Source organism: Rhinoderma darwinii, chromosome 7 (assembly GCF_050947455.1).
Source record: "Rhinoderma darwinii isolate aRhiDar2 chromosome 7, aRhiDar2.hap1, whole genome shotgun sequence".
NCBI classification, from domain to species: domain Eukaryota; kingdom Metazoa; phylum Chordata; class Amphibia; order Anura; family Rhinodermatidae; genus Rhinoderma; species Rhinoderma darwinii.
The window spans coordinates 143,362,504-143,434,592 of NC_134693.1; the positions used below are offsets into that span (position 1 = coordinate 143,362,504).

The 72,089-nt window shown below is 48.0% G+C and overlaps 3 protein-coding genes across 3 annotated transcripts; 1 reads left to right on the forward strand and 2 right to left on the reverse strand.

Annotated features, from left to right (window-relative positions):
- Nucleotides 1-14,443: 14,443 nt before the first annotated feature.
- Nucleotides 14,444-32,865, reverse strand: C7H3orf18 (chromosome 7 C3orf18 homolog). The gene is made up of 5 exons (XM_075831932.1): nucleotides 32,620-32,865; nucleotides 30,095-30,308; nucleotides 23,314-23,339; nucleotides 20,762-20,879; nucleotides 14,444-16,289 (listed from the first exon to the last, which is right to left on the reverse strand). Exons 2-5 carry the CDS (start codon nucleotides 30,254-30,256, stop codon nucleotides 16,209-16,211), a joined length of 387 nt encoding a protein of 128 aa, XP_075688047.1. The 5' UTR covers nucleotides 30,257-30,308; nucleotides 32,620-32,865; the 3' UTR covers nucleotides 14,444-16,208.
- Nucleotides 32,866-33,205: 340 nt separating this feature from the next.
- HEMK1 (HemK methyltransferase 1, mitochondrial release factors N(5)-glutamine) lies at nucleotides 33,206-48,808 on the forward strand. Its single transcript, XM_075831931.1, is given in 13 exon segments — nucleotides 33,206-33,343; nucleotides 42,908-43,155; nucleotides 43,569-43,763; nucleotides 44,875-44,966; nucleotides 45,677-45,770; nucleotides 46,444-46,566; nucleotides 46,744-46,808; nucleotides 46,884-46,933; nucleotides 47,230-47,335; nucleotides 47,466-47,561; nucleotides 47,642-47,684; nucleotides 47,686-47,756; nucleotides 48,105-48,808. Coding segments are annotated over 11 exon segments (966 nt in total). The 5' UTR covers nucleotides 33,206-33,343; nucleotides 42,908-43,155; nucleotides 43,569-43,571; the 3' UTR covers nucleotides 48,139-48,808.
- A 15,397-nt stretch (nucleotides 48,809-64,205) lies between these two features.
- CISH (cytokine inducible SH2 containing protein) lies at nucleotides 64,206-67,007 on the reverse strand. Its single transcript, XM_075832463.1, has 3 exons — nucleotides 66,743-67,007; nucleotides 66,294-66,547; nucleotides 64,206-65,171 (listed from the first exon to the last, which is right to left on the reverse strand). Exons 1-3 carry the CDS (start codon nucleotides 66,787-66,789, stop codon nucleotides 64,669-64,671), a joined length of 804 nt encoding a protein of 267 aa, XP_075688578.1. The 5' UTR covers nucleotides 66,790-67,007; the 3' UTR covers nucleotides 64,206-64,668.
- Between the last annotated feature and the right edge of the window lie 5,082 nt (nucleotides 67,008-72,089).

Here is a 72,089-nt window from a genome sequence, read left to right on the forward strand (position 1 = left end):
CCCCGTAGATCGAACTTAGAAAACCATTGGGCTCCCTGAACCTGATTAAAAAGATCCGGAATCAAAGGAAGTGGGTACTGGTTCCTTACGGTGACCTTATTCAGGTTACGATAATCAATGCACGGCCTAAGACCACCATCCTTCTTCCCCACGAAGAAGAAGCCAGCACCTACAGGAGAAGTCGAGGGGCGAATGTAACCCTTGGCCAGGGATTCCTGGATATACACCCTCATAGCTTCACGTTCAGGACATGAAAGATTAAATATCCTACCCTTAGGAAGCTTGGCACCAGGCACCAAATCGATAGCGCAATCGTAATCTCTATGGGGGGGCAACACCTCGGAGGCCTCCTTAGAAAACACATCGGCGAAGTCCTGAACAAACTCAGGAAGTGTGTTTACCTCCTCCCGGGGAGAAATAGAGTTAACAGAAAGACATGACATCAGACATTCATTACCCCATTTGGTGAGATCCCCAGTATTCCAATCAAATGTGGGATTATGCAACTGCAACCAGGGAAGGCCTAAAACCAGATCAGACGATAATCCCTGCATCACCAGTACAGAGCACTGCTCCAAATGCATGGAGCCAACCAGGAGTTCAAAAACAGGAGTATGCTGAGTAAAATAACCATTAGCAAGGGGTGTTGAGTCGATTCCTACTACAGGGATAGGATAAGGTAAATCAATACAAGGCATCTTTAGAGACATAGCAAATTCCACAGACATGATATTAGCAGATGAGCCAGAATCCACGAAAGCACTGCCCGTGGCAGACCGGCCAGCAAACGAGACCTGAAAGGGAAGCAAAATTTTATTGCGTTTCACATTAACGGGAAATACCTGTGCGCCCAAGTGACCTCCCCGATGATCACTTAGGCGCGGAAGTTTTCCGGCTTCTTATTCTTGCGCCTGGGACAGGTGTTCAGTAGATGCTTGTCGTCCCCACAGTAGAAGCAGAGACCATTCATTCTGCGAAACTCCCTACGTTGTCGAGGGGACATGGAGGCCCCGAGTTGCATAGGTACCTCCGAGTCCTCCGTGGAGGGGCGAGGAGACGGGACCTCGGGGGGAATCGCAGAAAAGTCAGAGGGGAGCACACTGAAGCGTTCTAGCTGACGTTCCCTGAGACGTCGGTCAAGTCGTACTGCTAGGGCCATAACCTGGTCAAGGGAGTCAGGCGAGGGGTAGCTAACCAGCAGATCCTTCAGGGCGTCAGATAATCCTAACCTAAACTGGCACCTTAGGGCCGGATCGTTCCACTGAGAAGCTACGCACCACTTCCTAAAATCAGAACAGTATTCCTCAACCGGTCTTCTACCCTGACGTAAGGTCACCAGCTGACTCTCGGCTAAAGCAGTCCTGTCAGTCTCGTCGTAAATGAGTCCGAGGGCAGAGAAAAAACGATCAACAGAGGAAAGTTCAGGGGCGTCAGGAGCCAAGGAGAAGGCCCACTCTTGGGGCCCTTCCTGGAGTCGGGATATGATGATACCCACCCGCTGGTTCTCGGAACCTGAGGAGTGGGGCTTTAGGCGGAAATACAGTCTGCAACTCTCCCGGAAGGAGAGAAACGTCTTACGGTCCCCTGAAAACCGGTCAGGTAACTTGAGGTCGGGTTCTAGAGGTGAGGTGAGGGGTACTACTAAAGCAGCGTCACCCTGATTGACCCTTTGGGCCAGGGCCTGGACCTGTAGGGAGAGGCCCTGCATCTGCTGGGTCAGGGTCTCAAGGGGGTCCATGAAAGCGTCAGCGTAGGAGAAATGGTAGACTAGGTAAGGGCTTGTAATTATGTAATGGCAGGAAGGAGGTGAAGGGAAAGTGAGCCCTAATCTACCCACCGCCCTGTCCCTGCCTACTTGCAACGACCCGCCCTAGGCGACGAGGTACAACTGGGCGGCGGTCCCTACGCTGGCTAAGTGCACAGGAAGACAAACAGGGAACACGCAAGGGAAGGGGCAGTAGCCACGGAACGCCACGAGGAAACGGGGCGGCGAACGAACAGTCAGGACCAGGACGAAGTGAGTACACCCGAGCGGACACGGAGACAGAAGCAAGCCAGGGCAAGCAGAACTGCAGCAAGGCAGAAGCACGGCAGAAGCAGGCTGGAGCAAGCAGCAGTGGGGCCAGGAATCCAAAAGAATTACAAGCACTGAGGGAGAGCACAGGGCAGGTAATAAAGGGCAAGGGGCGGAGCTAACTCCGAGAGACCAGGCCGCGATAGGCTCTCCCACTCCTGAGCCTGCCACCCTGGTTGGTGGGAGAAGGTGTCAGTCGAACAGGTCTGGCCTCAGGTGTGGATTGATTAATCCCAGGAGTGTAGCTAGATGAAGTACCTGGCAGATCCCTAACAGGAGTCACTGTGTACATACATTACATTACTTATCCTGTACTGATCCTGAGTTATATCCTGTATTATACTCCAGAGCTGCACTCACTATTCTGCTGGTGGAGTCACTGTGTACATACATTACTTATCCTGTACTGATCCTGAGTTACATCCTGTATTACACTCCAGAGCTGCACTCACTATTCTGCTGGTGGAGTCACTGTGTACATACATTACATTACTTATCTTGTACTGATCCTGATTTATATCCTGTATTATACTCCAGAGCTGCACTCACTATTCTGCTGGTGGAGTCACTGTGTACATACATTACATTACTTATCCTGTACTGATCCTGAGTTATATCCTGTATTATACTCCAGAGCTGCACTCACTATTCTGCTGGTGGAGTCACAGTGTACATACATTACATTACTTATCCTGTACTGATCCAGAGTTATATCCTGTATTATACTCCAGAGCTGTACTCACTATTCTGCTGGTGGAGTCACTGTGTACATACATTACATTACTTATCCTGTACTGATCCTGAGTTATATCCTGTATTATACTCCAGAGCTGAACTCACTATTCTGCTGGTGGAGTCACTGTGTACATACATTACATTACTTATCCTGTACTGATCCGGAGTTATATCCTGTATTATACTCCAGAGCTGCACTCACTATTCTGCTGGTGGAGTCACTGTGTACATACATTACATTACTTATCCTGTACTGATCCTGAGTTATATCCTGTATTATACTCCAGAGCTGCACTCACTATTCTGCTGGTGGAGTCACTGTGTACATACATTATATTACTTATCCTGCACTGATCCGGAGTTACATCCTGTATTATACTCCAGAGCTGCACTATTCTGCTGGTTGAGTCACTGTGTACATACATTACATTACATATCCTGTACTGATCCTGAGTTACATCCTGTATTATACTCCAGAGCTGCACTCACTATTCTGCTGGTGGAGTCACTGTGTACATACATTACATTACTTATCCTGTACTGATCCTGAGTTACATCCTGTATTATACTCCAGAGCTGCACTATTCTGCTGGTGGAGTCACTGTGTACATACATTACATTACTTATCCTGCACTGATCCTGAGTTATATCCTGTATTATACTCCAGAGCTGCACTCACTATTCTGCTGGTGGAGTCACGGTGTACATACATTACTTATCCTGTACTGATCCTGAGTTACATCCTGTATTATACTCCAGATCTGCACTATTCTGCTGGTGGAGTCACTGTGTACATACATTACATTACATATACTGTACTGATCCTGAGTTACATCCTGTATTATACTCCAGAGCTGCACTCACTATTCTGCTGGTGGAGTCACTGTGTACATACATTACTTATCCTGTACTGATCCTGAGTTATATCCTGTATTATACTCCAGAGCTGCACTCACTATTCTGCTGGTGGAGTCACTGTGTACATACATTACTTATCCTGTACTGATCCGGAGTTATATCCTGTATTATACTCCAGAGCTGCACTCACTATTCTGCTGGTGGACACACTGTGTACATACATTACTTTACTTATCCTGTACTGATCCTGAGTTACATCCTGTATTATACTGCAGAGCTGCACTCACTATTCTGCTGGTGGAGTCACTGTGTACATACATTACATTACTTATCCTGTACTGATCCTGAGTTATATCCTGTATTATACTCCAGAGCTGCACTCACTATTCTGCTGGTGGAGTCACTGTGTACATACATTACATTACTTATCCTGTACTAATCCGGAGTTACATCCTGTATTATACTCCAGAGCGGCACTCACTATTCTGCTGGTGGAGTCACTGTGTACATACATTACTTATCCTGAGTTATATCCTGTATTATACTCCAGAGCTGCAGTCACTATTCTGCTGGTGGAGTCACTGTGTACATACATTACATTACTTATCCTGTACTGATCCTGCGTTACATCCTGTATTATACTCCAGAGCTGCACTCACTATTCTGCTGGTGGAGTCACTGTGTATATACATTACATTACTTATCCTGTACTGATCCTGAGTTATATCCTGTATTATACTCCAGAGCTGCAGTCACTATTCTGCTGGTGGAGTCACTGTGTACATACATTACATTACTTATCCTGTACTGATCCTGAGTTATATCCTGTATTATACTCCAGAGCTGCACTCACTATTCTGCTGGTGGAGTCACTGTGTACATACATTACTTATCCTGTACTGATCCTGAGTTACATCCTGTATTATACTCCAGAGCTGCAGTCACTATTCTGCTGGTGGAGTCACTGTGTACATACATTACATTACTTATCCTGTACTGATCCTGCGTTACATCCTGTATTATACTCCAGAGCTGCACTCACTATTCTGCTGGTGGAGTCACTGTGTATATACATTACATTACTTATCCTGTACTGATCCTGAGTTATATCCTGTATTATACTCCAGAGCTGCACTCACTATTCTGCTGGTGGAGTCACTGTGTACATACATTACGTTACTTATCCTGCACTGATCCGGAGTTACATCCTGTATTATACTCCAGAGCTGCAGTCACTATTCTGCTGGTGGAGTCACTGTGTACATACATTACATTACTTATCCTGTACTGATCCTGAGTTATATCCTGTATTATACTCCAGAGCTGCACTCACTATTCTGCTGGTGGTCACTGTGTACAAACATTACATCAGATAATGTACAGTCATCTAATATAGTAAAAGATAACTGCCCACTTTGCATTATAGGAGCTCCGCTAGGATGGGGGGGGGGGTCGGTTTACAAGGCTGAGGGTTTGTTACCATGTTTCAGAACAGGAAATTCTCTGTGAGCAAAACACAGAAGCAGCACAAATTCCTTGGTTCAGTACAGCTTTTTAGCAAGAATATCTCCGATCAGTGACAGCAAGCAAAGATCTTGAAATCTTTGAATTGATCATTTTGAAAAATCTGTTAACTGAAACGAGACTGAAACCGCTGCAAACGAAGATAAACAGTCAGATAATGTCTGAGGGCGGCAGAGTCGTCTTATCGCTGTCTGAGCCGCTTGTGTGCAGATGAAGGGGGTTCACAGAGAACCGAGCGTTGCCGTTCTGATCGCTCTCCTCTGAGCAGGACAGAATGCGATGATGGACCGTGCGGTCGTGAGGTAAAATGAGTAAGGAACATGGAGTACTCCCATCATCTGCAGCAACTATCTATGCCCTATGACGGGCAATAACCTTATTAAATGTGGAGATACAGGGCGCGGCCGCTGCCTGTGACCCCCGCTGGTCCCAGGACGAGGACAGACATAAAACTGATACACTACACGAAACCAGATCACAATTCACAGGGGGCCCAGGGTCAGGTGTGGCCCTCAGGAGCTGGGATGGGGCATGGCTTAGCCTTGAGGGTCTCGTGATCTCTAAGGACACCAAATTGAGCCCATGTACAGAAATAAAATAAAAAGAACTTCCCAAAAACACGGCGCCCCAAGACATCCTCTAATTCTATTGACAGACGCCGGCAGATAAGCCATGGCACTTCCCAGCCAGCTTTCTAGAGATCTAATTTGGTTTACAGAGCTGCATTGTTCATTTAGAGTCACACTCCCGCCGTTCTCTCTACTCTATCGGACTACATGCCTTTGTGTCAGTCTTTACTGTCGTTTTGGCATTCTATTCATGAATCAAGAAGAGGGTAGTAGGTCCCTCCCAGACAGTCCAGTGCTTCGGGGGATTGTGGGGGGCAGAAAAAGCGAATACAAATGATAAGATGAACCTATGACATATAATGAACCCTGTGATATGGCGACTGTGGGGGGGGGTCACGCGGTGATGATTTTTTTGGAATGGCTCCACAATGTGTTTACAGACTTAAGTGCTGAACCTCTTAGTTTCTCGCTCAATCTGACTCTCGACTGATAGGAGACGAAGACGCTGAGCCGAAACATCATTATTATGCAATTAGTCTCAGCGTCTGATAAATTAATATTCCGGAGGTGGAGTCTTTTGCCTGCACAGAAAATCCCACTGTTTTGCATGAAATTAACCTTTCATTTGCATCGAGAACATTGGAAGTGACAAAGAACAAAGTCACCGGGGAGCGTTGCAGGAAGGTGGAGCAGGTCGCACAACGGCGCAGTCAACGGACACGATACAGGACGTAACGTCCAATGGAAAATCTGCAAAAGGACTGATGGGAGACGTCAATGAAAAGTATAGGATTGTCACAAATGGAGAAAAAGAATCAAAATTCAGATCAGTAAAAAGAGTAAAACGAATGTATCCAAAAAAAAAGAAACAATCAGGAAGGAGGACGAGCGCAGCGAATGGACGGAGCATTATACGGAATAATGACATCGCACAACCTCATTTTTAAATTGTCAAACCATTGTGATTAAATATTAAATGTATCGCTCGGAGACGCCGCGCCGAGACAGCAGCAATTTTAGCGCACGTTTCCTGAAGCTTTTGTTTGAATGTGGAAGGTGGGAGCTCTCAGGAGAGGGTGATGGAAACCGAGAAGACGGGGGAGCGCTGGAAAAGGCGATGGGGGAAGGAAAGAATCAGATGGAGAGGCCCAAGATAAGACAGGATGGGGAGGACTTGTATCCGGGCCCTGCGCTTAGGGGCCACAGACATCCCAACCTATAAAAGAGTGAAAAAGTTCATAGAAGTAGTGCAGAGGAGCTATGACATAGGGGCACTGTGCTGTGATGTCATCAAACTATTACCCAGGACAAATGATGACATCACAGGCGGGGCGTGCACAGAGCAGAGAGGGGCTCGATGCAAAACTCGTCATCACCCCAGGGCAGGACTGGCCAGAACGTCCTGCAGCCCCCCATGACTATAATACCCCTGACTCCATCAGAGTGGTAGGTGTAGCCTCTGCTGGGCCCCTTCTTCTCAAGGACCCCGCTGCATGGTCTGCCTCTATGTGATGGAGGGGGAGGCAGGGGTAGGTCTGGGTGGCCATAACTTCTTCTGGGGGGGGGGGGATGTTATTACAGGAGATTAACCTCTTCCTGACCATCAGGATCAGTGATGGTCGCCCTGTATCCCCCCCCCCCCCCCACACTCGGTGATAATGTGACTGTCCTCTTTAATAAAGTGTTCTAGAGGTAATTAGTGACGGGTAATGACAACTAATTATCCGGGTATCTCATAAGAGGCCAACAGGAGGCATCAGCATTTGTCACATGTAATGAGGGGAATAATTAGAGCTTCTCAGAAGATGAAGTATCAGGTGCAGCGACGTCTCCAACCGCTCAGCCAGAAAATCCCACACTACACCTCAGCATAACTCAGCTATACCGCACTATATCACACTACACCTCAGCATAACTCAGCTATACCGCACTATATCACACTACACCTCAGCATAACTCAGCTATACCGCACTATATCACACTACACCTCAGCATAACTCAGCTATACCGCACTATATCACATTACACCTCAGCATAACTCAGCTATACCGCACTATATCACACTACACCTCAGCATAACTCAGCTATACCGCACTATATCACACTACACCTCAGCATAACTCAGCTATACCGCACTATATCACACTACACCTCAGCATAACTCAGCTATACCGCACTATATCACACTACACCTCAGCATAACTCAGCTATACCGCACTATATCACACTACACCTCAGCATAACTCAGCTATACCGCACTATATCACACTACACCTCAGCATAACTCAGCTATACCGCACTATATCACACTACACCTCAGCATAACTCAGCTATACCGCACTATATCACACTACACCTCAGCATAACTCAGCTATACCGCACTATATCACACTACACCTCAGCATAACTCAGCTATACCGCACTATATCACACTACACCTCAGCATAACTCAGCTATACCGCACTATATCACACTACACCTCAGCATAACTCAGCTATACCGCACTATATCACACTACACCTCAGCATAACTCAGCTATACCGCACTATATCACACTACACCTCAGCATAACTCAGCTATACCGCACTATATCACACTACACCTCAGCATAACTCAGCTATACCGCACTATATCACAGCTACATCTCCATCCATTCACACAGAACATACATTATCCTGCACTACACCTCAATATAAGGGCTTATTCAGACGAGCTTATAATACGTCCGTGCTACGCGCGTGATTTTCACGCGCCTCGCACGGACCTATGTTAGTCAATGGGGCCGTTCAGACTGTCCGTGATTTTCACGCAGCGTGAGTCCACTTCGTAAAACTCACGACATGTCCTATATTTGCCCGCTTTTCGCGCATCACACACCCATTGAAGTCAATGGGTGCGTGAAAACCACGCACGGCACACGCACTTCCGTGGGACGCGCGTGATGCGCGCTACAGTGGTCTAAACTATGAATGAAAACAGAAAAGCACCACGTTTACAAACATAAAAACAGAGTGTCATAATGATGGCGGCTGCGCGAAAACCACACATCATACGCTGCTGACACACGGAGCTTTTATGGACCTTTTGCGCGCGCAAGACGCCACGTTGTTTGCGCACGTAAAACACACACGCTCGTGTGAATCTGGCCTTACTCAGCTATACCGCACTATATCACAGCTACATCCATTCACACAGAGCGTACATTATCCTGCACTACACCTTAAATAACTCAGCTATACCGCATCTGGGTAATCCTGCTCGATGTCATCATGTGTGGGGGGACAGACAGGCTCTGTAATTGTCCCCCCAAGGGCCGGCCCTGCTGCTCCATTATAATCACTCAGTGGCCCCCATATTATATCCACCTTTGTAGGTCTGGATAGGAACCCCCCTTTGGACAAGACATGACGCTGGTCACATTGATTACAGATTCTGCTCCATGTTGATAACTTTACGCAGTTGCAGCAGATTTGGTAGCAGCACATGCTCAATCCCCGTCCACCACAATCCAGAGCTTCTCTACTGGAAGAGATCTGGACATTGTGCAGCCATCGGAGGGCACGGAGCTCTGGTCATGTTGTGGACATGTGACGGTGAACCTAATGTGCCAAGAATCCATCCCCCGCACCGCCACCAGCCCCCACACCGCTACTCCACCACCAGCAGCCCCCACACCGCTACTCCCCCACCAGCAGCCCCGCTACTCCACCACCACCATCCCCCGAACCGCTACTCCACCACCACCATCCCCCGAACCGCAACTCCATCACCACCATCCCCCGAACCGCTACTCCACCACCACCATCCCCCGAACCGCTACTCCACCACCACCATCCCCCGAACCGCTACTCCACCACCCCCGCTACTCCACCACCCCTGCTACTCCACCACCACCATCCTCCGCTCCGCTACTCCACCACTACCAGCCCCGCTACTCCACCACCACCATCCCCCACACCGCTACTCCCCCACCAGCAGCCCCGCTACTCCACCACCACCATCCCCCGAACCGCTACTCCACCACCACCATCCCCCGAACCGCTACTCCACCACCACCATCCCCCGAACCGCTACTCCACCACCACCATCCCCCGCTACTCCACCACCCCTGCTACTCCACCACCACCATCCTCCTCCGCTCCGCTACTCCACCACTACCAGCCCCGCTACTCCACCACCACCATCCCCCACACCGCTACTCCCCCACCAGCAGCCCCACTACTCCACCACCACCATCCCCCGAACCGCTACTCCACCACCATCCCCCGAACCGCTACTCCACCACCACCATCCCCCGAACCGCTACTCCACCACCACCATCCCCCGAACCGCTACTCCACCACCCCCGCTACTCCACCACCACCATCCTCCGCTCCGCTACTCCACCACCACCATCCTCCACTCCGCTACTCCACCACTACCAGCCCCGCTACTCCACCTCCACCATCCCCCGCACTGCTACTCCACCACCACCATCCTCCACTCCGCTACTCCACCACTACCAGCCCCGCTACTCCACCTCCACCATCCCCCGCACTGCTACTCTACCACCAGCCCCGCTACTCCACCACCACCATCCCCCGCACCGCTACTCCACCACCACCCCCCGCACCGCTACTCCACCACTACCAGCCCCGCACCGCTACTCCACCACTACCAGCCCCGCTACTCCACCTCCACCATCCCCCGCACCGCTACTCTACCTCCAGCCCCGCTACTCCACCACGACCATCCCCCGCGCCGCTACTCCACCACCACCAGCCCCCGCACCGCTACTCCACCAGCCCCCGCACCGCTACTCCACCAGCCCCCGCACCGCTACTCCACCACCACCAGCCCCCGCATCGCTACTCCACCACCAGCCCGGTACCCTGATACAAGACCGGGGGGATCCATGGAGCAGGATCGAAGGGTCAGCAGTGATGTTCCTGTCCAGTGTGGGTGGCCGATGCCCCCGTTTCCTCAGTTACCAGTTATCTCCCGGTGGGGTCTTCTGCTGCGGGCGTCTCCACTGTCCTTGGTGCTGTTCGGTCAGAGCTGCTCCTCTGCTGACACCCTAATCCTCTGACCTCATTTGCAGGGAGTCTTCACCCTCAGAGCGGACACCCCCTTAATGATCAATTAAATCATCTCCCATTATCTGCGCAATCCAAAGCCCTGGGTTTAACATGAAGCCCCCCCATTATAGATTATATTAGGGGGTTCAGCATTGACACAGCAATGTTATCATTAGGATCGCTTCTTTTCATAGCAGGAGTGACCCCGATAATACCGCACGTGCCACCAGTGACAACCACTATGGAGTCAGGAACTTGCTGACTTCCCCTCCCCCGCTCCTCTTGGCCGTACATTGAAGGCCCCGCGCACACGACCGTACGTTCTCATCCGTAATTACGGACCCATTCATTTCTATGGGCTATGGACAACTTTCCATATTGTTACAGATGGGCGTCCGTTCATAGAAATGATCCATAAAATACAGAACACGTCTTATTCTTATCCGTAATTACAGCACGGACTCCGCATAGAAGTCTATGGAAGCTTCCGTAATTACGAAGCGTTGCTGGGCGACACAGGGTTTGCAGAAATTGCAAATCATTTGTGGTTTTCTTCTTTTTGCGGATCCGTATATGCGGATAAGTTGCTGAGGACTATGGATCTGTATTCACGGACAGTATTTACGGATGGATGAAAATACGGTCGTGCACACGGCGCCTTAATTCATCAGGGGGCGACACTGAGCACAGGAGAATGAGGATATTAAACCTGCGCTCCGTCCTGGGGCATGATGGGAGATTCAGGAGATCAGCTTAACCTGCTTTATAAAAGTTTCCTGCACCGCGGCCGATAGTATCCATAATGACTGGAGTTGCTCATTGCTTCGCCCCACATTACGGCTGCCTTTGCGGCACGCAGGCGACAGGTGCGCCTTCATTTTAGAGCACTCTGAACCGCCACCCATCTTGAAATAGATCATTTACTGCCCTCCGTCAGGCGCTCACAACACTAGAAAAACAACCGCAGCCAACAGACGTGGGTGGCGCACATTAGGCTGCAGATGAGGGGACCGGCGTGAGACGACGGCGCCACCAGGTGGTCACACTGGATACTGCGCTAATAAATAGCTCAACCGTCACAGCACGGCTGGATGCAGGCTCACCGATTCACATCACATACACCGGTGTACAGACCAGAGGCAGCCCATGAAACGGGCCATACATCTGAATATTGCCCCGATTAATAATGCCATCATAGTGCCCCCAATAATAGTGACCCACTGACATCCCAAGCTGAACAACCCGACGCATCACCCTGGCCATTCCCTGCACCCGCTCATTCCTAACGTCACCCAATGTAACATGTCCTATCACGCCGCCACATCTCCGAGAGCGGGCATAAGCCAAGTAGCCATTCCACTGCCATCTACAGAGGACTCTTCATCCACTGTCCCCACTGCGATCATTACATTGCTGACCCCACTTTACAGCAGGGACTGGAGAACCGGACCTGAACCTTGTCCAGAGTAGAAGTCCCGCTGTTCTATTCCCTCTCAGGACCTCCGTATTCTCTGTGGGGGGGGGGGGCAGAATACGGAGTTTAGAATGTAATTGTTTGGAGGCGCTGACATCTGTGATATTTTGCCGACTCGTCTCCTGCGGTGTATTCTTCAGCGTATAATAACGCAGCGTATTCTCTGTGCTGGGATGACTTTGAGTTCTTCTTTGAGGAAATGTGGCAGATAATCCGACCGCAGCACGGTACACCCGCCTTACGCGCCCCTCAATTGTCCACCAATCAGCTACTTTCGCCAGCGCCCCCAGTATATTATGCTTGTATTTTTTTCAGCAATGCCGCAGCTGCGGGGCCCGGACCCTTCATATCGGACCTTCAACAGCACAAAAAAACTGGTGTAATGTTGACCCATTGGCCTAGTCTTCTAACTAGCAAAGCTTAAAGAAACACTCCGGCCAAATCCTTGATTATGTGAAAGGTATTGATAGTCATCCTCTTACCGGGCGCTTTACACGATCAGCGACGTTCCAGACCGCCGTTCAGTCACATGACCCGCACACAGACCACCCAAATGCTGCAGCGCCTGCAGTGTGGACCCCAGGTCATTCTGTACAGGGAAGCCTATCAGACTTACATGGCGGCTCTCGTAAGCCAGACATACACATAGGACATTAATCGGTCAGAATGCGGCCAATCAACCAGCCGCGGGATCGTTCATACGCACGATCTCACCCGATCAGGGCGTCCGTTTCTTAAGCGCAAAATAGCAAATGATCGACCAAATTCAACCCATCCTGCTATACACTTGCAGCTTTGGCCGACCACAGACGAAATTTACCAACCTGGCCAATCGCATCTTCGGACGACTTTAATCCTATGTGTACGGCCAGCCTGAGGCTGGCATAGAAGGAGCCCCGGGCCGCACTGCAGACGCTGAAGCATTTGGGTGGTCAGAGTGCAGGTCACATGACCGATCGGTAGCCCAGAAAGGAGCGGCTAACTTTAAAGTAACGCATCCGGTAAGAGGATGACGAGCAATACCTTTCACTTAATAACGTTTAGAAACGGAGGGGCGGGGGAGGGGGTCGCAACCACCGGAGTGCTTTTTCAATCATTGTATAATGAAAAGTTTTGCAATTTTCTGATTTGTGTTTTGATTTCTTATAATTTTCAAGATGTCTGCTTGCTTTCAGTGAATGAGGGCATTCCAGTTTACATTTAGAGGCTTAATACCTGCCCTGACTGAAGGGGGTTTTACACGGGGCGATTATCGGGCAGACCATTAGTTCATATAACGCTGGTTGCTGATAATTGTCCTGTGTAAACAGATCAACGAGCAAATACTGGATCACCCGCTGATCGTATCGTTTTAAAAAAGAAAAATATTCTGGTTGTCGGCAGCGCATCTTGGTGTGTAAACAGGAGACGCGCTGCCGACATGATAACGTATGAGGACGAGGGATCGGAGAAACGAGCGCTCCTCCCCGTCCATAGCTCCGTGTGACAGGAGCAAACGAGCGCCGGTCAACAACGTCTTGTAGATTGGCGCTCGCTGCACCGGCTGATTATTGGCCGGTGTAAAAGGGGATGTTAGTCCTGCTCTCAAAGCATAGGGTTTGCTACAATGTATTAGCGTAGACATTCAGCTGAGCTACACAAATCTCTGTGTATGGGAGTATTTACACGCAGCAGATTTGTTGCAGAAATTTCGGCAACTGTCCCATTGATCTGACTGGAGAGTGCAGAAATTTCTGCAACAAATCTGCTGCGTGTGAACATTGTCCAGGCCGGAGCAAACTCTCTTCGGACCCCAATATATCCTGTTGGGATCTGCCTCCTCTTTGAGTCGGAATACGCTGGACTGACTTGTGGGGTCCGCACTAGAACAAAAAGAGGTTGAGCCCAATGCTGTGGACTCAGCTTATTACAATCTCTTTAATCTGCTCCTGTGTGCGGATCCAGAAGATTCAATTACACCAAATACAAGAGAATCCCCCTCCTCGGCCCTGGTCTGTGGATTACGGTGCAGGGGAAACAACGTCTTATTATTCTGAACATGGGACTCGCTCAGACTCCTTATATCTCCAGATCCTCAGATGGTGACACCGGGAAGGTCTGAGGCCCATCCACGCTGATTTGATTATTCACAAGACTGCCCATTACCATCCGGGGGGTTTGAAGAATTTTTAATGAAGCACAAAGGATCCAACCAAATTAATATCAAATAATGATCCTGCCAATAGAACAAAAGACGCTGCCAGGGACTCTGAGGCAGTAGATTACCATCACCGCCTGTTGTAATGTCAACCCTGCAGCGATTTAGGAGTTAAACGGCTCGGCCTTCAATTCTCACCGTGTCCAAAACCAAAAGACTCAACCGAGACACAAAGTAAGGGAAGCTCCGCCAGTGGTGCGCGTGCTCTGCTGCAGGACAGCGGTGAGAGCATCGGCGGCTCTGCTGCTGGACAGCGGGGTGAGAGCATCGGCGGCTCTGTGAGGGGCTGAGTGCACTGTAGTGATATTAAGGCTTGTGCACAGGAGAGGGTCCGGCCGGGGGGTGAAGAGTCCCACGAATACACAGCAGGTAACATTTGTACAAGTGGCCGGCGTTTAATGTAAATATTCAGCTTCCGGTGTATGAATTGCTTTTATGTTCATGGCAGAACGTACGATGATACAGAACAGTCTAAATCACGGACAATGAGGGGATGTTCACACGGCCGTAAACACCAGAAAAGTCGGAAGCAGAACGCCTCCAAACATCTGCCCATTGATTTCAATGGGAAAACGGCGTTCTGTTCCGACGGAGCGTTTTTCTGCGCGTAAAAAAACGGCCACGAAAAAGAAGTGCAGGACACTTCTTGGGAAATTTTTAGAGCCGTTTTCCATAGACTCTTGAAAAAAGCTCCAAAATCGGCCGTAAAAAACGCAGCAAAAAATCGCGAGTGGCACAAAAAACTTCTGAAAATCAGGAGCTTTTTGACTCAGCGTGTGAACGTACCCTCAGGGAGCTCGAGTTTATGCAAAACCTTCCTCCCTGCAGAGCCTGTACCAGCAGAACACGGAGCGTCGTTACCGTCCAGGCGGAGCGCTGCGCGTGTGGAACATATTACCGTCCAGGCGGAGCGCTGCGCGCGTAGAGGATATTGCTGTACAGTCAGAGCTCCATGCGGTAGACATTATTGTACGGTCGGAGCGCTCTCTGTGGTGGACATTATTGTACGGTCGGAGCGCTCTCTGTGGTTGACATTATTGTACGGTCGGAGCGCTCTCTGCGGTGGACATTATTGTACGGTCGGAGCGCTCTCTGCGGTGGACATTATTGTACGGTCGGAGCGCTCTCTGTGGTGGACATTATTGTACGGTCGGAGCGCTCTCTGCGGTGGACATTATTGTACGGTCGGAGCGCTCTCTGCGGTGGACATTATTGTACGGTCGGAGCGCTCTCTGCGGTGGACATTATTGTACGGTCGGAGCGCTCTCTGCGGTGGACATTATTGTACGGTCGGAGCGCTCTCTGTGGTGGACATTATTGTACGGTCGGAGCGCTCTCTGCGGTGGACATCATTGTACGGTCGGAGCGCTCTCTGCGGTGGACATCATTGTACGGTCGGAGCTCTCTCTGCGGTGGACATTATTGTACGGTCGGAGCTCTCTGTATGTGAATGGACTTCACTGTGTAGGAGAACCTCACGGAATAGGAGATAGATTAAATTCTGCACAGTAAATGCCCCATGTATTTCTATGCAGAGCAGCGCAGATAGTGAGCGCACCAGCAGAGCATCGGGTATCCTGCTCTGTGCCGACCCTTCATTACCGTGCGACACAGCGGTGATAAGGAGGATGACGTCTCCCCCTCCAGGGCACGGTGACACAAACAAGACAGTGAGTCACAGTGACACTGATCCCCAACATGACATGTCATGAACCTTTCCTCAGGCACTGATAGAGTTGGCAACGTCAGTAAACACCAGGCGGGTTGGTCTCTGCAGAGGGCACAGGCTGGTGAGCAGAACCTGAAATACAAGGCAGATAAAAAAGGGATCACATAGAGAACAGGCACAATGGAAATTATCATACAAGACGGATTATGTGCTTTACATAGATAAACAGCAAAGATAAAGAACTCCGATTCAAATTCACAGAACCGATGACCTCACAGCATCCGCTCCCTCTCCTCAGCCGATACCTGCGAGATATAGAGAGCGTCTAGAGACGGCCACGGCAGGAGAGGGCTGGGAGATGGTTCCTATCCAAACCCTTCCTTGTCCCGTACTGATCCGGAGTTACATCAGGTCTTACCCTCTTCCTGCACACACGGAGGCAGTTGTGGTTTCATGGAGAACACCCTAAATCTCCCACAATGCAATGCAGTAGAGAGTCATGTAAATGGGATCTCAGTAAAGCCAAGTCAGCCAGCGGCCGTGGTGATAATCAGGTATATTAGGAGCTCTGTAATATTGGGAGGCGATGATATGTTATGATATTCATTACTGGGGATTTGCAATGTTGTCAAATACAGAAGAAGGTTATAAACGGTATGATCGCTGCCCCGTGTCATATAAAGTGCTGCGGTTCCATCCATATTATTATTCTATATTGACGTAAATTAAACATATGAATATCTATTGGATAAAATAAGACCGTCCGCGCCGCTGTCTCTGCTCAATATGGAAACAAAGCTGTCTTCTGTTAATTAAAACCAAATGAACGCGGACTTGGCAGGAGGGGCGCGCAAACAAAAAGTACAAAACCAGCGGCGGGCTGCCAGCACTGTGACGGATGAGAAGCAGATGGAATAGTGAGAGGCCGAGGATAATACTGACATCACAGCAACGTCAGGCGTTACTCCCATTAATGAGCATTATTATATGCAGGGGCGGCGACAGCACCCGACAAAACCGGGCAAGTGTCGAGGTGCCACCACCCTTCAGGGGGCAAGTGTCGGGGCCCACCATCCTTTGGGGGCCCACTCGGCCACCGGGTACTGCCGCTGCAGTCATGGCTCCTCCAGAAGTGGAATCCCTGGCCAGAGTGTTGCCGACAGGATTCTGCTCCTAGAGGGAACCCCTGTCTATGAGGAGGCGGCGTAACTACCGCTGCAGGTAGTACCACGCAGCATGAGGGGGCCTGTGCTGCCCACAGTCACCCCCCATGCCCAGTGGCCCCGTCAGCAGCCGCTATGGCTGCTACAGCAATAGCAATACCATATTCAATAGTATCTGCGCCCTAAGGACGCAGAGACTATTCATCGCTATGGCAGAGCAGAGATGTAGCTCCCTACTCTGCATTTACTAGGCTACAGACTCCCAGGCTGTCTGCTAAGCGCGCTGCATGGGACTCCGGCTCTGGGTTGCCCCTCAAATCACTGTCCATATATGGAGGAGAGAAGGAGTCCCGGGCAGAGCGCTCGTCTCTGGGGAAGCCCCTGACATCACTGTCCATACATAGATACAGATGTACAGAGCAGTGTCCCAGGCAGAATGATACTAGCGCTCTGCCTGGGACATTGGCTCTGATATTGCCCCTGACATCACTATCCATATATGGACAGTGATGTCAGGGGCTTCCCCAGAGACAAGCGCTCTGCCTGGGACACCTTCTCTCCTCCATATATGGAAAGTGATGTCAGGAGCAGAGCAGGAGCCCGGGGCAGAGTGCTAGTAGTGCTCTGCCCAGGACTATGGCTCTGGGGATGCCCCTGACACCACTGACCATATATGGACAGTATCCAAAGGAAATGTGGGCAGCAGAGCAGAACAAAAACCTCCAGGGATCAGACTTGTAAATCCCCAAATGTAGACAAAAAAAAATGGAAAAAGAGGCAGCACTCCAAAGATCGTATCAAATTAAATTAATGTATTGACCAATCAGTGAATAAAGGGTACAACGTTTCAGCTGCTCAATGCAACGCTGAACCCTTTTTTCACTGATGGGTGAATACATTTATTTCATTTGATACGATCTTTGGAGTGCTGCCTCTTTCCATTTTTTGCATATATGGACAGTGACGTCAGGGGCTCCTCCTGAAGCGGAATCCCCGGCCAGAGCGTCGGCAATACTCTGGTTAGAGATTCCACTCCTAGAGTAAGCTCCAAAGGCGCTACCTACAGGGAGGGGTGCAGTGTGGAATTACCAGGGAGGGACACTGCGTGGCACTACCAGGGTGAGAGGGGGGGCTGCGTGGCACTACCTGGGAGAAGGGCTGTGTGGTACTACCCGGGAGGGGAGGCTGCGTGGCACTATCTACAGTGGGCACTACATTTATGGGGGTACAAACTTGGTGCCTAGCTTCTTTATGGGGGCACAAAGTGATATTTTTTTCCATTTTACTGCTGCCGTGAGTTCCCTCGCTAAGGGGCTCAAAGTCTGTGTCGCGCATGGGGCCCAAATAAACCTGGAGCCGGCCATGATTATATGACCCGTTAGCTGTTGTTTTGAGAGGGCAGACTATCACTATACGTTGTTCTCCTGAAATACTCTGCACGGGGCTGTGGTTCAGCAAATAAAATGACCGCCTCCCTGGTGCGATTTTGGCGGGACTTTAGGGGGTGGAAGATGTTCATGAAATACAAACATATGTCCTGTGCAGTTATCCTATGGTTTCCTGGCCTGCAGTTCACGTCGACAGACAGGAGGTGGCGATGTTACATAATTTAAAAAAGTCTGAGCCAAAAGTTTGTATGAGATCGTTTTACAAGCTGTTCTTCTCTGTTATCAGTCATTTTTTCCAATGTGTCACTAAATGACTTCATGAGAATTAAAAGATTCCGTGAAATTTTTTTTTCTTTCCCATTAGCAACTTTGATAAATAAAGCTCTCTATTTCCAGGTGCTATCTACATTTTAGGATGCAGAAAAAAAACAAAAAAAAAAACTTCCCCAATTTAAAGAGCAAGCACCAAATACATATGGCGAGGACATAGCATTCTTTTTTAGGTTTCTTTATTCCAATGCTCTGCACAATAACACATTTCAGGGATTAATTCCCCTCCTCAGACTTAAAGAGGCTCTGTCACCAGATTTTGCAACCCCTATCTGCTATTGCAGCAGATAGGCGCTGCAATGTAGATTACAGTAACGTTTTTATTTTTAAAAAACGAGCATTTTTGGCCAAGTTATGACCATTTTTGTCGTTATGCAAATGAGGCTTGCAAAAGTACAAGTGGGTGTGTTTAAAAGTAAAAGTCCAAGTGGGCGTGTATTATGTGCGTACATCGGGGCGTTTTTAATACTTTTACTAGCTGGGCGCTCTGAAGAGAAGTAACATCCTCTTCTCTTCAGAACGCCCAGCTTCTGACAGTGCAGATCTGTGACGTCACTCACAGGTCCTGCATCGTGACGGCCACATCGGCACCAGAGGCTACAGTTGATTCTGCAGCAGCATCAGCGTTTGCAGGTAAGTCGATCTTACCTGCAAACGCTGATGCTGCTGCAGAATCAACTGTAGCCTCTGGTGCCGATGTGGCCGTCACGATGCAGGACCTGTGAGTGACGTCACAGATCTGCACTGTCAGAAGCTGGGCGTTCTGAAGAGAAGAGGATGTTACTTCTCTTCAGAGCGCCCAGCTAGTGAAAGTATTAAAAACGCCCCGATGTACGCACATAATACACGCCCCGATGTACGCACATAATACACGCCCACTTGGACTTTTACTTTTAAACACACCCACTTGGACTTTTGCAAGCCTCATTTGCATAACTACAAAAATGGTCATAACTTGGCCAAAAATGCTCGTTTTTTAAAAATAAAAACGTTACTGTAATCTACATTGCAGCGCCTATCTGCTGCAATAGCAGATAGGGGTTGCAAAATCTGGTGACAGAGCCTCTTTAATGATCTCGGTTCTATCTGCAGAGCATTGGAATAAAGAAACCTAAAAAAGAACGTTATGTCCTCGCCATATTTATTTGGCGCTTGCTCTTAAATTGGGGCCGTTTTTTTTCTGCATCCTAGACGTTAATTGGAGCCTGAATCCGAACGGCATCACTGCAGCGACCATCGGACCCCGAGCACCCGTAATTCAAATCCTGCAAAGCGGTTGTGCTTTTCGTACAACCAGAGGTGAGCATGTTCGCTATTGTTCTCTGGTTTCATCCAGTTTCCATTATAGACATATTCCCTATGAAGCGCTTCAGTTTGCCTTTTTTTCTCTAGTTATCCTGCTTACCTACATATCAAGCGCATGCTTTAGCACATTCTGCAAAATGATCCAACCACGTACCGCGGATTGAGCCCTACTGAGCGCTGGAGGATATCGGAATTACCTGGGATTCACTCCCTTCCCTGACAGGGGGATGCAGAGGTTTCGTGGCGACCAGGAGCCTGAGGGGCCCTAAAATTGCTCTGTCCCATATGAGGAGACCAGTACTGTGAATGACGTGTCATAGCTAGGGAACGCATTCGATTTTGCAGTCACCCCTTTGCTCCCCTGCATTCAGCGGATGGGTCACTAACAAACATCGGCCTGTACAGCAGAAGCGCTCACCTTTCCCTGGGGCTGAAGATCTCTGTTTGGTTCCAGCAGTTCTTGCTCTAAATCTTCCTGTTCCTCAGCTGGATCAAAATTGTACATGGGCATCAGCTGATGGCGGAGTTTCTCCAGCCTGACACAGAAAAAGGAGAAGTCAGACAAAGGCGGTAACTGCGCAATTACAAATATATAGACAGGCAGTGAGGGAGGGCAGAGGCGGCGCCAGGGAGGGCAGAGGCAGCGCCAGGGAGGGCAGAGGCAGCGCCAGGGAGGGCAGAGGCAGCGCCAGGGAGGGGAATTGGCCCAGGATGTAGAGGGTCACGTGTATATGCTCTTAACACAGTAGACACGGCTGATGTCCACACATCAGATACTGATCTCACAAGTGAAGATTTAATGTGTATTTTTCGGATGCTATGACCTGTAGCTGATTTTTCCCCTCTTTGAGTACATATTACATGAGAAATGAAACACGAATCACAGACTACATACAGCACGCCGACTAGAACATGCAACTAAGGAACGATACAGGAAAAAGGCAAAGAAATAGTGAGACAAGGTAAAAGGGAGAACGCTCCGCAGGAAGGTGATGAGGTCTCAGGCTGATCACAATAATCAATTACAGATAAAGATTCTGCCTATAGTGAGGTTACAATGTGCATGGTCAATCAATACAATATAACCCATCCATACAGACCAGAAACACCCAATCAATCCAGCACCAAAACCCATCCATACAGACCAGACACAACCAATCAATCCAGCACCAAAACCCATCCATACAGACCAGACGCAACCCATCAATCCAGCACCAAAACCCATCCATACAGACCAGACAACCAATCAATCCAACACCTTAACCCATCCATACAGACCAGACACAACCAATCAATCCAGCACCAAAACCCATCCATACAGACCAGACACAACCAATCAATCCAACACCAAAACCCATCCATACAGACCAGACACAACCAATCAATCCAGCACCAAAACCCATCCATACAGACCAGACACAACCAATCAATCCAGCACCAAAACCCATCCATACAGACCAGACACAACCAATCAATCCAGCACCAAAACCCATCCATACAGACCAGACACAACCAATCAATCCAGCACCAAAACCCATCCATACAGACCAGACACAACCAATCAATCCAGCACCAAAACCCATCCATACAGACCAGACGCAATCAATACAATATAACCCATCCATCCAGACACAAGCAAATCAATACAACATAACCCATACAGACCAGACACAACCAATCAATCCAGCACCAAAACCCATCCATACAGACCAGACACGACCAATCCAGCTCCAAAACCCATCCATACAGACCAGACACGACCAATCAATCCAGCAACAAAACCCATCCATACAGACCTGACTCAACCAATCAATCCAGCACCAAAACCCATCCATACAGACCAGACGCAACCCATCAATCCAGCACCAAAACCCATCCATACAGACCAGACGCAACCCATCAATCCAGCACCAAAACCCATCCATACAGACCAGACACAACCCATCAATCCAGCACCAAAACCAATCCATACAGACCATACACAACCAATCAATCCAATACCTTAACCCATCCATACAGACCAGACACAACCAATCAATCCAGCACCAAAACCCATCCATACAGACCAGACAACCCATCAATCCAGCACCAAAACCCATCCATACAGACCAGACACAACCAATCAATCCAGCACCAAAACCCATCCATACAGACCAGACGGAACCCATCAATCCAGCATCAAAACCCATCCATACAGACCAGACGCAACCAATCAATCCAGCACCAAAACCCATCCATACAGACCAGACCCAACCAATCAATCCAGCACCAAAACCCATCCATACAGACCAGACCCAACCAATCAATCCAGCACCAAAACCCATCCATACAGACCAGACACAACCCACCGGTCACACAGAGGTTTTTTTGCAGGCATAAAATTCTGCCTGGAAAAATCAGCTCCGGATTTTTTTTTAAGTGGCTTTGCACCACAGGTGTTTTTTGCAGCATTTTTTTTTTTTACCTCTTTCATCACCAGGCAAACGAAAAAACCGCGAGTGCTTTTTGACAAAAAACACTTTGAAAAACGCTACAGCCGTTTGTGATGTTTTTTTCTGTCTCCTATTGATCTCAATGGGGTATTTGAGGCGGAAAACGACTCAAGATCGGGCATGTCGCTTCTTTTTCCCGCTATCGTTTTTTTCAGCTCGTGGGAAAAATGTGCCTCCACCTCGCATTGAAATCAATAGGAGGCAATTTCGTCCGTTTCCGTGGCAAAAACCTTGTAAAAAATACTTTGTGCGAACAAGGCCTAAAACTTCTCATACAGAAGTGACCATTGAATTCTGTAAATAAACAAGCCGCAAACACCCCTCCCCCTACAGCCGTGGACGTTGAGATTGGTGTTCAGGGTCACATAAGTGGGAACCAGTGCCAGATTATTTTATGGCCGGTCAGTAATCTGGTATCATTCAGGAAAAGGGGAGAAGCCATGGGAATGTGCTGGGGACGGAGCCGCAGGACCCTCACCTCTTCTGCTTTCTGATGTACAGAACCTGGAGGCAGCAGAACAAGAGACAAGAAGAGACAGAGTATTGAGAAGATGAGACAGAGCTGGACTGATCAATTCTTATACTCCAGTAACTACCAGAGCTGCATCAACAATTCTGCTGCCTGATATTACATAGCCTTGTGTTGACAAACATAACCCTAGGGGGTCAGTTCACCGCATCGGTATCAGCGGAAAAAAAAAAATGGCCCAAATTGCACCCCATTGATTTAAAAAAGGAGGAGATGTTACTTCTCCTGGGCGGCTTTTGGCCGCTCACGGAAAAAAATAAGCAGCAGAATGCGCTTTCTACCAGCGATTTCCGCTTCTGATCTCCCATTGAAATCAATAGGAGGCAGAAAACTCCTGCGGCGGTCATTTTTAGTGTTTTTTGCGGCGGTTGTCGTCTTTGATTCCATGGCGACAAGCAAAATATGCAAAAAAAAGCGTCCCAAAACACTGGAAATTGAATTTTGAGGTAGAAATTTTCTGCTCAAAAAACAACAACTGTGTGAACTAGGCCTATAGCTTAGCTGTGATTTCATAACACAAGGCACCTGGCAGAATTGCATCGATATGGCTTCTTTCACAATGCAACTCATGTGAACACAGCTCTATGTGTGACTGGAGTATAAGATACGATGTGAAGGTAAAAAGAAGATAATTGGTAGGTTTGAAAATTGTGTTAGAATGAGAAATTATGCTCAAATCACCAAATATTCGGTAAGAAACTTCAATACAATATTCACACAGACATCTGAAAAATACGTCAAATGCAAATACATTTTCAAGCTGCATTAAAAAGTATAATCCCATGGTAAGAATTTACATATAGCACTGACCTCCCTAAACAGCTAGTAAATACATTACTTATCCTGTACTGCCTGTATTATACTCCAGAGCCGCACTCACTATTCTGCTGGTGGAGTCACTGTGTACATACATTACTTATCCTGTACTGGTCCTGAGTTACATCCTGTATTATACTCCAGAGCTGCACTCACTATTCTGCTGGTGGAGTCACTGTGTACATACATTACTTATCCTGTACTGATCCTGAGTTACATCCTGTATTATACTCCAGAGCTGCACTCACTATTCTGCTGGTGGAGTCACTGTGAACATACATTACATTACTTATCCTGTACTGATCCTGAGTTATATCCTGTATTATACTCCAGAGCTGCACTCACTATTCTGCTGGTGGAGTCACTGTGTACATACATTACATTACTTATCCTGTATTATACTCCAGAGCTGCACTCCCTATTTTGCTGGTGGAGTCACTGTGCACATACATTACATTACTTATCCTGTACTGATCCTGAGTTACATCCTGTATTATACTCCAGAGCTGCACTCACTATTCTGCTGGTGGAGTCACTGTGTACATACATTACTTATCCTGTACTGGTCCTGAGTTACATCCTGTATTATACTCCAGAGCTGCACTCACTATTCTGCTGGTGGAGTCACTGTGTACATACATTACATTACTTATCCTGTACTGAGCCTGAGTTACATCCTGTATTATACTCCAGAGCTGCACTCACTATTCTGCTGGTGGAGTCACTGTGAACATACATTACATTACTTATCCTGTACTGATCCTGAGTTACATCCTGTATTATACTCCAGAGCTGCACTCACTATTCTGCTGGTGGAGTCACTGTGTACATACATTACATTACTTATCCTGTACTGAGCCTGAGTTACATCCTGTATTATACTCCAGAGCTGCACTCACTATTCTGCTGGTGGAGTCACTGTGAACATACATTACATTACTTATCCTGTACTGATCCTGAGTTATATCCTGTATTATACTCCAGAGCTGCACTCACTATTCTGCTGGTGGAGTCACTGTGTACATACATTACATTACTTATCCTGTACTGATCCTGAGTTACATCCTGTATTATACTCCAGAGCTGCACTCACTATTCTGCTGGTGGAGTCACTGTGTACATACATTACATTACTTATCCTGTACTGATCCTGAGTTACATCCTGTATTATACTCCAGAGCTGCACTCACTATTCTGCTGGTGGAGTCACTGTGTACATACATTACTTATCCTGTACTGATCCTGAGTTACATTCTGTATTATACTCCAGAGCTGCACTCACTATTCTGCTGGTGGTGTCACTGTGTACATACATTACATTACTTATCCTGTACTGATCCTGAGTTACAGCCTGTATTATACTCCAGAGCTGCACTCACTATTCTGCTGGTGGAGTCACTGTGTACATACATTACTTATCCTGTACTGATCCTGAATTACATCCTGTATTATACTCCAGAGCTGCACTCACTATTCTGCTGGTGGAGTCACTGTGTACATACATTACATTACTTATCCTGTACTGATACTGAGTTATATCCTGTATTATACTCCAGAGCTGCACTCACTATTCTGCTGGTGGAGTCACTGTGTACATACATTACATTACTTATCCTGTACTGATACTGAGTTATATCCTGTATTATACTCCAGAGCTGCGCTCACTATTTTGCTGGTGGAGTCACTGTGTACATACATTACATTACTTATCCTGTACTGATCCTGAGTTATATCCTGTATTATACTCCAAAGCTGCACTCACTATTCTGCTGGTGGAGTCACTGTGTACATACATTACATTACTTATCCTGTACTGATCCTGAGTTATATCCTGTATTATACTCCAGAGCTGCACTCACTATTCTGCTGGTGGAGTCACTGTGTACATACATTACTTATCCTGTACTGATCCTGAGTTATATCCTGTATTATACTCCAGAGCTGCACTCACTATTCTGCTGGTGGGGTCACTGTGTACATACAATACATTACTTATCCTGTAATGATCCTGAGTTACATCCTGTATTATACTCCAGAGCTGCACTCACTATTCTGCTGGTGGAGTCACTGTGTACATACATTACATTACTTATCCTGTAATGATCCTGAGTTACCTCCTGTATTATACTCCAGAGCTGCACTCACTATTCTGCTGGTGGAGTCACTGTGTACATACATTACTTATCCTGTACTGATCCGGAGTTACATCCTGTATTATACTCCAGAGCTGCACTCACTATTCTGCCGGTGGAGTCACATTACTTATCCTGTACTGAAAATACTAAATAAGCAGGGGATGCTGGGAGATTTCCGCTCTGGAGTTGCTGCAGAATAACAGGTCAGGAGTAGGGTGGCACGATTCACCGAAACTTCGATACGGTTTCAATACCGTGCACCCTCAAATGGTTCAAGTGTGCGCGTGCGGTCAGCATGATCTGATGCGGCCGGCACTGCACTAATGATTGCTGCCACTGAAGACAGAACATGGCGGGCGTACTGCAAAACACCCCCATGTTCTGTCTGCAGTGCCTGCGCCGCCGCTTATCAGTGCAGCGCCGGTTGCATCACCTCATGCTCACCGTGCGCACACTTTGTCAGGAGCGGGGCAATTGTACTACATATCTGCAGCCCCGCTCTAACGGCGGAGATCAGAGAAACCCCTCATGCCCGCCGTTATTCCCTTTAATGCTGGAATCAAAGCTGACTGCAGCATTGAAGGGGTAAATGAGAAGGGGGAATCCCTGTGATGCGATCGAGGGACATACCATATATGGGCATTGGAGGACCCCAGGGCTGTCTGACCGTATTTCCTGTAAGGTTACATTCACAAGCAAACTCAAAAACGTCTGAAACGTCAAGCGAAAACAGCTCCTGATTTTCAGACGTTTTTGTTGCAAATCGCGTTTTTCGCTGCGTATTTTACGGCCGTTTTTGGAGCTGTTTTTCTATAGAGTCAATGAAAAACAGCTCCAAAAACGTCCTAAGAAATTACCTGCACTTCTTTTGCCGCTGCTTCTTTTTACGCGCCATATTTTGAAAAGGACACGTAAAATGAAGCCTCGTGGGAACAGAACACCGTAAATCCCATTGCACGCAATGGGCAGATGTTTGGAGGTGAAATTAAGCCGTTTTTCCAGGCGTAATTCGAGGCGTAAACGGCCCAAACTACGTCTGAAACCACTGAGTGTGAACACACCCTCAGGGCAGACTCAGGTAACAATGGCTGTGCGATCAGTATATAGATATGACAGCACATTAAAGTTTAAAACATAATAAAAAATAAAGTAATGTTAAAGAAAGAAAAAAAATACACAGCAATTTTTTACGTTTTTCCACCCTCGCATTATAAGAGCCAGAACTTTTTTATTTTTGCGTTGACATCGCGGTATAAGGTCTTCTTCTTTGCAGGACACTCTGTATTTTTTAATAGCCTCATTTCAGGGTACATATAATGTATCGATTAACTTTTATAACATTTTTGGAGGGGGGGGGGGAATAGAAAAAAAACAAATGTCGCCACTCTTGTTTGCGTCCTAGATTTACGCCGTTCACTGTGTGGTATAAATAACATAACTTTATTCAGCGGGTCATTACGATTGTGGCGATACCAGATTTATATCGTTTTTATTTTCACTACACATTATCAAAATGATTTGTTTTCGTGTCGCCGGTTTAAGAGCCGCCATTTTCTTATTTTTCCGCCGATGCAGCTGAACGAGGGCTTGTTCTTTGCGGGGCGACTTGTAGTTTTTATTGGTACCATTTTGGAGTAGATGCAACTTTGTTATCACTCTTTAATGACATTTTTTTGAAGGCAGGATGAACAGAAAACCGCAATCCTGGCCTTATTTTTGACAGCGTTCGCCGTGCAGGTTAAATAACAATCGCTTTATAGGTGCGGTCGTTACGGACGCGGCGATACCAAATATCTCTAATGTTTTTTCATATTAAAGTATTTTATAAGGGAAAAAGTGGGTTTTTCATTTTATTTATTTGCCTTTGTCGCACCGAAACGCGCGTCGGGCTGGACGTCCATCACATTTCTCCCAGCCGCTTACGGGTCGGTACGGTGATATTCTATTCCCTGTTTTTTTATATACAGACTAACGATGTACATGTATTAGATATTTCTTTGCGCTTTGTTTTCGGATTTAGTCTGCTTAGACACGATACACCCCATTGTCGGAGCCCTTTCCACATGTACCGCCCTCTCGCAGGAGTTTGTGGTGTCCGTCTTTCTGTGGATCTTTTTATATCTTGATGAACTCCCACGCGTCTTTGCGTCCTTGTTCTTTTTTGGTTTCGATGATCTAATTTGGATGCAGGCAGAACATTTCGTGTTTTCTGATGCGCCCCCCTTATAGTACTATGTTGGTTTGATATATAAATTGTCTACAATTGGCGCGGGATCACTACGATATCCTTTTCAGTTATACCTGCTTCATCATGCCTCAGGCCTAACAGGCCTCCACTAGTAGTAGACCCGGGGGCCTTTTCCTGACCCCCGGCTGCCATAGAAGCCACCGGCACCCTGCGATTGCAATTGCAGGGTGACGGTGGGGCGAGACGGAGCCAATTCCCTCCAAAACCACTTTGGGGTTAAACGGGTGAGATTGATGTTGTTAGAGCGGGTGCCCGGCTGTCTTTAGACCACCCGACAGCCGCTTTAGCAGGCACAGGTCACCCGCGCCAGGCTTATGTCACACCGCCGTGAAAAGGCGTATTGGGGGTCATTAAGGGATTAAAATAAGTCTCAATACATAAAATATTCACATATTCGGTATCGTCACGACCGTAACAACATTTATAGCGTCATCCATGTTTACGCTGTTAGAAAATAAAATCTGCACTTTCACTTATTACGGGGCGCGATGATGAATTCTGAACCTCCATGAGCCGCACATTAATAGTAATTAACCCAATGTTGTCCATTATGACTGAGGAACATGATGGGGTTAATTACTATTAGGCTATGTTCACAGAGGGTTTTGTGACGTGGAAAGCGCGCTGCAAAACTCGGCAAAAACGGCCCAAAAATGCCTTCCTATCTTCGGGCGTTTACGCCTCTGACATCAATGGGAGGCAGAGAAAGCGTATTTTGCGGCGTTTTATGCCCGCGGAACTCAATGGCCGCGGGCGAAAATTGGCGTGCAGGGAGAGGAAAATCTGCCTAAAGTTTCCAAACGGAATTTTGAGGCAGAAATTCCACCTGCAAAAAAACTCAGTGTGAACACGGCCTAAATGAGGCACGTGGAGGTTCAGAAATCATCGCACCTCGCGCCTCACGTCAGAAAATGGAAGAACTTTTTTTGTGTTATTGTTGTTGGCAATGTATCGTTTTGGTATCGAGAATCGCAATACACACAAAGTATCGGCATCGAAGTCCAAATTCTGGTCTGGTGACCGCCTCGTCTGGAGTATAGTAGACGCTGTAACCGCAGAGAAGGGATGTGACAACTGAGGGTTTGGTACAATTACATCCAGGGCTTCGTTCACACGTGCGTCAGGGCTCTATGCAGCTTTCCGTCAGAACGCAGCCCTGACTGACAAGAACGGAAACCACAGCTCTGGCTTCAGTGGTGACGGATCCGGTGGCGATGGTTCCCGGGGGGCCCCGCTGTGTGAGGGACCCGTCGTTTTGATGGAATGAACAGCGCAGACGACTACGATATTAAGTCAGAACGACGGGTCCCTTACACAGCGGGGCCCCCCGGGAACCATCGCCACCGGATCCGTCACCACTGAAGCCAGAGCTGTGGTTTCCGTTCTTGTCAGTCAGGGCTGTGGTTTCCGTTCTGACTCAATTTGAACAGCAAAATTGCCCCTCAATCTGGAAAGTGGCGGAACAGAAGACGGGAGCGGCTGTGGAGGAGCGGAGGGCGGGGGAGGGGGGGCAGCTACATAACCGACCTACCAGTGCCACCGCCAGTGCAATCACAATCACAATGCCCAGGGACAGGAGCCAGGTGCCCACAGTGGGTGTTCCAGCGGTGAAGAGCCCCCTCGTGCTGTTGTAGGGTGGAGTAGTGGTGACCCCCGGATACAGAGGGGGCGGCACGCTGCTATTACTGTTCATGGTTGTGGGGTCGTCACCATGGGTCAAGACAGTCACACATCCCACAGAAAACCTGCAGAGAGACAGAGCATGTTACAGAAAGTCTTAAAGGGCATGTCCAGCCCCTGAGCCGCGTCTCCACCCCCCCCCCTCCTGAACCGCGTCTCCACCCCCCCCCCCTCCTGAACCGCGTCTCCACCCTCCCCCCTGAACCGCGTCTCCACCCTCCCCCCTGAACCGCGTCTCCACCCCCCCCTCCTGAACCGCGTCTCCACCCCCCCCTCCTGAACCGCGTCTCCACCCCCCCCTCCTGAACCGCGTCTCCACCCCCCCCTCCTGAACCGCGTCTCCACCCCCCCCTCCTGAACCGCGTCTCCACCCCCCCCTCCTGAACCGCGTCTCCACCCCCCCCCTCCTGAACCGCGTCTCCACCCCCCCTCCTGAACCGCAGCCACACCCCCCCTCCTGAACCGCGTCTCCACCCCCCCCTCCTGAACCGCGTCTCCACCCCCCCTCCTGAACCGCGTCTCCACCCCCCCTCCTGAACCGCGTCTCCACCCCCCCCTCCTGAACCGCAGCCACCCCCCCCCCCTCCTGAACCGCAGCCACCCCCCCCCCTCCTGAACCGCAGCCACCCCCCCCCCTCCTGAACCGCAGCCACCCCCCCCCCTCCTGAACCGCATCTCCACCCCCCCCCTCCTGAACCGCATCTCCACCCCCCCCCCTCCTGAACCGCATCTCCACCCCCCCCCTCCTGAACCGCATCTCCACCCCCCCCCCTCCTGAACCGCATCTCCACCCCCCCCCCTCCTGAACCGCATCTCCACCCCCCCCCCCTCCTGAACCGCATCTCCACCCCCCCCCCTCCTGAACCGCATCTCCACCCCCCCCCCTCCTGAACCGCATCTCCACCCCCCCCCCTCCTGAACCGCATCTCCACCCCCCCCCCTCCTGAACCGCATCTCCACCCCCCCCCCTCCTGAACCGCATCTCCACCCCCCCCCTCCTGAACCGCATCTCCACGCCCCCCCCCTCCTGAACCGCATCTCCACGCCCCCCCCCTCCTGAACCGCATCTCCACCCCCCCCCCCTCCTGAACCGCATCTCCACCCCCCCCCCCTCCTGAACCGCATCTCCACCCCCCCCCCTCCTGAACCGCATCTCCACCCCCCCCCTCCTGAACCGCATCTCCACCCCCCCCCCTCCTGAACCGCGTCTCCACCCCCCCCCCTCCTGAACCGCGTCTCCACCCCCCCCCTCCTGAACCGCGTCTCCACCCCCCCCCCTCCTGAACCGCGTCTCCACCCCCCCCCCCCTCCTGAACCGCGTCTCCACCCAACCCTCCTGAACCGCGTCTCCACCCCCCCCTCCCTCCTGAACCGCGTCTCCACCCAACCCTCCTGAACCGCGTCTCCACCCCCCCCTCCTGAACCGCGTCTCCACCCCCCCCTCCTGAACCGCAGCCACACCCCATACTGATCCTGACCTGCAATTACAATTCTGCCGCTTTCCTATAGGGGTTTGTTCACACGGCCCATTTTCAGCCGTAATTCATGCGTTTTACGCCTACAAACATCTGCTGCTTGCAGTGGGTCTTACGATGTTCTGTTCCCAGGAGGTTTCATTTTACACGTCACGGTCAAAAGACGGCACATAAAGAGACGCCCGCGACAAAGAAGTGCCGGTCACTTCTTGGGACGTAATTGGAGCAGTTTTTCATTGACTTTATTGAAGAACAGCTCCAATAACGGCCGTAATGGACGCCGCGGAGAACGCGAGTACCAGCAATTACGTCTGAAATTCAGGAGCGGATTTCACCTGAGAACAGCTCCGTAATCTCAGCCGTATTTTGCGTTGCCGTGGGAACACACCCTTAGCGCTCAGGCTGTAGGACCGCACACCTCACAGGTACCACCGGCGGCCTCAGCGTTGGAGATGGACCAGGTCTTATTTTACAGTCACACCCAGAGCTGCATTCACTATTCAGTCGGTTGTCACGTGGAATCCCTGCGCTGACAGACACATCCTGAGGAGCTTAGAGGAGATCCCAGAAAAGAAAACCTGAGACGTGTAGTCTGTGTCAATATCACGTGTTAACACTACATCTCCCACAATGCACCACAGCGGAGCACGCTCTGTACCAACACTGAACCAGCGGGGAGATAAGACATCTGAGAGCCAACAGGAAACCAACAAAACTGTTGATGCAGCTCTGGATGTGACTGGAGTATAAGACATGATGTAATGATAGAATTATCAGCTCTGGATGTGACTGGGGTATAGGGGGACCACAGAACATCAGCCCTTCCCCTCCAGTGACTATATACATCATGTGCTGGGACTTGTAGTTCTGCAACTAGGTCACGATAGGAGCAGTCTCTCACCTGTGGTTCCGGCCATTACTGCAGGAGTCTGGAGAGGGGCCAGGCTGATGTAGGGGCCCCAGCGAGGGCCCAAACAGACCACCCTCCTCTGTGGCAGCAGCCGGGGAAGATTTACCTCAGAAATCTGTTATTTTGGGGCCAGCTCTTCTCCTGTGACTGAATGCTTAGCCCCGCCCTCTGTCAGATCTCTCCTCTGATTGATTAAGGGACCTGCCACTCACCGAACAGAGGAAGGGATAATGGCGACTAATGCGGAACGTGTCACTACGCATGCGCCGGACATGGATGAATTAAGAAAGGCGCTCTAATTGTCACGGCGCAGCCATCTTTATTAAGGGCGTGCCCTTATCTGGTGTGCAATGCATTCTGGGAAGGACCACATTCGCTGTAATAATTGCACTAACGCTTATTCCTAGTGGTTCCAGGGCTGGAGACGGACATTTTATGTTATTGGAAGAAGAAAATGCTTTTACAGCAATATTCATGCGACCGACTGTCTAGCTGTGAAGGAACGCAACCTCTGTAGGAACTAATGTGAAGGTTCTTCGTTTCTGAAGTAAAGCGGAAGTGGTAGGTCCCTGTGGTTTAGCATGCTGTGTTAACCCTTCTTATGCCGGGTAGGATTAGTTTCGCGGGCAGTCAGAGCTCAGCTCCTCTGTGACCGTCATCTCCAAGACAGTCTCATCCTCCTGTGATGTAGAGCCGCCCTGTTTTATCTTGTGAGGTCGTACCTTGTACTTTCTGCCATGTTCAACATGTACTCGTCCTGTGACGTGAGGAACTACAACCCCCAGCATGCCTCACCAGACTCCTTGGCTATGCTGTGACTTATAGTTCCATCTCAGCCTTTGCCTCACTCATTGCTAGTTATATTGCTATCTTTCGACAAGGGCCATCAGGCTGTATTCACACGTGCAGGTTTTTTGATGCAGTTTTTTGTTTTTTTTTAAACCAGTAGTGGATCATATAGGGAGGAAAGATCTGATGTGTTTAGCAGCGATTTTCCAGTACAAACAGACGCATTTCTGCCCGCAGATCGGCCACATTGACGGGATGATCTGTGCCGCTTGCCGCCTAAATCGCACCAAGCAGGGACATGTCCATTACAGCGAGGTGGTTTGCGATTCTGACCGCTGAAAATTCCACCTCGCATGGACAGCAGGGCGGTCTCCAGATTATCCGGGAGAGATGGCGCGTATGGTCATATACAGTTATGGCTCCCGAACTGCTGATCTTACTAATGAAGAACTGTGGTCGAAGGGGAATATTGCTAGATAACCGGTCAGGACACTGGGAAAGCTGGGTGACAAACTCTGTGGTTGCTATGACGGCGGACATATTGGTTTAGCTTTTCCTAAACTGAGAAACAGCCGATTAGAATTTCAAACAAAGTTGACAGAAGAGGACGACTCCGGGACTGCAGGCTTTGCACACGACGCATCTTCAGACGTAATGGAGGCGTTTTACGCCTGAAAAGACGGCTCCAATACGTCGGCCAACATCTGCCCGCTGCTTGCAATGGGTCTTAGGATGTTCTGTGCTGACGAGCTGTCATTTTACACGTCGCTGTCAAAATACGGCGCGTAAAATGAAGGCTCGTCAAAAGAAGTGCAGGACACTTATATACATTATATGCAGGACACTTCATGGGACGTTTTTGGAGCCGTTTTCTCATAGACTCCAATGAAAACCGCTCCAAAAACGGCCATAGAAAACAGCGCGAAAAACGCAAGTTGCTCAAAAAAACTTATGAAAATCAGGAGCTGTTTTCCCTTGAAAACAGCTCCGTATTTTCAGACGTTTTTTGCTAAGCATGTGAACATACCCTTAGGGGCAGAGTTGTGCCATATTTTACTGGCGCCAAGATGGAAGAGACTTACATGGTGGCGCGGTACAGCTATACAGTGCTCTAATAATACCGCCATACACTGCTCTAATAATACCGCCATATAATACCGCCATACAGTGCTCTAATAATACCACCACACACTGCTCACATAATACCACCATACACTGCTCATATAATACCACCATACACTGCTCACATAATACCATCATACACTGCTCACATAATACCACCATACACTGCTCACATAATACCACCATACACTGCTCACATAATACCGCCATACACTGCTCACATAATACCATCATACACTGCTCACATAATACCACCATACACTGCTCACATAATACCATCATACACTGCTCACATAATACCACCATACACTGCTCATATAATACCCCCATACACTGCTCACATAATACCATCATACACTGCTCACATAATACCACCATACACTGCTCACATAATACCATCATACACTGCTCACATAATACCACCATACACTGCTCATATAATACCCCCATACACTGCTCACATAATACCATCATACACTGCTCACATAATACCACCATACACTGCTCACATAATACCATCATACACTGCTCACATAATACCCCCATACACTGCTCACATAATACCACCATACACTGCTCACATAATACCACCATACACTGCTCACATAATACCATCATACACTGCTCACATAATACCACCATACACTGCTCACATAATACCATCATACACTGCTCACATAATACCACCATACACTGCTCATATAATACCACTATACACTGCTCTAATAATACCACCATACACTGCTCACATAATACCACCGTACACTGCTCACATAATACCACCATACACTGCTCACATAATACCATCATACACTGCTCACATAATACCACCATACACTGCTCACATAATACCATCATACACTGCTCACATAATACCCCCATACACTGCTCACATAATACCATCATACACTGCTCACATAATACCACCATACACTGCTCATATAATACCATCATACACTGCTCACATAATACCACCATACACTGCTCACATAATACCACCATACACTGCTCACATAATACCACCATACACTGCTCACATAATACCATCATACACTGCTCACATAATACCACCATACACTGCTCACATAATACCACCATACACTGCTCACATAATACCACCATACACTGCTCACATAATACCACTATACACTGCTCTAATAATACCACCATACACTGCTCACATAATACCACCGTACACTGCTCACATAATACCACCATACACTGCTCACATAATACCACCATACAGTGCTCACATAATACCACCATACACTTCTCACATAATACCACCATACACTGCACACATAATACCACCATACACTGCTCATATAATACCATCATACACTGCTCACATAATACCACCATACACTGCTCACATAATACCACCATACACTTCTCACATAATACCACCATACACTGCTCACATAATACCACCACACACTGCTCACATAACACCACCATACACTGCTCACATAATACCACCATACACTGCTCACATAATACCACCATACACTGCTCACATAATACCACCATACACTACTCACATAATATCACCATACACTGCTCACATAATACCACCATACACTACTCACATAATATCACCATACACTGCTCACATAATACCACCATACACTGCCCACATAATACCACCATACACTGCTCACATAACACCACCATACAGTGCTCACATAATACCACCACACACTGCTCACATAATACCACCATACACTGCTCACATAATACAACCATACACTGCTCACATAATACCACCACACACTGCTCACATAATACCACCATACACTGCTCACATAATACCACCATACACTGCTCACATAATACCACCATACACTGCTCACATAATACCACCATACACTGCTCACATAACACCACCATACAGTGCTCACATAATACCACCACACACTGCTCACATAATACCACCATACACTGCTCACATAATACAACCATACACTGCTCACATAATACCACCATACAGTGCTCACATAATACCACCATACAGTGCTCACATAATACCACCATACACTGCTCACATAATACCACCATACAGTGCTCACATAATACCACCATACACTGCTCACATAATACCACCGTACACTGCACACCTAATACCACCATACAGTGCTCACATAATACCACCATACACTGCTCACATAATACCACCATACACTGCTCACATAATACCACCATACACTGCTCACATAATACCACCATACACTGCTCACATAATACCACCATACACTGCTCACATAATACCACCATACACTGCTCACATAATACCACCATACACTGCTCACATAATACCACCATACACTGCTCACATAATACCACCATACAGTGCTCACATAATACCACCATACACTGCTCACATAATACCACCATACACTGCTCACATAATACCACCATACACTGCTCACATAATACCACCATACACTGCTCACATAATACCACCATACAGTGCTCACATAATACCACCATACAGTGCTCACATAATACCACCATACACTGCTCACATAATACCACCATACACTGCTCACATAATACCACCATACACTGCTCACATAATACCACCATACACTGCTCACATAATACCACCATACAGTGCTCACATAATACCACCATACAGTGCTCACATAATACCACCACACACTGCTCACATAATACCACCATACACTGCTCACATAATACAACCATACACTGCTCACATAATACCACCATACAGTGCTCACATAATACCACCATACACTGCTCACATAATACCACCATACACTGCTCACATAATACCACCATACACTGCTCACATAATACCCCCATACACTGCTCACATAACACCACCATACACTGCTCACATAATACCCCCATACACTGCTCACATAACACCACCATACACTGCTCACATAATACCACCATACACTGCTCACATAATACCATCATACAGTGCTCACATAATACCACCATACACTGCTCACATAATACCACCATACACTGCTCACATAATACCAACATACAGTGCTCACATAATACCACCACACACTGCTCACATAATACCACCATACACTGCTCACATAATACAACCATACACTGCTCACATAATACCACCATACAGTGCTCACATAATACCACCATACACTGCTCACATAATACCACCATACACTGCTCACATAATACCACCATACACTGCTCACATAATACCACCATACACTGCTCACATAATACCACCATACACTGCTCACATAATACCACCATACAGTGCTCACATAACACCACCATACACTGCTCACATAATACCCCCATACACTGCTCACATAACACCACCATACACTGCTCACATAATACCACCATACACTGCTCACATAATACCATCATACAGTGCTCACATAATACCACCATACACTGCTCACATAATACCACCATACACTGCTCACATAATACCAACATACACTGCTCACATAATACCACCATACAGTGCTCACATAATGCCACCATACACTGCTCACATAATACCACCATACAGTGCTCACATAATACCACCATACACTGCTCACATAATACCACCATACAGCGCTCACATAATACCACCATACAGTGCTCACATAATACCACCACACACTGCTCATATAATACCACCACACACTGCTCATATAATACCACCATACACTGCTCACATAATACCACCATACACTGCTCACATAATACCACCATACACAGCTCATATAATACCACCATACACCGCTCACATAATACCACCATACACCGCTCACATAATACCACCATACACTGCTCACATAATACCACCATACAGTGCTCACATAATGCCACCATACACTGCTCACATAATACCACCATACACTGCTCACATAATACCACCATACAGTGCTCACATAATACCACCATACACTGCTCACATAATACCCCCATACAGTGCTCACATAATACCACCATACACTGCTCACATAATACCACCATACAGTGCTCACATAATACCACCATACAGTGCTCACATAATACCGCCATACACTGCTCTAATAATACCACCATACACTGCTCACAATACCACCATACACTGCTCACATAATACCACCATACACTGCTCACATAATACCACCATACAGTGCTCACATAATACCACCATACACTGCTCACATAATACCACCATACACTGCTCACATAATACCACCATACACTGCCCACATAATACCACCATACACTGCTCACATAATACCACCATACACTGCTCACATAATACCACCATACACTGCTCACATAATACCACCATACACTGCTCACATAATACCACCATACACTGCTCACATAATACCACCATACACTGCTCACATAATACCATCATACACTGCTCACATAATATCACCATACACTGCTCACATAACACCATACACTGCTCACATAATACCACCATACACTGCTCACATAATACCACCATACACTGCTCACATAATACCACCATACACTGCTCACATAACACCACCATACACTGCTCACATAATACCATCATACACTGCTCACATAATACCATCATACACTGCTCACATAATATCACCATACACTGCTCACATAACACCACCATACACTGCTCATATAATACCACCATACACTGCTCACATAATACCACCATACAGTGCTCACATAATACCACCATACACTGCACACATAATACCATCATACACTGCTCACATAATACCACCATACACTGCTCACATAATACCACCATACACTGCTCAAATAATACCACTATACACTGCTCACATAATACCGCCATACAGTGCTCACATAATACCGCCATACACTGCTCACATAATACCCCCATACAGTGCTCACATAATACTACCATACACTGCTCACATAACACCACCATACAGTGCTCACATAATACCACCATACAGTGCTCACATAATACCACCATACAGTGCTCACATAATACCACCATACAGTGCTCACATAATACCACCATACACTGCTCACATAATACCACCATACACTTCTCACATAATATCACCATACACTGCTCACATAATACCACCATACACTGCTCACATAATACCACCATACACTGCTCACATAATACCACCACACACTGCTCACATAATACCACCATACACTGCTCACATAATACCACCATACACTGCTCACATAATACCACCATACACTGCTCTAATAATACCGCTATACACTGCACACATAATACCGCCATACACTGCTCACATAATACTACCATACACTGCTCACATAACACCACCATACACTGCTCACATAATACTACCATACAGTGCTCACATAATACCACCATACACAGCTCATATAATACCACCATACACTGCTCACATAATACCACCATACACTGCTCACATAACACCACCGTACACTGCTCACATAATACCACCGTACACTGCTCACATAATACCACCATACACTGCTCACATAATACCACCATACACTGCTCTAATAATACCACCACACACTGCTCACATAATACCACCATACACTGCTCACATAATACCACCATACACTGCTCACATAATACCACCATACACTGCTCTAATAATACCGCTATACACTGCACACATAATACCGCCATACACTGCTCACATAATACTACCATACACTGCTCACATAACACCACCATACACTGCTCACATAATACTACCATACAGTGCTCACATAATACCACCATACACTGCTCACATAATACCACCATACACTGCTCACATAATACCACCACACACTGCTCACATAATACCACCATACACTGCTCACATAATACCACCATACAGTGCTCAAATAATATCACCATACAGTGCTCACATAATACCACCATACACTGCTCACATAATACCACCATACACTGCTCACATAATACCACCATACACTGCTCACATAATACCACCATACAGTGCTCACATAATACCACCACACACTGCTCACATAATACCACCATACACTGCTCACATAATACCACCATACAGCGCTCACATAATACCATCATACACTGCTCACATAATACCATCATACACTGCTCACATAATACCACCGTACACTGCACACATAATACCACCATACAGTGCTCACATAATACCACCATACACTGCTCACATAATACCACCATACACTGCTCACATAATACCACCATACAGTGCTCACATAATACCACCACACACTGCTCACATAATACCACCATACACTGCTCACATAATACCACCATACACTGCTCACATAATACCACCATACACTGCTCACATAATATCACCATACACTGCTCACATAATACCCCCATACAGCGCTCACATAATACCACCATACAGCGCTCACATAATACCACCATACACTGCTCACATAATACCACCATACAGTGCTCACATAATACCACCACACACTGCTCACATAATACTACCATACACTGCTCACATAATACCACCATACACTGCTCACATAATATCACCATACACTGCTCACATAATACCACCATACACTGCTCACATAATACCACCATACAGCGCTCACATAATACCACCATACACTGCTCACATAATACCCCCATACAGCGCTCACATAATACCACCATACAGCGCTCACATAATACCACCATACACTGCTCACATAATACCACCATACACTGCTCACATAATACCACCATACAGCGCTCACATAATACCATCATACACTGCTCACATAATACCATCATACACTGCTCACATAATACCACCATACAGTGCTCACATAATACCACCATACACTGCTCATATAATACCACCATACACTGCTCAAATAATACCAACATACACTGCTCACATAATACCCCCATACACTGCTCACATAATACCACTATACACTGCTCACATAATACCACCATGCAGTGCTCACATAATACCACCATACACTGCTCTAATAATACCGCTATACACTGCACACATAATACCGCCATACACTGCTCACATAATACCACCATACACTGCACACATAATACCACCATACACTGCACACATAATACCACCATACACTGCTCACATAATACCACCATACACTGCTCACATAATACCACCATACACTGCTCACATAATACCACCATACACTGCTCACATAATACCACCATACAGTGCTCACATAATACCACCATACACTGCTCACATAATACCACCATACACTGCTCACATAATACCACCATACAGTGCTCACATAATACCACCATACACTGCTCACATAATATCACCATACACTGCTCACATAATACCACCATACACTGCTCACATAATACCACCATACAGTGCTCACATAATACCACCATACACTGCTCACATAATACCACCATACACTGCTCACATAATACCACCATACACTGCTCACATAATACCACCATACACTGCTCACATAATACCACCATACACTGCTCACATAATACCACCATACACTGCTCACATAATACCGCCATACACTGCTCACATAATACCACCATACACTGCTCACATAATACCACCATACACTGCTCACATAATACCACCATACACTGCTCACATAATACCACCATACACTGCTCATATAATACCACCATACACTGCTCACATAATACCACCATACACTGCTCACATAATACCACCATACACTGCTCACATAATACCACCATACACTGCACACATAATACCATCATACACTGCTCACATAACACCGCCATACACTGCTCACATAATACCACCATACACTGCTCATATAATACCACCATACACTGCTCACATAATACCACCATACACTGCTCACATAATACCACCATACACTGCTCACATAATACCACCATACACTGCACACATAATACCATCATACACTGCTCACATAACACCGCCATACACTGCTCACATAATACCACCATACACTGCTCATATAATACCACCATACACTGCTCACATAATACCACCATACACTGCTCACATAATACCACCATACACTGCTCACATAATACCACCATACACTGCTCACATAATACCACCATACACTGCTCACATAATACCACCATACACTGCTCACATAACACCGCCATACACTGCTCACATAATACCACCATACAGTGCTCACATAATACCACCATACAGTGCTCACATAATACCACCATACACTGCACACATAATACCATCATACACTGCTCACATAACACCGCCATACACTGCTCATATAATACCACCATACACTGCTCACATAATACCACCATACACTGCTCACATAATACCACCATACACTGCTCTAATAATACCGCTATACAGTGCTCAAGCAATACCAGCATAATAAGAATTGTTGTCAGTCGAGGTCACCACCGGAGCAGGGTAACAATGTGGACATTTGTTTTTTTTTTATACAGGTTTCCGTGTGGTGTCCGGGCGAGACCTGCAGATTTATGAGCTCCCGCCCAGTTTTCCGGGAACTGCTGTGGAATATTAGATGATGTGATCCATTGTCTGACGCGGCGCTCCGTCCTCCTAGTCTGTGTGATTGCGAGCAACTTCCACGGATGTTATCTGCCTAAAATAAACAATACCTGGAAGTCTAAATCCTCAGGTCGCCCTCTCTTTCCATTGACCCATTTGTGAGTCCGGTTTGCCTAGCAGGGTGAGAGACACTTTTGGTAGCCATTACAGTGCCCATAGTCACTCTGCTTTCCACACACCCTGAATGGCATATAAATTGGCATTGACATTTAGTGGTACATCTCTTCTCCTGCTCTTCATATATCGGTGTCAGTCTTCACTGCTTTTCTGGCATTCTATTTGTGAATCAGGAGAAAAGTCACATAGTAACAATGCTGCAGCTGTGCCCCACGGGGCTATTCGGTTGGTCGTACGATACAGACCTCTGAGGGTAATCGCCCTCATTATGTGGTGATACCTCCATGTGTCAGGTCGTCGCCATCTCCAGACATGTAATTATCTGGATCTGCAGATTTGAGGATATTACCATGAAATATTTGCTGTAAGATCTCGGCATCCTGATCTCACTTCTCATGTTGTTCTCTCTCGCTGCAGGTCATGCATCGTTTACTGCGACAACTTCTTGTCAAGGTTACCCATAAACCAGTGCCACACCGAAGGGCAGGGACGACCGGAGTGACACCAGATAAACTGGCGGCATACTGGGAGAACATCTTCCACGAACACAAGATCCTGGAACCAGAAGACTCCAGCCGGATACTTGTAGCTCATGCACTGGGAGCAAAAACTGTGAGTGCAACGTGCAGGAGGGGGAGAGCAGGAGGGGCCGAGCGGAGAGCAGGATGTGGCCGAGCGGGATGTGGCCGAGCGGGATGTGGCCGAGCGGGATGTGGCCGAGCGGGATGTGGCCGAGCGGGATGGGCCGAGCAGGAGGGTCCGAGCGGAGGGCAGGAGGGGGTCCGAGCGGAGGGCAGGAGGGGCCGAGCGGAGGGCAGGAGGGGCCGAGCGGAGGGCAGGAGGGGCCGAGCGGAGGGCAGGAGGGGCCGAGCGGAGGGCAGGAGGGGCCGAGCGGAGGGCAGGAGGGGCCGAGCGGAGAGCAGGAGGGGCCGAGCAGGAGTGGCCGAGCGGAGAGCAGGAGGGGCCGAGCGGAGGGCAGGAGGGGCCGAGCGGAGGGCAGGAGGGGCCGAGCGGAGGGCAGAATACGGAGTGTCAGAGGGAAGTGCAGAGCAGAACTCCAGTATAAGGCTGGGTTCACACAACCTATTTTCAGGCGTAAACGAGGCATTTTACTCGATTTACGCCTGAAAAGACGACTTCAATACGTCGGCAAACATCTGCCCATTGCTTTCAATGGTCTTGCCGATGTTCTGTGCCGACAACCTTTAATTTTACGCGTCGCTGTCAAAAGACACGTAAAATGACTGCCTCGGCAAAGAAGTGCAGGACACTTATATACATTATATGCAGGACACTTCTTGGGGCGTAATTTGAGCCGTTTTTCATTGAATCCAGTGAAGAACCGCTCAAGATTACACCCGTAATTGACGCCTCGCAAAACGCGAGTACAAGCAATTACGTCTGAAATGCAGGGGCGGTTTTCTCCGTAATTTCAGACGTAATTGTCGTTATCGTGTGCACATACCCTAAAAGTAGAACACGGAGGGTGAGCGCAGAACTGAGTTCCTCAGAGGATAATGCAGAGCGCAGGTGAGTGGCCTGCGGTGCGGCGTATAATGTATATTATTAGCTACAGATAATTCTCATCTCCACATCCTGCAGCAGGGAGTTAGATACACCTTCTAGCAGAGTGTACCCGGCCTAGTCAGGGTCTGCCACATCGCAGTCCTTCAGCGGGGGAGGGGTATACACAGCCGGCTTATATATCTGTCTTTCCCTGCAGTTTTCCAGTATAGGATCCATCGCTGCCCGTTCCCCCGTATCTGCGGATCAGCTGGCGCTCGTAGAGAAAATGGCGCAAGAACGTCTGAAGAGGTGACTGATCCCCACACATTGCTAATATTGTATTTCATCATTTCTCTGTGTAATGTTCAGTCAATTCTTATACTGAGCCTGAGTCACATTATGTGTTATACTCCAGTCACATCCAGAGCTGCAGTCACAATTATGCTCGTTCCATCTTTTGAGGTTGCAGGACCTCACATCTTACTGATGCCCCCTGCTGGTTCAGTGTCTGCACAGGGTATTGCAGCGGTACATCATGGCAGAAGTAGCGTTTACATCAGCCACAATACACAAAGTACAGAAATAAATACATCTCCCACAATGCATTGCACCAAAGTGTAATGTATTATGGGATTTCAGCAAAGCAGTTACTGTTGTTTAGCTCAGTGGTGACGTATTCCAAACAGCAGCCAGCAGAATTGTGAATGTAGCTGTGGAGGTGACTGGAGAATAAGACGAGCAGAATTCTGAATGCAGCTCTGGAGGTGACTGGAGTAAAAGACATGCTGTAACTCATGATCAGTATAAGACAAGTATAGGGTGTAGTAGAGGGATCCCGTGATCTGATGATGTGAATCACAACTTCCCGGGACATGGAGTCTGTGTGGAGCGGAAAATCATCTGTTGTCACGGGGGGGGGGGGGGTCCAGCGTAGCTTGTTCACCCCTAGGCTGCAGTATAATATATATTTCATGGGTCCCCCCACGCATCGGTTATTTCCTACATTTTCTCCTCTTCAGGGTTCCCGTCCAGTACATTATTGGAGAGTGGGACTTCCTAGACATGACGTTAGAAATGAGACCCCCGGTGCTTATCCCACGACCGGAGACGGAGGTAAGAGGGGGTTGTACAGGACAAGCTTCAGGCCGCGCTGCCATCCAGGAGGTCAGATATCTGCTGCACATCAGCCGCATGCACATGGGGGGGGCCACTGTACCCCAGAGAACATTACTGCCCAGAACACCATAGATTTATAGCGGACCCCTTCTGGGGGATTCTTACCGGTTATCTGTTTACTTCCTTGTCTGCTCCACTATGATTGGTGACTCCACCTCCTGTCTCATTATAAACTCCAGCTTCTGCTCTTCACTCCCCCATACTTTACACTGCAGCTGTGCTTGTGCAGATTGGATACAGTGTATAAGCACAAGCTGTGGCTGTGGAGATGATTTGTGGACAGAATAATTATAAACTGCAAGTAACCGTGATAAAAGATGATAATCAGGTGCCTGCTGCACAGACCGGGGCGGGGGGCTCAGTCTGAAGGTGTGGGGGCTCAGTAAAGTATGGGGGCTCAGTCTGAAGGTGTGGGGGCTCACTAAGGTATGGGGGCTCAGTAAGATGGTGGGGGGGCTGGTGAGCGGCTTTAAAATGCATTGGAAAGTTGAGTTGAGCCGATGCAGGTTCAGCCCCAGGAGACCGCTCTTTGTACCCAGCACGTCGTAGTCTTCCTGGCGTGTAGTTTGACCGCCCTCAGATATCGGATGATGTTCTTTCTCTGATGCAGGAACTTGTGGGTCTGGTGGTCGCTGATTGCGAGGAGCTGCGCCATTCTACCAAGTCCACAATTCTAGAGGTGGGTTGTGGGTCCGGAGCGGTGTCCTTGGCGTTACTTCGGAGGATCCCTCAGGTAATGGCGCTTCCTGCAGCAGGTTTATTGATCTTGTATTTCTTTCTAGGGGGCGCTCCACCTCCAGTCATTGTGGCATGTCCTGCAGTAACATTGATTCTGGGGTGAATAGTTTCCACCGTATGGCGCCATCCCTCCTCCTGTTTACATGTCGCCCTCTTCATGTCCGTTCTTCAGGTTCGTGTCATCGCCATAGATAAATCAGAAGCAGCTGCGCGTCTGACCCGGGACAACGCCGAGAGGTGAGTGCCTGAAATAGGGCGAGAATACATAAATGTCGTATACTGCGGCTCTCACCCGCTGCCTCCTACCACCAGGCTGGGCCTACGACACAGAATTCACGTTCTCCAGCACGACATCGTGACAGGTGAGAGGGGACGTTATCCGGCTCCGCACTCATGGGAACTGCTAATCAAATATCCAGTTGGGGGGGGGGGGGGACCCTCATCGTGGCTGAACATCAATGTTTATTTGTTATTGCAGAATTGATGTCTCCATAATGCAATGATCTGCAGTGCGTGTCTCCCCAGCACGATGGGAGTTGTAGTTTTCACAATTGCTGAGGAACCGCAGGTTGCAGACCATTGCAGTCAGCAAAAATGTCAGGGAGGGGGGGGGGGCTATTTGCATCTCTGGGGCCCCACTAACAATCTCTCCCAACAGATCCTGTAGAGCGTCTTCAAGACCTGGGACCCGTATCTGCGCTGGTCAGTAATCCCCCTTATATATTCACAGAGGATATGACTCAGCTGGAGCCAGAGATCCTCAGGTAGGGGTCATCGTTCTATAGAACCTATTAGGTTTATATGGAGGTAATAGATGGGGGAGGGTCTCCTGTTCTTGACCCCCCCCCCCCCATGATAACTATTGTAGTGTAATATGATGCAGCGCTTTCCTAGATATGAAGATCATTCAGCATTAGACGGGGGTCTCGATGGGATGGACGTGATGAAGGGGATTCTGCGGCTGGCACCGGTCCTGCTTAAGGCTCGAGGGTAGGTGACCTTAAAGGGACCCCAGGGAGTGATGGGGGGTGTTGGGGATCTCCAGCGTCATCTGCTGCTTCCATTTCCAGTGACGTCTTCCTGGAGGGGGATCCTCGGCACCCCGAGATGGTGAAAAAAATGGCTGGAAGAAAACCCAGAGGGGCGACTACATCTCCTGCATGTTGTGAAGGATTTCTGCGGCAAGTAAGTGTCCGGGACATTGCCGGGGGTCCTGCTGTTTTATCATATGTGTCCGGCGGTGGAAACGTGCGCCACTTTTGCTAAAGAGACGGACAACCTCCATGTAGTTTTCTTATATTGTAGAGCGTGACTGGGACAGTTTAATATTGATACATGTATATCCCCTTTGTATGGTTATGTGCCCCCCAAAATGGCGTTGGGCCGCATCGCACAGGCATGTAGAGATACATATATTAAAGGGGTCCTCCGGTTTGCTATAAGGGTCCCCCAGCGAGGAGCTGCTGGGATGGTGAGGGGGGGGGGGGGCGCATGGTTCTCGTTGTCTGACGTCTTCACATCTCCTGTCCTCAGGCCTCGGTTTATCCATCTACGGAGCCACAGCTGAAGGTTTAGTCTTTCCTGAGCCCCCTGCATTGGCGCTGCGGACACCGGGACCAAGTTGCATATTTAGGTACTGACTCCCTCCCGTGTCCCTGGTCCGTTCTACAAGAGCTGCTCCATTCACAACTGCAGCGCGGACGTTACACCGAGACATCAATGATGCATCATGGGAAGATACGTCAAATATTACAAACCTGTCCAGAGCGTGAAAGTAAAATGTGTGACCCGTATATAGAAAAATCCTGCTGTGCGTTATTACACCGTCACCCCAATGATGTCCCCACCCCCCAGGACTCCATTATCAATGACCTTCTCATTATAGTCCCTGTGTCCTCCCACTATTCCCCGCTCTGCAGTTCTACTTTATCTGGGCTGAACCTAGAAGTTAATCCTGGGCACCTGATACATAAATAGAATGTCAGAACAGACAGTAAAGACTGACACACACAGACAGAGCAGAAGGGGGGGGGGGCACTGATTTGACTAAATAACTGTAGACAAAGATCATTAGAAATGGTGGAATAGAGGAATCTATAGACAACCTATAGAATACGGACGTGCCGGAGATCGTGTAAGTGATGTCTCGTGTGAGAGAAACATTAACCGATAAATACACAAGACAAATATGTAACAGTAAAGAGGAGAGAGAGGAATAAACCCTAATGGAGGGGGGTGGGCTGCCTAATGGAGGGGGGTGGGCTGCCTAATGGAGGGGGGTGGGCTGCCTAATGGAGGGGGGTGGGCTGAGCTGATATGCAACATAATGACAACATATGTGCGTATCCGCGAACAGATCTCCTTCACCCAAGTGTCCATGTGATCACAGCCCCCGCGGATACTGATGACGGCCAAGTACAAATATCTATCAGAACAGGGATAATGCAGCAACATCAGAAGACACAAAGATGTCACCTGACCCCAACGTACGTTTCACCCAAAACTTTGTCTTGTTATCCCCGGACGAAGATTTGGGCGAAACGCCAAGTGGTCGGCTGTGTATGTTCTGCATCTTTATGTGTCACTGGAAAAAGCAATGGGTGGCAATTTCAGACATTTATGCCGCGGTTTCCAAAGCAAAATTCCTTCATTGAGAAGGTGAAACATTAAAGACTTTATCTGGTGAATAAACCACCTCATTTTGAGTGCTGCTTCATAGTCTTATTTATTAATTTTTTTTACCTCTCACACATGATATACAGGCTGGTTGTCAGTAACAGGGGGCGGAGCTGTGACAACCTCTCACACATGATATACAGGCTGGTTGTCAGTAGTGATAGATGAATAGCTGTTACTGTATATAAGATGTGTGGATCTCATGTCTGATCACATGTAATTATATTATATATCAGTGATGTCAGTAACAGGGGGCGGAGCTGTGACAACCTCTCACACATGATATACAGGCTGGTTGTCAGTAGTAATAGATGAATAGCTGTTACTGTATATAAGATGTGTGGATCTCATGTCTGATCACAGTGTAATTATATTATATATCAGTGATGTCAGTAACAGGGGGCGGGGCTGTGACAACCTCTCACACATGATATACAGGCTGGTTGTCAGTAGTAATAGATGAATAGCTGTTACTGTATATAAGATGTGTGGATCTCATGTCTGATCACAGTGTAATTATATTATATATCAGTGATGTCAGTAACAGGGGGCGGGGCTGTGACAACCTCTCACACATGATATACAGGCTGGTTGTCAGTAGTAATAGATGAATAGCTGTGACTGTATATAAGATGTGTGGATCTCATGTCTGATCACAATGTAATTATATTATATATCAGTGATGTCAGTATCGGGGCGGGGCTGTGACAACCTCTCACACATGATATACAGGCTGGTTGTCAGTAGTAATAGATGAATAGCTGTTACTGTATATAAGATGTGTGGATCTCATGTCTGATCACAGTGTAATTATATTATATATCAGTGATGTCAGTACAGGGAGGCGGGGCTGTGACAACCTCTCACACATGATATACAGACTAGTTGTCAGTAGTAATAGATGAATAGCTGTTACTGTATATAAGATGTGTGGATCTCATGTCTGATCACAATGTAATTATATTATATATCAGTGATGTCAGTATCGGGGCGGGGCTGTGACAACCTCTCACACATGATATACAGGCTGGTTGTCAGTAGTAATAGATGAATAGCTGTTACTGTATATAAGATGTGTGGATCTCATGTCTGATCACAATGTAATTATATTATATATCAGTGATGTCAGTATCGGGGCGGGGCTGTGACAACCTCTCACACATGATATACAGGCTGGTTGTCAGTAGTAATAGATGAATAGCTGTTACTGTATATAACATGTGTGGATCTCATGTCTGATCACAGTGTAATTATATTATATATCAGTGATGTCAGTATCGGGGCGGGGCTGTGACAACCTCTCACACATGATATACAGGCAGGTTGTCAGTAGTAATAGATGAATAGCTGTTACTGTATATAAGATGTGTGGATCTCATGTCTGATCATAATGTAATTATATTATATATCAGTGATGTCAGTAACGGGGCGGAGCTGTGACAACCTCTCACACATGATATACAGGCAGGTTGTCAGTAGTAATAGATGAATAGCTGTTACTGTATATAAGATGTGTGGATCTCATGTCTGATCACATGTAATTATATTATATATCAGTGATGTCAGTACAGGAGGCGGGGCTGTGACAACCTCTCACACATGATATACAGGCTGGTTGTCAGTAGTAATAGATGAATAGCTGTTACTGTATATAAGATGTGTGGATCTCATGTCTGATCACATGTAATTATATTATATATCAGTGATGTCAGTAACAGGGGGCGGGGCTGTGACAACCTCTCACACATGATATACAGGCTGGTTGTCAGTAACAGGGGGCGGGGCTGTGACAACCTCTCACACATGATATACAGGCTGGTTGTCAGTAGTAATAGATGAATAGCTGTGACTGTATATAAGATGTGTGGATCTCATGTCTGATCACATGTAATTATATTATATATCAGTGATGTCAGTAACAGTGGGCGGGGCTGTGACAACCTCTCACACATGATATACAGGCTGGTTGTCAGTAGTAATAGATGAATAGCTGTTACTGTATATAAGATGTGTGGATCTCATGTCTGATCACATGTAATTATATTATATATCAGTGATGTCAGTAACAGGGGGCGGGGCTGTGACAACCTCTCACACATGATATACAGGCTGGTTGTCAGTAGTAATAGATGAATAGCTGTTACTGTATATAAGATGTGTGGATCTCATGTCTGATCACAGTGTAATTATATTATATATCAGTGATGTCAGTAACAGGGGGCGGGGCTGTGACAACCTCTCACACATGATATACAGGCTGGTGGTCAGGAGTAATAGATGAATAGCTGTGACTGTATATAAGATGTGTGGATCTCATGTCTGATCACATGTAATTATATTATATATCAGTGATGTCAGTAACAGGGGGCGGAGCTGTGACAACCTCTCACACATGATATACAGGCTGGTTGTCAGTAGTAATAGATGAATAGCTGTGACTGTATATAAGATGTGTGGATCTCATGTCTGATCACATGTAATTATATTATATATCAGTGATGTCAGTATCGGGGAGGGGCTGTGACAACCTCTCACACATGATATACAGGCTGGTTGTCAGTAACAGGGGGCGGGGCTGTGACAACCTCTCACACATGATGTACAGGCTGGTAGTCACTAGTATAAGATGTGTGGATCTCATGTCCGGTTACAATGAATCACGGCAGAACTGGTGACGCGAGGGAGGACCTGACAATGTTATAGGGGATTGTGGTGCAGTCACTGTATAACTAATTACATATTTAATGACTGGATATTTATAGGGACTCCCAGCCCCCGCACTCTTCTGTACTCCTCCCCTATAGATCTCTCGGTCATTCTCTCGGCTCCCTCCCCTCCCCCTCCATGCGGTATTGTCATTTCCTAGAAGCCGGCGTGACAAAGTCCTTCTAGTCCTGAAGATCTTTCCAGGAATTCTGCAATGAGTGATGAACTTGTCAGACGGTCTCTAATCCTCTGTGCTGCTGCTATAGATTGTCTGTAACATTGTGTCTTTTATGTATCAGTCACTGACTGCCGAGGACTGTAGATCGTCAGCTCTGTGGACAAGGTTTTGCTATCTCCGTTTTCTTCCATAACCCTGCTGGAAATCGCATAATAAATATCCCTTAAAGTGTATTAGAAATATAGTGACTGCTCCCGGGCAGGCTGGCGTCCGTCATTGCGTCCGTCATTGTGCCTGTCATTGCGTCCGTCATGGCGGGGCCGGATACGATGATACTCTCAGCATTAGATACATTTGTTACCACATTGTTCATCCCACGGCAACAGAAACCCCCTGAAGGGACTGGAGGGGCGCAGCAATGTGTTCAGTGATTACATGGGGCTGTAATACTACAATAGAGGCGGCAGTCCCATGTAAAGGTTTTTTACGTTCTGCCCTCGTTTGGCTAAATGGACTTCGTTCTGAGGATGGTTCTGTATTATAAGTGCCGTGTCATGAGCTTCTCAGTCCGGAGTTCTATAGACTTTTCTATGACTGTCCGATAATCCGGAATATCTGATAATCTGGAAACCTATCGGGTCTTATTGATGCTGGATAAAAGGAGTTTGTAGTATGAGGTGGAAAAGCTTGGACAATGGTTCCTAATTTCAGAACCTCCTGTCACCCGAGGACCCCCTATGGTACCTGCACCGCGAGGGCGTTCTACGTGATCTGCGTCCTTAAGGGAAAAGCAGACCCCTCGCCGGAGGCGCGAGGACAGATCTCGCCGGGGACCTCCGTGTCTCCAGTGAATGCGCACGCTCCTTCTAGAAAGATTTCTGGAAAATGTGTAAATAAAGATTCATGGAAAAGTGAAGCGGAGAAAATCAGCGACGACAAGAAACCAATAAAGAAGTGTCCCCGGAGCGCGAGTCACGCCCTGCGACCCCCCCCCCCCCCCGATGAGCGAGAGGAGATCGTCAAACTCAAGAAAGTCCCCAGAAAATCTAAGTAACTCTTCTCTTCAGCTCTCGCAAGGGTCACCCAACTTTCCTAGAGTACTGAACGGCGAATCCAGCTAGTCCTGCCCAAATACAGGAACGTGAGACCAGCCAAGTGCGGAATAGCTGCACGACCTTAGGAAAGCTGAGTGGCAATACGCTTAGGAGCTGTTAGAGCGGCCATATTGTCACCCAACTTTTCCAAAAGCCGATAAGTTAGAACGATCTGGATAGAATTAATAACGGCTAAGCAGAAGAGGACGACTTAAGGGTTAATATTTACGGGGAAATCCGTCTCCGCCTGTGTCATAGAAATGCCAGCTTGGTCCTCCGGGCTGATAACAGGGAACAACTGCTTGTAGTCGGCTTTACAGCAGATGGAGAGAAGACGGATTGTTGTTTAGTGTCTATGTAAAGGGATGTACCCACATGAGTAAATCTAGGCCTCAGATCTGTGGGGTCCGCCTGTTATCGGACCCCACTGTCACCCCCACAATCCTGACATTAGGGGGTCCGGTCGCTCCATTCCTGATGTTGAAGTGCCCGCATCACTCCATAATCTTACATGCACAAGGACCATCACCCCCATTCTTGGGATCAGTGGGGTCCCGGCCGACGACCCCCATCACTTGTTCATCTGTGACATCCCGCCTGCCGCCGTATTGGGTGCGTAGCGCTGGGACGCTGCAATGTGCCCTCACTGCGACTTTGTGCCACGACCTCATTACCACCACCACGTTAAGAGTTAAACTGCTTCTTTGAAAAAACGACCCCAATTGTTCATTGGGAAAGGGAATGGGGGAGCGTTTTACAGATAAACAGTGGTCTTGGGCCTTAAAACGGATAAATATTTCGCATCCGGAAGCCGCTAATAAATTGCTTTTCCGATGTTATTATACGCCAGAGCGTTTGCATATAATGTATCCAAATTCTGCCACATTGTGTTGGCGGAATTGTGGAAACGTCGGCTCTTACCCGTGTCCTCGGGGTTGTCACTTCTACAGCAATATTGGGCGGACGTGTTTCATCTTATTGGCGGTTTATTTTCGCTGAAAGTCCCGCGTGCCCCACCATTGTCTTTACTGCCTCTGGAATCGGACAATGTCCCGCGGGTTCATAGACGACTTTTATGTCAAATTCTAGTTCTGGCTGAACTTGCGGTAATCCGATATTGGACGAAGCCGACGCTGCCGCACGTTCACAACTCCTGTCGTTAATCACTTGTGTGTGTGACAACGCAATCGCATTTGGGAATTTCTCGAGTGCGTCTTTTAATAACTATTGGTCATCCTGGACAAGTTCACTGTGCGGCTTCTCCCCAGGAATTCTCCGGTTTCTGGTCACGTTGTTGCTGTTTGTATCTATAATCTGTATTCATATTGAATGTGCGCTCGCCATGATGTTCATAGTCACCGGATATCGGAGCTGCGGTAATGAACATCTCCTGTGCTGAAGTTTAGACTTTCTAATATCCGGAGTGATCTCGGCTCGGGACTTTTCTCCGTGTCTTTTGCTATTATGGGACGGGGTTGATTTTGCTTCTCCTTTTTGTTTTCTTTGTCTGAAAAACTTCAATAAAAATCCCTTGAGGGGTTAACCCGCTGGAGCTCCGCCATCTTTCCGCTCTCTTTGTAGTGATACATTGTATCTCTGGAGATTGCGCCACCCTCCGCCCCGCGTCCCACATTGTGTCAGTTCTCAGGAAAACACGAGGGATTTTCCGTGCCTCAGTCTTCCTGAGAAGTGGTTCCGTCCTGCGCTGTGATTGGCTGCGTTACCCTCACAGGCTCCGCCCACAGCTTTATCAGGATTTCTTAGAAAGGACCTAGTTCCAGCGAAGTGCAGGGGAGGGGGGAGGGGGTGAACCGCGGGGCTCCCAGACGTTTTATAACATCACGCCTGCATTTTATACGTTTTTCTGTGGAACTCGTTTCCTGCCGCCGCAGTGTTTACAGCAGAAACCTGACATAACAAACGCCATTCATCCGACCGCGGGTAATGTCAGCGGCGCCAAGACAATCCTCACTAAATCTAATCCTGGGGCCGTCCTCTAGTTAAAGGTTCTCTTCTTTTTTTTCATTTCTGTCCAGACATTTTTCTGTTTCTAGATAAGCTGTGGCTGCCATTATAGATCAAGCAGAGAGGGACACTCATCTTTTCAAGACTCCTGAATGGCAAACCTGTTGATCTATGATCTGTGAGAGGGAATCACCGGGTCTCCAGGGTGACCGCACACTGGGGGATCTTCCGGGTTATATACCCCACTGGGGTTCTCGGTGCAGACTGGGATAAGGAGTGGGTAAAGAGCAGGTAAGGTGTAGGTAAAGGCCGCTTAAGGAGGGGGTAATTAGCAGGTAAAGAGTGGGCAGGGAGCGGGTAAGGAGTCGGTAAAGGGCGGGTAAGGAGGGGGTAATTAGCGGGTAAAGAGTAGGTTAGGAGGGGGTAATTAGCGGGTAAGGAGTGGGTAAAGAGTAGGTAAGGAGGGGGTAGTTAGTGGGTAAAGAGTAGGTAAGGAGGGGGTAGTTAGTGGGTAAAGAGTAGGTAAGGAGGGGGTAATTAGCGGGTAAAGAGTGGGTAGGGAGCGGGTAAAGAACAGGTAAGGAGGGGGTAATTAGCGCGTAAAGAGTAGGTAAGGAGGGGGTAATTAGCGGGTAAAGAGTAGGTAAGGAGGGGGTAATTAGCGGGTAAAGAGTAGGTAAGGAGGGGGTAATTAGCGGGTAAAGAGTAGGTAAGGAGGGGGTAATTAGCGGGTAAAGAGTAGGTAAGGAGGGGGTAATTAGCGGGTAAGGAGTGGGTAAAGCGTAGGTAAGGAGGGGGTAGTTAGTGGGTAAAGAGTAGGTAAGGAGGGGGGTAATTAGCGGGTAAAGAGTGGGTAGGGAGCGGGTAAAGAACAGGTAAGGAGGGGGTAATTAGCGGGTAAAGAGTAGGTAAGGAGGGGGTAATTAGCGGGTAAAGAGTAGGTAAGGAGGGGGTAATTAGTGGGTAAAGAGTAGGTAAGGAGGGGGTAATTAGCGGGTAAAGAGTAGGTAAGGAGGGGGTAATTAGCGGGTAAGGAGTGGGTAAAGCGTAGGTAAGGAGGGGGTAGTTAGTGGGTAAAGAGTAGGTAAGGAGGGGGGTAATTAGCGGGTAAAGAGTGGGTAGGGAGCGGGTAAAGAACAGGTAAGGAGGGGGTAATTAGCGGGTAAAGAGTAGGTAAGGAGGGGGTAATTAGCGGGTAAAGAGTAGGTAAGGAGGGGGTAATTAGTGGGTAAAGAGTAGGTAAGGAGGGGGGTAATTAGCGGGTAAAGAACAGGTAAGGAGGGGGTAATTAGCGTGTAAGGAGTGGGTAGTTAGTGGGTAAAGTGTAGGTAAGGAGGGGGTAGTTAGTGGGTAAAGTGTAGGTAAGGAGGGGGTAGTTAGTGGGTAAAGAGTAGGTAAGGAGGGGGTAATTAGCGGGTAAGGAGTGGGTAAAGCGTAGGTAAGGAGGGGGTAGTTAGTGGGTAAAGAGTAGGTAAGGAGGGGGGTAATTAGCGGGTAAAGAGTGGGTAGGGAGCGGGTAAAGAACAGGTAAGGAGGGGGTAATTAGCGGGTAAAGAGTAGGTAAGGAGGGGGTAATTAGCGGGTAAAGAGTAGGTAAGGAGGGGGTAATTAGCGGGTAAGGAGTGGGTAAAGCGTAGGTAAGGAGGGGGTAGTTAGTGGGTAAAGAGTAGGTAAGGAGGGGGGTAATTAGCGGGTAAAGAGTGGGTAGGGAGCGGGTAAAGAACAGGTAAGGAGGGGGTAATTAGCGGGTAAAGAGTAGGTTAGGAGGGGGTAATTAGCGGGTAAGGAGGGGGTAATTAGCGGGTAAGGAGTGGGTAAAGCGTAGGTAAGGAGGGGGTAGTTAGTGGGTAAAGAGTAGGTAAGGAGGGGGGTAATTAGCGGGTAAAGAGTGGGTAGGGAGCGGGTAAAGAACAGGTAAGGAGGGGGTAATTAGCGGGTAAAGAGTAGGTAAGGAGGGGGTAATTAGCGGGTAAGGAGTGGGTAAAGCGTAGGTAAGGAGGGGGTAGTTAGTGGGTAAAGAGTAGGTAAGGAGGGGGGTAATTAGCGGGTAAAGAACAGGTAAGGAGGGGGTAATTAGCGGGTAAAGAGTAGGTAAGGAGGGGGTAATTAGCGGGTAAGGAGTGGGTAAAGCGTAGGTAAGGAGGGGGTAGTTAGTGGGTAAAGAGTAGGTAAGGAGGGGGGTAATTAGCGGGTAAAGAGTGGGTAGGGAGCGGGTAAAGAACAGGTAAGGAGGGGGTAATTAGCGGGTAAGGAGTGGGTAGTTAGTGGGTAAAGTGTAGGTAAGGAGGGGGGTAATTAGCGGGTAAAGAGTAGGTAAGGAGGGGGTAAGAAGTCGGTAGAGAGCGGGTAAAGAGTAGGTAAGGAGGGGGTAATTAGCGGGTAAAGAGTAGGTAAGGAGGGGGTAATTAGCGGGTAAGGAGTGGGTAAAGCGTAGGTAAGGAGGGGGTAGTTAGTGGGTAAAGAGTAGGTAAGGAGGGGGGTAATTAGCGGGTAAAGAGTGGGTAGGGAGCGGGTAAAGAACAGGTAAGGAGGGGGTAATTAGCGGGTAAAGAGTAGGTAAGGAGGGGGTAATTAGCGGGTAAGGAGTAGGTAAGGAGGGGGTAATTAGCGGGTAAAGAACAGGTAAGGAGGGGGTAATTAGCGGGTAAAGAGTAGGTAAGGAGGGGGTAATTAGCGGGTAAGGAGTGGGTAAAGCGTAGGTAAGGAGGGGGTAGTTAGTGGGTAAAGAGTAGGTAAGGAGGGGGGTAATTAGCGGGTAAAGAGTGGGTAGGGAGCGGGTAAAGAACAGGTAAGGAGGGGGTAATTAGCGGGTAAGGAGTGGGTAGTTAGTGGGTAAAGTGTAGGTAAGGAGGGGGGTAATTAGCGGGTAAAGAGTAGGTAAGGAGGGGGTAAGAAGTCGGTAGAGAGCGGGTAAAGAGTAGGTAAGGAGGGGGTAATTAGCGGGTAAAGAGTAGGTAAGGAGGGGGTAATTAGCGGGTAAGGAGTGGGTAAAGCGTAGGTAAGGAGGGGGTAGTTAGTGGGTAAAGAGTAGGTAAGGAGGGGGGTAATTAGCGGGTAAAGAGTGGGTAGGGAGCGGGTAAAGAACAGGTAAGGAGGGGGTAATTAGCGGGTAAAGAGTAGGTTAGGAGGGGGTAATTAGCGGGTAAAGAGTAGGTAAGGAGGGGGTAATTAGCGGGTAAGGAGTGGGTAAAGCGTAGGTAAGGAGGGGGTAGTTAGTGGGTAAAGAGTAGGTAAGGAGGGGGGTAATTAGCGGGTAAAGAGTGGGTAGGGAGCGGGTAAAGAACAGGTAAGGAGGGGGTAATTAGCGGGTAAAGAGTAGGTAAGGAGGGGGTAATTAGCGGGTAAGGAGTGGGTAAAGCGTAGGTAAGGAGGGGGTAGTTAGTGGGTAAAGAGTAGGTAAGGAGGGGGGTAATTAGCGGGTAAAGAACAGGTAAGGAGGGGGTAATTAGCGGGTAAAGAGTAGGTAAGGAGGGGGTAATTAGCGGGTAAGGAGTGGGTAAAGCGTAGGTAAGGAGGGGGTAGTTAGTGGGTAAAGAGTAGGTAAGGAGGGGGGTAATTAGCGGGTAAAGAGTGGGTAGGGAGCGGGTAAAGAACAGGTAAGGAGGGGGTAATTAGCGGGTAAGGAGTGGGTAGTTAGTGGGTAAAGTGTAGGTAAGGAGGGGGGTAATTAGCGGGTAAAGAGTAGGTAAGGAGGGGGTAAGAAGTCGGTAGAGAGCGGGTAAAGAGTAGGTAAGGAGGGGGTAATTAGCGGGTAAAGAGTAGGTAAGGAGGGGGTAATTAGCGGGTAAGGAGTGGGTAAAGCGTAGGTAAGGAGGGGGTAGTTAGTGGGTAAAGAGTAGGTAAGGAGGGGGGTAATTAGCGGGTAAAGAGTGGGTAGGGAGCGGGTAAAGAACAGGTAAGGAGGGGGTAATTAGCGGGTAAAGAGTAGGTAAGGAGGGGGTAATTAGCGGGTAAGGAGTGGGTAAAGCGTAGGTAAGGAGGGGGTAGTTAGTGGGTAAAGAGTAGGTAAGGAGGGGGGTAATTAGCGGGTAAAGAGTGGGTAAGGAGGGGGTAATTAGCGGGTAAGGAGTAGGTAAGGAGGGGGTAATTAGCGGGTAAGGAGTGGGTAAAGCGTAGGTAAGGAGGGGGTAGTTAGTGGGTAAAGAGTAGGTAAGGAGGGGGGTAATTAGCGGGTAAAGAACAGGTAAGGAGGGGGTAATTAGCGGGTAAAGAGTAGGTAAGGAGGGGGTAATTAGCGGGTAAGGAGTGGGTAAAGCGTAGGTAAGGAGGGGGTAGTTAGTGGGTAAAGAGTAGGTAAGGAGGGGGGTAATTAGCGGGTAAAGAACAGGTAAGGAGGGGGTAATTAGCGGGTAAGGAGTGGGTAGTTAGTGGGTAAAGTGTAGGTAAGGAGGGGGGTAATTAGCGGGTAAAGAGTAGGTAAGGAGGGGGTAATTAGCGGGTAAGGAGTCGGTAAAGGGCGGGTAAGGAGGGGGTAATTAGCGGGTAAAGAGTAGGTTAGGAGGGGGTAATTAGCGGGTAAGGAGTGGGTAAAGAGTAGGTAAGGAGGGGGTAGTTAGTGGGTAAAGAGTAGGTAAGGAGGGGGTAATTAGCGGGTAAAGAGTGGGTAGGGAGCGGGTAAAGAACAGGTAAGGAGGGGGTAATTAGCGCGTAAAGAGTAGGTAAGGAGGGGGTAATTAGCGGGTAAAGAGTAGGTAAGGAGGGGGTAATTAGCGGGTAAGGAGTGGGTAAAGCGTAGGTAAGGAGGGGGTAGTTAGTGGGTAAAGAGTAGGTAAGGAGGGGGGTAATTAGCGGGTAAAGAGTAGGTAAGGAGGGGGTAATTAGCGGGTAAAGAGTAGGTAAGGAGGGGGTAATTAGCGGGTAAAGAGTAGGTAAGGAGGGGGGTAAGGAGGGGGTAATTAGCGGGTAAGGAGTGGGTAGGGAGCGGGTAAAGAACAGGTAAGGAGGGGGTAATTAGCGGGTAAAGAGTAGGTAAGGAGGGGGTAATTAGCGGGTAAAGAGTAGGTAAGGAGGGGGTAATTAGTGGGTAAAGAGTAGGTAAGGAGGGGGGTAAGGAGGGGGTAATTAGCGGGTAAGGAGTGGGTAGGGAGCGGGTAAAGAACAGGTAAGGAGGGGGTAATTAGCGGGTAAAGAGTAGGTAAGGAGGGGGTAATTAGCGGGTAAAGAGTAGGTAAGGAGGGGGTAATTAGTGGGTAAAGAGTAGGTAAGGAGGGGGTAATTAGCGGGTAAGGAGTGGGTAGGGAGCGGGTAAAGAACAGGTAAGGAGGGGGTAATTAGCGGGTAAAGAGTAGGTAAGGAGGGGGTAATTAGCGGGTAAGGAGGGGGTAATTAGCGGGTAAAGAGTAGGTAAGGAGGGGGTAATTAGCGGGTAAGGAGTGGGTAAAGCGTAGGTAAGGAGGGGGTAGTTAGTGGGTAAAGAGTAGGTAAGGAGGGGGGTAATTAGCGGGTAAAGAGTGGGTAGGGAGCGGGTAAAGAACAGGTAAGGAGGGGGTAATTAGCGGGTAAGGAGTGGGTAGTTAGTGGGTAAAGTGTAGGTAAGGAGGGGGGTAATTAGCGGGTAAAGAGTAGGTAAGGAGGGGGTAAGAAGTCGGTAGAGAGCGGGTAAAGAGTAGGTAAGGAGGGGGTAATTAGCGGGTAAAGAGTAGGTAAGGAGGGGGTAATTAGCGGGTAAGGAGTGGGTAAAGCGTAGGTAAGGAGGGGGTAGTTAGTGGGTAAAGAGTAGGTAAGGAGGGGGGTAATTAGCGGGTAAAGAGTGGGTAGGGAGCGGGTAAAGAACAGGTAAGGAGGGGGTAATTAGCGGGTAAAGAGTAGGTAAGGAGGGGGTAATTAGCGGGTAAGGAGTGGGTAAAGCGTAGGTAAGGAGGGGGTAGTTAGTGGGTAAAGAGTAGGTAAGGAGGGGGGTAATTAGCGGGTAAAGAGTGGGTAGGGAGCGGGTAAAGAACAGGTAAGGAGGGGGTAATTAGCGGGTAAGGAGTGGGTAGTTAGTGGGTAAAGTGTAGGTAAGGAGGGGGGTAATTAGCGGGTAAAGAGTAGGTAAGGAGGGGGTAAGAAGTCGGTAGAGAGCGGGTAAAGAGTAGGTAAGGAGGGGTAATTAGCGGGTAAAGAGTGGGTAAAGCATAGGTAAGGAGGGGGTAGTTAGCGGGTAAGAAGCTTTTTCTTCGTCTCTTTCTCCAGTGACACCTGTAAGTCACAATCACCGTGGACCCCAACACTGTCCTACTCAGGGGGTGACGAGGAGGGCAACAAACTAAACTAAAAGTCTGAGGTTTCCTTTTAGAGGGAATGCAATCTATTTTCTCCCTGTTATCAGCCATTTCCCCACGATCACTACTTTGTGTCACCCGACTGATATCAGCCGCTCCTCTTATAACGCTCCCGCACTATTATAAGCTGTTATAATTTATTTATTTCATACAGAAATGTTGAAAAAGTAAATCCCTGGCGTTGTAGAGGATCAGGTAAGTTCACATCCGTTTTTTCCTGCACGTCTGACGTGTCCATTGATTTCTATGGTCCGGCCGGTCGCCACGTGGTGAAGCTTGTGAATATGTTTTGTGCTTTCTTTTTTTTTTTTCCTTGTCCTGAAATTCGTCTACTGCGCTTTTCTGTACCTTTCCAAAACGTATACCGCGCGTATTATTTATACGTTTTTATTCGTATTGAAGTCAATGGCGACGTATGCGGTCTTAAACCCTACGTTTGCATATGTAAAACGTAAATGTTTTTGTCACCATAAATGGAAAATCTCGACTTTACAAAGTTTGATTTAGCTCAAGAACAAAAAAAGTATACGTTTTTAGAAGAACGGGCACAAAAAAACTCAAGCGTATGTTACAAATTCATACGTTTTTGTAACTTTATAAACGTATACGTCATCGTATACCACAAACGTGTGCACAAGACGAGATGTGAACGTAGCCTTAGAAAGACATGGCGGCTTTCTTCCAAAAACAGCGCCACACCAGTCCTCAGGTTTTAAGTGGTATTGCAGCTCAGTCACATTCATTTTAATGGAACTGAGCTGCAATACCAGACACAACCCATTGACAGGTGTGGCGCTGTTTTTGGAAGAAATCAGTCTTGTTTTTCTATTTTCATAACGGTGGATAAAATAATGTACATAAAACTGTTTAACCCCTTCAGATGCGGGCCAGGACAGGAGAGCGGTGACGTCAGGGGCTCCCTCAGATCTGACAATAGAGGTGTCCGTAGTTGGGGTCCATATGTGGCTCCGGGAGTGTTGTATTGTTGGGGCCCCCGGCGCGGGGTGTATGGCGACGTCCGATGTGAGCGGTTACGTACGTGTTTTCTGCGGACAGATGGAGCAGCTGCCCCGCGCCCGTCACCCTCCCGCCTCGTTCTGTCTTTGCTCAGTTTCTCAGAAAGACACAGCAGAGCGTTTCCTGGTAAACCCTGCGATCAGCGGAGGACGGGGGAGGGGGAGACATATTTGTGTGTCTGTAAAGTATAACTCTGCCCAGGGGGCTGAATGTGGAGAACACAAAGTCATCGGAGGAAAAATTGGCAGCGGAGAGTGGAAGAATACAGGTTTACCTGAGGGACGGACGGCGAGGACGATCCTACGTGAGCGAGGAGAGAAGACGCAATGGAGGGATCGGCGCCGGTTATAACCTCAATGTTAATCCTCCCGCAATATCACCCCAAAAAAAAAAAAAAAACTTCCCCAGAAAATCTCGTCATGTGTCAGGTTATTACAATTCTATTCCCTCTCTGGGAAAGCTGGGTGACCACACATATGGCCGCCAATACAAGGACTGTTACTCAGCTCTCTTAGAACCCTGAGTGACAGATCTCTAGTAATGCAACAAGCGCAGGATGTAGCGCTGCATAACCAGGCAGATTTACTGTTCAGGATTCTGGGAAAGCTGGGTGAAGTTATTATATACATTCCCAGGCAAGAGAGAGGCTCCAGGCGCATTCTGCTGCTTCCCATGATGCTTTGATGTAGATTCAAAATCTCTGGACGAGCTCCCGTCAGCGTTATATATGTGAACCCGTCACCGGACTAATGTATAAAAATGGTGACGACTGGCGGTAAGGGTTAAAGGAAAATCATAAAGTATCGACCTGGCGGAAGCTGAAACTGCTGCGATACATTGTAACAACGTTGCCTCCGTTTTGAAGCAGTTAACCCTTAGTGCTCTGCAGCCGGCGATTATTTCACATTCTTACATTTTTCTATTAAGCGGCTGAAAATCCCCCCCCCCCCCTAAAAAATGAATTTCACGTAATCAGTAAAAGGTTCACGCGCCGGCTGAAGGATTTGTACGGGTTGTATTCGGGATATTGTAAAACCCATTAAAACATGGAAATCCCAGTTGATCCCAGTGCTGAGGAGTAGACTGGTGAAGTGGCCGGGCAATATGCTGGGAGTTGTAGTTCCGTTTCCATGGTTATAGTAATGTAATAACATGGACATCCGTATTGTACATTTCTACATCCTATCTATCTCTGGGAAAGCTGGATAACCAATATGGCCGCCATTACATCTCACACAGGGACTGGCCGCTTTCTCAGACCCCTGATTGCCAAATCTGTCTCGTTCTGTAGCGTTACAGGTGCGGAGGGGTCGCGGTATAACTGGTCACGTTTACTATTTAGGCCCCATGCACACGACCGTAAAATCGCCTGTAATTACAGCCCATTCATTTCTATGTCCCACGGACGCCTTCCTGTATGTCTGGGAGGGGTCGGTGCCGTAGAAACCTGCCCAAAAAAACAGGACATGTCCTATTTTTTTTTATTTTACGGACCGTGCTCCTATACTTTATAATAACGGCCGACTGTCCGCCGCCGGCTGTGCCCGTAAATACAGGTCGTAATTACGGGACCGGTCGTGTGCATGAAGCCTTAGATCTGTAGGAAATCTGTGAGTCCATGCGGGCGATGTCATGGCGGCCATATCGGGTGTCACCCAGCTTTTCAGAAGATCAGGATATTTTAGAAGGAAAGGCGCTTTAAATAGTCGGGGGGATTAAAGAAACCAGAACTCAAACATTACTAAAAAAATCCTATTTATTGTCATGTCCGGCGGCCTGACGGAAAGATTCCTCCGACATCATCACGACGTCACCACGAAAGTGTCGCTCTGCCCGGTCTTATCAGGGCGCAGCAGAAGCTTTGTGACGACAGGCGTCCACAGTGGTCTAACCCCCGGCAGCGATCAGTCAGCGACTACGCCCAACGAACAAGTCCAGACAGTAGCCGGGTCCTCTGGGTAGTTTCAGCGTATCTCGTGGTGTAGTCATGAGGGTATAATCCACGGCTGGCACCGGTTCAGAGGGCAGGTGAGCCCGCACTGTGACTCATCCAATGACAGAGCAACAAGTATAAACCCCCCAGAAAATAAAAAAACAGCCGGGTGTGGGGATATTATAATAAATACGGTGATTATGTACAATCTGGGACGACTGGCCCCTCCGCGGGATGTGGGTGTAAAGTACTGACAGCCCTGGAAGAATCAGAGCTGGAATGGGTACCGCTGCAGGTAGTCCACCATCCGCCTGGGTAGGGGCAGTCCTGTGAGGTCTGAGCCTGGCGCCGCGCTGCGGTTTATCTGTAGGCGGCACAGGTGCTGCAGGCTCGGGCTTTCTCCGCTTCGATGGAGGGGTCGTAGGAGTTTGAGATGCACAGCGGCTGGTTCTTTCAGGGAGGTGGGTGCGGGGGGCGGCGGGCTGACGGGGTCCTTAGAGCTGTCGGAGCTGCAGGACGAGACGTAATATTGTACCAGACTGACGACGTCCGGGAAGGAGAGGATCCGCGGCTTAGACAGCCAATTAGAGTCCAGCCTGAAGAGACTGTCTGAGTACTCGATGCGAACGTTCGTAGGCCCGCGGTTCGTCCGGACGGATAAAGTAAAGAGGTAACTGGGGTGAGTGCTGTCCCGCACCAGGAAGACGCCTTCCGCCATTTTCTGGAGTCGCTGTTTGGCCTCTGTGGCTGTAATAGGTCCCCAGTACCAACCTGAGAGGGGGAGAGAGAGCGAGATGTAAGAACCACAATGTCAATATTACTTCTATCTGCTTCTGGGAAAGCTGGGTGACATCCAATATGGCCTCCAGTACAGGTCCCACAACCGTTGTCACTCAGCTTTCCCAGTCTCCTGAACAGTAATCTAGTAAAGCAGCGACATATCTGGTGCTCCAGTGTTGTGGCCTAACGGGGCAGATTTCCATTCGGGGTTCCGCAAAGCCGAGTAACAGGTAGAACTAAGAAACGTCTGAATAGGATTTGTGACGAGGACGAGGACTCTGCAGCGCCGAACAAGAATTGACAAAAATTCGAATACAATTTATAGCAAAAAAATCGACAAAATTGTGTCCAGGATTTTGGGGTTAAACACGGAGATAATTTGCGGAGAGAACTTTCTGTCATGTTCCATGTGACGCCATTAAAGGGACGGCCGCGGCTCCCAAACACGATCGTCTGCCAGCATTGTAAACGTGGCCGCTCGCGTCTATGAATATACGGGAAATCCGAGCTCATCCGACCGTAACTGCGGCAAACGAGACGTCGAACCACAAAAGTGAAAATAATGTTTCATTCGTTTATCATTTCTTTAAAAATATTTTGGAGGTTTTTCTTTTTATTCGTCGTACTTTATGCGTGATACTTAACGGCGCCGGACCTCTCCCTCGTCTTTGCGTTCGTGTCATACACCGCGGCCGCTCATACGGGCGCAACGATCAGATATTTGTGAATATTTTGTTACAATTCTCTTTACTTTAAACTTTTCACTTTAACTATTAAAATTCCATGAATTTAGATTAAATATCAGCGCCCCTCCCCCTTTTCTAATTCCAGAGGGTCCTAATCCTCGCCCAGTCTAATGCGCCAATGTGTGTTGTGTCAGTCGTGTGATGACCCAGTAAACACACGGACGTCTGGTGACCGGTGCCAGATGTCGCCTCTTCTAAGCAATATAATAAATGTGATGGAGATGATTAGACTAGTAAATAATCTGCCGGGGTCACAATATAAATACAGGAAAGGGACACCCCGTTTTTGTGGATACGCTGTCCCTTTAAATATTCATTTACCCCAATTTAAAGTTTCGCTTCCTCTGTAGTCGTACTGGGGTCTTACCAGATTCTCGGAGATAGCAGAACGTCTTGGCGATGCAGAGCAGATCTTCCTCTGGGTCCCTGACGTTGTCCTGAGGAGGTGGCGGAGGCCGCTGGGGCTCTGTCGTCCTCGGGGGCAACTCAGGCGCATTCGGTGATTGCCCCGGGCAGGCTGGAGGGTTGAGGGGGTGCATGACTTGGTCGGCCGTAAAGCCCGGGACCCCCACACAAGATGAAGGTCGACAAACCCTCTGCTCTGCCAACAGGCTCTGTGGACTGGAATAGAGAGAGGGATGTTAGACAGACGCAGGTCTAGAAGACTTTGGTGCATCAGAAAAAATATTCTATAGGAAAACACATGACGTGCGGTGTCCTTCGGAGCAACACAATAAACGAAGACACGTCACGTTCTGGGCGCTGTGGAACGGGTCGGCGCTATCGGAAGAACGGATAATAAACAAGGCGTCTTACCCTCTCACACAAAGAATCATGTCCGTCCAGGAGGAGCGGAACGGCATAAGAGTCCCACGGCAAAGAAACGGCTCGATACCACGACAGGGGGGGATAGTACGAAAATCGAAGCCTTGTCTGCCAGTCGTCTTGTGACCGGTGCTCAGTGGCGGCGCACACTGTATCCTCTCCGAGCGCTGCGATCCAGCTCCGTGCTGCCGCGTCTATATATAGTTGCATTGGGTGTGTGTCTGTTTTGTTCCAGTGTAACAGCAGAACTCGGCTAATAGATTTCCAAGAACTTTCCAGGAAAAATGGGCTGAACTATGTAAATCCACCAATGGCTGGGGGCCGGAGGAGGAGTGGCCCCGTCGCTGCTGCCAGCCCTGGGAGGGGTCTGCGTTGCCTGCTGCCATCCTCAGACGCTGGGGCGATAGGAAGGGCTGCAGAGCAAGGTGGTCGGCCATGCTTCCTGCGCACAGGGCTCATGCCGCGGCAACCAACTGGTTAAACTGGCCCCTGCCGGCACTGGAAGGGTTAAGGGAGGGGGCTCTTTACTTTTTTTTTTTTTTTTCCTTCCATTTCCAGGGAATTGGTTTGATTCCAGAAATTCCACTGGACATTCTTCATCTGCTGCTTCCCTGCGTTACGCGGTTCCTCCGGCACGTTGGCCTATATATAGCTGGACAAGCAGCGGAAGTGGCCTCGTGTCTCAGAGACTGGGGGTGGTGGGCACCTCACACCTCCTGTGGGCCAGCAAAACATATTAAGACGAGTCTGGGGCCTGGTTGTGTCCCGCTGCCCACCAATGACGTCACCTGCCATCGTAGATGATGTCATCGCGCTGTGTAGTGACGCATTAATAGGTTAATTGGCACCAGTGTCTGAGAACGGGAGATTAGATTGTATGTGAGATTAGATTGTATGTGGGTGGATCTGCCCACTTCTAATGCTGCTATTCTCATATATTGCGGGGGTTCTTTAGGTCTCCCACAAGGTTAAGGGCCCAGCGCAACCTCTGCAACCCTTCTCACAATGATATGAAGCGGAGGCGATTGGAGAAAGGGGCGTTTACAAAGGTGATCGCAGCTCGCAGTCATTACATTCCGGGGAGTGGGGCTCTTGTCATTGTCTGGGTCCTGGTGTCCCGCTTTTTTTTTTAGGGATCAAAACCTGGAATCTACAAATTACAACCTAAACGGGTGCGATTTTCTCCCCTCCCCCCAATAATCTAAAGGCCAGTAAACAGACTTGGCAGACAGATTATAATATTTTCCCCTCCCCACTTTGCGGTCCCTCAGCCAATTGGAAGAATGAGAATGATCACATGAGTCCAGGTGTTAGGTGGGCGGGGCTTATCTGGATTGGCCATTTAGTGGGTCCATCAGTGCCCATTAGTTCCGGTTTGTCTAAAGATGCCAGGTCTAAGGAGAGTCAGGTACCAATGTTTGAAGCCATAGACTCCTCCCCTTTCAGTGGCCACGCCCTTGTGACAATTTTAAGCCGTAAAGCAAATCTATCGGCGTACGCTAGAAACAAGCGCCATGTTATCTAGGAATCGAACAATTTTTTTTCCCTAAATTCTGACAATGAAAACATTCCAGGTCATGGCATAACCAATTGGTGCCATGGGTATCATCTCATTACACCAGTCCTAATGCTGGAGCAGTCACACCGGCGCCACTCCAAGTCAAGATGCAACAGATTTACGAATTGGGTGGAAGATTCTAGAAATATCGGCAGAAGCTGACATTTGGAAAACAAAGGCATCGTATAACCCTCTCTATTGATACTTTATAGGAAGGTTTGTATAATGAGAATGGGTCCACCAGGTGAGGTGGGAGGTACGCGGCGGGAGGTACGCGGCGGGAGGTACGCGGCGGGAGGTACGCGGCGGGAGGTACGCGGCAGGAGGTACGAGGTGGGAGGTACGCGGCGTTAGGTACGAGGTGGGTGGTACGCGGTGGGATGTACGAGGTGGGTGGTACGCGGTGGGAGGTACGCGGTGGCAGGTACGAGGTGGGTGGTACGCGGCGGGAGGTACCTCTCGTGAAGATATGACCTCTGATTAACTCCTGATATTTTAATGATCTGGTTTGAGCTGACGTCACAGGTGACCTGGGTTATGACCGAGCTGAACCTGCGGGTGATGGTGCGGACCCCACCTGGCATATTGTTCTACTGGCATCTCATTAAACACAATTATCTTTGTGTCGTTCCTCAGGAGATTTCGGTCCAACAGAACTAAAACGAGATTACTCCTAGTTATTTCTAGGGTTCGTATTCCTCTATCAATGATACAAGTAAATAGAAGAACATGGTGCCATGCTTTGAGGGTGGGACTTAGAAAAGGGGTGGGGCTTAGTGATTCTGGTCTCCAATTGCAGACAGAGCAGTAGGCGAGGGCTCCTGCTGCAGCCAGTTGCCTTACAGCCAGAGACAGGCTTGTGAGAAGGAGGAAAAATGGCCGATCACGTGGAATACAGAAAAACTCTCATTACGTATCCTGAGACAAAATCGGATCAAAGGAAATTATTTTAATGGGGAAGGGGTTTTGCTGGGATTTTTTGGGGAGAATTTTCTACTTTAAATATTCCATTAAAAGGGCTCATCCTCTCTTCTTCACGATAAAACCTTCTGTAACTTTCTAATGTACTGTGTGCTGCAATATTTTCAAGATCTCTGCTCGCTGTCAGTGAATAGAAACACTATTGATGGTATCCAATCCATAACCTGAGCAGCCTGGACTCCAGATTACTAAATTTTACCTACACTGACACATTGTAACAGACTGATGTGCCGCGATTACGCCTCTATCGATGTCATCTGGAACTTGTTTTATCATGCAGGTCATACATTTGTCTCGTGAAATATACGTCAACGGAGGAATGCACAAAATCTAGAGACCTTCCCCCACAGCAGATGGCAACCCCAAATTTTTCGGTAGTACAGAGCTTGATCTTAAGACAGTCACAGGTGGGGGGGGGGGAGGATTTACAAACACCCGGGTCTTCTGACAGTAGATTCTGTTTTATTATTCAAAAATAGTAGGAAAAAGTATGAAACGTCAGTAAAACGGAAGTTCTTGTTTGGATCCAGTTCATTGTAGTATTATTATGATGAGTAGAGGTGACGTCAATAATAAGCCTGCGGGAAATCACTACTGTCCTGCTTGTGCTGTTAGTGGCAGCCTGTATTCAGTAGGTCGTTTATGGCAGCTTGTGCTTCCTGCAGAAAAAAAACTCATTCAGATGAATGGAACTGATTTTCAGTCGCAAAAATTTCTGCAACAAAATCTGCAGCGTGTGCAGGGGGACCAAGAATGTCATTGCCGGCAGTTCCCTGCACGCTCTCACCGTGTCCTGCCAACTGTGTATTTAGTCTGTTGCAAACACCAGATCCAAGATCTAAGGCCTCATGCACACGACCGTAGTGTTTTTCTGGTCCGCAAATTCCAGGACCGTGTTCCGTGAAATGTCATCCGCAGTTCATCCGTATGTAATCCGCAAAATGCGGATGAAAAAAAAAAAGCCTAGGTAAAACAGGATGACGACAGAACTCATTCCCGGTCGTCACCTAGCAACACTTCCGCAAATTCGCAAAACTGCGGATGACACACGGAGGTGTATCCGCAATTTCCACGGGCCCATTGACTTTTATTGGCATGTCCGCATCGAATTTGCGGCCCGTAATAAGACATGTCCTGAGTTTCTGCGGCACGGATTTGCGGACATGCGGGGACCCGTGAAAACACGGATAGTGTGTATGGGCCCATAGAAATGAATGGGTCCGCAATTCTCCCGTGGATTTGCGGGGGAATTGCGGACGCAAAAACACGGTCGTGTGCATGGGGCCTAAGTCCTGAAATCCATATAATGATGAGTAAGCTGCTCTGGTGGGCTTCCTAAACAAGTGGTTTGTATATCAAGTGGAGTTACAAAAACCGGAGTTGAAAGGAGGAGTTGAAGCCCCAGTAAGTCCACTGATAGCAACACCGCAGAAGAAATGCCTCCCGATCTGACCCCCTTAGACTTTTATCTTTGGGGTCATCTGAAGACAATTGTCTATGCTGTGAAGATACGAGATGTGCAGCAACTGAAACTACGGATACTGGAAGCCTGTGCTAGCATTTCTTCTGCGGTGTTGCTATCAGTGTGTGAAGAGGGCGGCATTGACAATCCAACACAATGGGCAGCACTTTGAACACATTTTATGAGTGGTCAGAAACTTGTAAATAACTCATGAAAGAATAAAGTAACGTTAAAACCGAGCACACCGTTGTTTTTCTTGTGAAATTCTCGATAAGTTTGATGTGTCACATGACCCTCTTCCCATTGAAAAAACTAAAGTTGGATACAAAATGGCCGACTTCAAAATGGCCGCCATGGTCAACAACCAGCTTGAAAAGTTTCCCCCCTCCCATATACTAATGTGCCACAAACAGGAAGTTAATATCACCAACCATTCCCATTTTATTTAGTTGTATCCATATAAATGGCCCACCCTGTATAGACCCCCCAATATAACTGAGGAGATGGAAGGTCAGATATATAAACAGATGGAGCGGGCTGCACAGGCGGGTACTGTAGTGATAATGGGAGATTTTAATTTCCGGGATATTAATTGGTGTCATGGTTCGGCTTCAACTGCAAAGGGGAGACATTTCCTCAACCTGTTGCAGGAAAATTTTATGGGCCAGTTTGTGGAAGACCCGACTAGAGGTGAAGCTCTGTTGGATCTGGTCATTTCTAATAATGCAGAGCTTGTTGGGAATGTCAATGTTCGTGAAAACCTCGGTAACAGTGATCATAATATAGTTACATTTTACCTATACTGTAAAAAACAAACGCAGGCTGGGAGGGCAAAAACATTTAATTTTAAGAAAGCCAATTTCCCCAGGATGAGGGCTGCAATTCAGGATATAGACTGGGAAGAACTAATGTCAAATAATGGAACAAATGATAAATGGGAGATTTTCAAATCTACTTTGAGTTATTATAGTGCAAAATGTATTCCTACAGGTAATAAGTATAAACGACTCAAATTAAACCCCACATGGCTTACACCTTCTGTGAAAGGGGCAATACATGACAAAAAAAGGGCATTTAAAAAATACAAATCTGAGGGTACAGCTGTAGCCTTTCTAAAATATAAAGAGCTTAATAAAATCTGTAAAAATGTAATAAAATTAGCAAAAATACAAAATGAAAGGCAGGTGGCCAAGGATAGTAAAACAAATCCTAAAAAATTCTTCAAGCATATAAATGCTAAAAAGCCAAGGTCTGAACATGTAGGACCCCTAGATAATGGTAATGGGGAGTTGATCACAGGGGATCAAGAGAAGGCAGAGTTACTAAATGGGTTCTTT

Excerpts from the sequence above, each read along its gene's own strand:
- C7H3orf18 (XM_075831932.1), bottom strand. The coding sequence starts at position 30,256 with ATGAACAGTAATAGCAGCGTGCCGCCCCCTCTGTATCCGGGGGTCACC. Across the intron at positions 20,880-23,313 it reads TACATCAGAAAGCAGAAGAG|GCTGGAGAAACTCCGCCATC; the intron begins GTGAGGGTCCTG and ends TTTCTGTGTCAG. Across the intron at positions 16,290-20,761 it reads ATCTTCAGCCCCAGGGAAAG|GTTCTGCTCACCAGCCTGTG; the intron begins GTGAGCGCTTCT and ends CTTGTATTTCAG.
- CISH (XM_075832463.1), bottom strand. The coding sequence starts at position 66,789 with ATGCCGTTCCGCTCCTCCTGGACGGACATGATTCTTTGTGTGAGAGG. Across the intron at positions 66,548-66,742 it reads ATGATTCTTTGTGTGAGAGG|TCCACAGAGCCTGTTGGCAG; the intron begins GTAAGACGCCTT and ends TCTCTATTCCAG. Across the intron at positions 65,172-66,293 it reads CTGCTATCTCCGAGAATCTG|GTTGGTACTGGGGACCTATT; the intron begins GTAAGACCCCAG and ends TCCCCCTCTCAG.